Consider the following 72,089-nt stretch of genomic DNA (forward strand, 5'->3'; position numbering starts at 1 on the left):
TAATTTGTACATTTAAGATTAGTGGGTTTTGTTCCTCTGTTTTAACAAACCTTTTATATATTTGTACTTATGTATTGTATTGTGGTGTGGTTTTCATATTGGGATTCCAACCGTTTGTTATTTAGTTGTTATATCTGTATTGTTGTTTATCACTTCTTGGGCGCAAATAAATTAAACCTAAACATGAGATGACAGTGATAAATCCTTAGCATGGATATCTTCTGTGGTTCTTAGATTTTTTTTTGCAGTCCAATTTTTTTAAATTTATTTATTTATTCTCCTAAACAATTAATCCTTTTGATTTCCTGATTGTTTTTTATTTATTGTTTACCCTACATTACAAACAGACAACATTAAAGAGCCACTTTTACAGAAGATGATAGTTGAGGTGTGCTATTGTTTGTTGAATACATTTGTATTTCAAATTGTAGACCTATTAGTTAATATACTCTCAATCTGTGTGACGTTGCACACTGATTAGTACTTTTCTTATGATGAAGGTAGGACACATGAAGACTTAACACTGCCATCTGCTGTGGAACACTGGTACTGTATATAAAGGGCACTGGTCAATGTAATATGGGCAGCCAAAAAAAGGGCTGACACCTTTTAACAAAGTATCTTTTATTGTATCGAGAGGGTTACATATAGACATCTGTTTTTCATTCAGTTGAAAACTAAATCAAAGCATAATTTAAACTGGTATTCAATTATATCCCTGGTTGAAACCCCTACCATGATCTTCTCAAGAACAGTTGTCCCACTTTGTTGAATATGTGGACATAATGCAAATCAGTTGGAAATAATAGAAAATGTCATTCTAAATATCAATCACTCAACATGAAACAAATTATGCCTAATTTAGTCAGTCTTTCCCTCAAGTCTGTTGAAGGATTGACTGTATGAATAGAGGGGAACTTTGCTAACCTATATAGCTTTATTTTCTCCCTCCTTGGGAAGACTGAGGGATGTGGCATCAAGCCACATTATTATTGTCACCTTTCTCTGAAATGTTGCTAGTTCAACTGTGTTGTCCACAGTAATGTACAATGGGTTCTGAATGCTCCGACGGTTTTTCAATCCATTGCCAGAGAAAGAACGTGAAAGTGTGGGAGATTAGCAAAAAGAGTAACTGAAAACCCTTTCATTGTTTCACATTTCATAATCAATCTGCCTTATTGCTAATTGGTATATTCAAATATCTTTGGACCTATAAGGAGCCATGATTTGCTTGTAAATTTTCCAATGAACACAAACAATGAAATAAATCAAACACACAAAAGTCAGATTGTGACGTTTCTGGTATAACGTATCCATCCCAATATTGACAGCTAGTTGGATAAAAACACATTCAGTAACATGATTGTCCTTGCTTGATGTGTGACTTGGTGAACTGAAGATTGAGGGTCAAAAGAGGGTCAAGGGGTGATGCTCCTGGGAGGGTGGGGGGAGGCTTGGAGAGAGCTAGGGGGAGGAGGGCAGTATAAAGTCTATGATCTTTTCCTTCGACTTTCAAAGTTTCTGAAATTGACTGGTCTAATCTTCATTTCGGCGAACTGTATTGAATGCTCGTGTCCCTTCCAATGGAACCAGTTGATACCCTGAAAAGATTATAATTTTTTTTACACACCGCAGTATAACAACAAGCCTGCAATAATCTTGTTTCACACTCTGGCCAGAATATAATACTCCCGCACACACACACGCACACACGCACACACACGTTGATTTTGTTAAGCAGAAAGATGGCTTCCGTACCTTGCTGTGACTATCGTCACCATATCTCCCCATAAGGTTGACACGATGGCAGTTTTTGTACCAGAAGGCACCCTTATAGGACAGGGCACAGTTGGTGACAGCGATGTCATTGTCATTGTCATACGTGGAGAAGGGTCGGCCCTGGTGATAAGTCATAGAGTCACCTAGGAAATAAGTGGCACACAGTGACTGGTGTGAACAAATGTGAATAGGTCAATCAGAGTTATACAGTTTACTATAAAGTGTATTGGGATATTTAAATGGAGGTGAACAAAATCCAGATTATATTTGATGTTCTATTCAGGAACACTAGTAAATAAAGCTATTATCATCATTGTCCTTACCTGCTGTGCCGCTGTACCCTCCTATGTGGATCTTGTAACGGCTACGGGGTTCTGCGATCGTGAATTTGTCATACTGAGCATAGGCCGACTCCCCGTTGTCCCTCAGGTCCACACGCAGCTCGTACTGGCCTGCTGTTGTCATCTTGTGGAGGTTGGCCAGACCTGCAACAACAGGAAATTACATCACAGTACCATTCCGTGGTTCCTGGGTTGGGGCCCTAGGTCTGAACCCCACCCTGTGCAACTGGGTCCTGGACTTCTTGACTGGCCGCCCCCAGGTAGTGAAGGTAGGAAACAACATCTCCACTACGCTGATCCTCATCACAGGGGCCCCACAAGGGTGCGTGCTCAGCCCCTTCCTGTACTCTTTGTTCACCCATGACTTCATGGCCACGCATGCCTCCAACTCAATCATCAAGTTTGCAGACGACACAACAGTAATAGGCCTGATTACCAACAATGACAAGACAGCCTATAGGGAGGAGGTGAGGGCCCTGGCGGAGTGGTGCTAGAAAAATAACGACAACAAAACAAAGGAGCTGATCGTGGAAACAGCAGAGGGAGCACAACCCCATCCACATTGACGGGTCCACAGTGGAGAAGGTGAAAAGCTTCAAGTTCCTTGTTGTACACATCATTGACGATTTGAAATGGTCCACAGATTCAGACAGTGTGGTGAAAAAGTCACAACAGAGCCTCTTCAAACTCAGGAGGCTGAAGAAATTGGCTGGTCCCCTAAGACCCTCACAAACTTTTACAAATGCACCATTGAGATCATCCTGTTGGGCTGTATCACCGCCTGGTACGGCAACTGCATTGCCCGCAACCGTAAGGCTCTCCAGAGGGTGGTGAGGTCTGCCCAACGCATCACGGGGGACACACTGCCTGCCCTCCAGGATACCTACAGCACCCTATGCCACAGGGAGGCCAAAAAGATAATCAAGGACATCAACCACCCGAGCCACGGCCTGTTCACCCCGCTATCATCCAGAAGGCGAGGTCAGTACAGGTCCATACATTGTTGTGAATTCTTATACAGTGGGGAGAACAAGTATTTGATACACTGACGGTTTTCCTACTTAAAGCATGTAGAGGTCTGTACATTTTTTAAATCATAGGTACACTTCAGCTGTGAGAGATTGAATCTAAAACAAAAATCCAGAAAATCACATTGTATGATTTTTAAGTAATTCATTTGCATTTTATTGCATGACATAAGTATTTTATTCATCAGAAAAGCAGAACATAATATTTGGTACAGAAACCTTTCTTTGCAATTACAGAGATCATACATTTCCTGTAGTTCTTGACCAGGTTTCTTGACCACTGCAGCAGGGATTTTGGCCCACTCCTCCATACAGACCTTCTCCTGAGCTTTCAGGTTTCAGGGCTGTCGCTGGGCAATACGGACTTTCAGCTCCCTCCAAATATGTTCTATTGGGTTCAGGTCTGGAGACTGGCTAGACCACTCCAGGACCTTGAGATGCTTCTTACGGAGCCACTCCTTAGTTGCCCTGGCTGTGTGTTTCGGGTCGTTGTCATGCTGGAAGACCCAGCCACGACCCATCTCCAATGCTCTTACTGAGGGAAGGAGGTTGTTGGCCAAGATCTCGCGATATATGGCCCCATCCATCCTCCCCTCAATACGGTGCAGTCGTCCTGCCCCCTTTACAGAAAAGCATCCCCAAAGAATGATGTTTCCACCTCTATGCTTCACGGTTGGGATGGTGTTCTTGGGGTTGTACTCATCCTTCTTCTTCCTCCAAACACAGCGAGTGGAGTTTAGACCAAAAAGCTATATTTTCATCTCATCAGACCACATGACCTTCTCCCATTCCTCCTCTGGATCATCCAGATGGTCATTGGCAAACTTCAGACGGGCCTGGACATGCGCTGGCTTGAGCAGGGGGACCTTGCGTGCACTGCAGGATTTTAATCCATGACGGCGTAGTGTGTTACTAATGGTTTTCTTTGAGACTGTGGTCCCAGCTCTCTTCAGGTCATTGACCAGGTCCTGCCATGTAGTTCTGGGCTGATCTCTCACCTTCCTCATGATCATTGATGCCCCACGAGGTGAGATCTTGCATGGAGCCCCAGACCTAGGGGGATTGACCGTCATCTTGAACTTCTTCCATTTTCTAATAATTGTGCCAACATTTGTTGCCTTCTCACCAAGCTGCTTGCCTATTGTCCTGTAGCCCATCCCAGCCTTGTGCAGGTCTACAATTTTATCCCTGATGTCCTTACACAGCTCTCTGGTCTTGGCCATTGTGGAGAGGTTGGATTCTGTTTGATTGAGTGTGTGGACAGGTGTCTTTTATACAGGTAACGAGTTCAAACAGGTGCAGTTAATACAGGTAATGAGTGGAGAACAGGAGGGCTTCTTAAAGAAAAACTAACAGGTCTGTGAGAGCCGGAATTCTTACTGGTTGGTAGGTGATCAAATACTTATATCATGCAATAAAATGCTAATTAATTACTTAAAAATTATACAATGTGATTTTCTGGATTTTGTTTTAGATTCCGTCTCTCACAGTTGAAGTGTACCTATGATTAAAATTACAGACTTCTACATGCTTTGTAAGTAGGAAAACCTGCAAAATCGGCAGTGTATCAAATACTTGTTCTCCACACTGTATATTACTGCACTGCTAGAGCTAGGAACACAAGCATTTCGCTCTACCCGCATCTGCTAAATTTGTGTATGCGACCAATAACGTTTGATTTGATGGCTCAATTGGTTGGAGCATGGCGATGCAACACCAGGACTGTGGTTTGATTCCCGCATGGGCCACAAACGCAGAATAAAAAGAGAAACACAAGGAGGGGTGGAGAGATGTGGACTCACCAAACCAGAATTCAGCATTAATGTCCCCAAAGCCACCAGTGTAATTCTTCCAGTTCCTGAAGAACTCCAGCTTTCCACTCTGGCGCCTCAGGAACACCTGCAAAGAGAGTTCACAGGACCTGTCATACAAGCCCTGGTGTCTTTGGTTTTCACAAACATGTAAAGGTAAATCCAATCAAACCTGGTGTTTAGACCTGTGTGTGTGTGTGTGTGTGTGTGTGTGTGTGTGTGTGTGTGTGTGTGTGTGTGTGTGTGTGTGTGTGTGTGTGTGTGTGTGTGTGTGTGTGCGTGTGTGTGTGCGTGTGCGTGTGCGTGTTTGTGTTTGTGTTTGTGTGTGTGTGTGTGTGTGTGTGTGTGTGTGTGTGTGTGTGTGTGTGTGCGTGTTTGTGTGTGCGTGTGCGTGTACGTGTGCTTGTGTGTGTGTGTGTTCCTCACCATCCATCCACCTCCGTCGGTGGTCATGTCACAATAGACCTGGATGGGCTGGCTCTCTTCTCCTCCCAGGTAGATGGTGTAGATGCCAGAGGTGGTGTCTCCATTCAGCAGAGCCTGTGAGCAGTCCTTAGGGTATCTGTACAACACTCCGACTACACACGTACGTGCAGGCACGCATACACACACACACTTGTCAAAAACAGTACACTGGGCAGTTGTCAAATTATATCCTATTTCCTATGCAGTGCAAAGCTGTGAGGAGAAGAAAATGGTGTGTAGCAGTCTACTTACTGGTGGTGAAGACGGTGGTGACGTGGCGGCTCCGCTGGGCTCCAGCGATGGCCTGTAGCCTGACGTTGTAGTCGGTAGTGCCACTCAGCTGAGTCATGCTGTATGATGTGGCTGTAGGGCTCAGGACCACTTCCTGTATTCAATTCAAATCAAATCCATCTTTATTCATCATGTAAAGCACTTTGGAAAATGTACCTGTAAAATAGCCACGGGCGATTGATTGCATTGAAGCCAGAGTGTGCTGACTCATATAAAGACCTACGTACCCGGACTGTGCTGTCAGATGAGGTGAAGGTGAGGACGTATCCGGTGATGTCGGCCCGCGGGGGCTTCCAAGTGAGAGTGGCACTGTCTGTCTGGACGTTACTGGCTGCCAGGTCGCGAGGAGAATCCACATCTACAGACAAAAAAGCGAGAAGGAAGGATCCTATACAGTACATGATACGTAACACATGTAAAAGGGAACATCCACTCAAAACTATCTTTTGGTATGTTTTTCATTAGTCCACTGTTGATACAGCAGCAAAATGTTTTGCATGTGAGCAGTCAAGTTTTCAACATATCGGGCTTTCAAGAGGCAAAATGTCACCAGTCACATCATCGTGTTGCAAAATGCAAAATAATAATTTAAGGGGATTTTATTATTACATTATTATTGCATTTATGGACAATACAATACTGCACAGAGTCAAGTGTGTGAACAATAAAATACTACAGGACAGAGTTAGATTTTTGATTGAAAATCAGACCCAATGCTCCTGTATAAAGCATCCAATTGGAGCATTACCTGTGGTGAATTCGGTGGTGGTGGTGCCACTCTTCAGTGCCTCCCTCATGGCGTATACCCCAACTGTGTAATGGGTGGCAGGGACCAGAGAGCCCATCTCAAATTCCACTGTGTTCCCAGAAACATGCTCCATCACTGGGGACCCTGCAGACAGCAGAGGACAGAGAACAGTGTTACCACCTGGTTACCACTACCAACACTCCTGTTGTGCTGTGTCTATTTGGCTAATGATGAGGGATACCTTTGATAGATACATCATGTACACAAATACAGGTCAGCTCCTGGCAATCTGTGCCTTGGGACTCTTGCGAAACACACACCTGAATCTGCACTGTAGGTGATGACGTAGCCATCGACAGTGGCCCGAGTGGGTTGCCATAGCAGCAGGGCGGTCGTGTCAGTGACATTGACAGCAGAAAGACCCTGAGGTCTGTCCAGAGCTACGGAGGAGGAAAACACACAGGCTTGTTACAGACAAGGGCCAGCAGCCACAACAGCTTCAGCAAACAAACGTGTACTGACAATACTGTGACTTGCGACTGCCTGGGGCTGTGGCGGTCATGAAATTTAGTCAGCAGCTTCTTGCCATGCAAACGACTGCCGGTCTCACGCTAATTTACCGTCAATTAACATAAATATGAGTGCCTTTGCAACATCTACATTTAAAAATATATATAATAAATAAATTGAATGTGGGCTACATCATCACAATAAATCCATTATTTATTTTTAGTCAGCTCTAAAGAAACATTGTGATTGTGAAAATGTATTTCAGAAGAAAATAATATGACTTGGCTCACTATAGGCCTATGTTACAGTATCGGTCTATACTCCATGACATAGGCTGTAGGCGAGTTCATTTAGCTGACAAGATATAGTATGTTTATAAATCCTGCTGCCACCCAGTGCTTAATTTGGGAAACCAAATTAAATCTGTTCGGGAACATCGATAGTAAGATGTTTTCGCAACGAAACATATTTCACGAAACTGTTGACAGCCCGCCTGCGCGCTCGAGGAAGTAATACAGGCGAGAGAGGAGGAGATGGAAACGCATGAAGGTGAGCTATTCTGTAGGCCTATAGCTAACGGTAATGTGTCACTTCATGAATAATGAAAATATATATTTTTAAATGCCCTATTACTAGGCTATTCATTATCAAATACAAATGCACTAATTGTAGGCTAACTGTAAATCACCCTACGCAAGCAATGAACCAACCGCATCGCCTAGGGCTATACGTTCTCTCCCAGCCTCACAAGGTAACCAGTCCATCCACTATGCATAATAACACAGTTCTCTCCCAGACTCATGGATACACATGTTGGAACGTAGCACAAGGTAACCAGTCCATCCAGTATGCATAATAACACAGTTCGCACTCACAGACTCATGGATACACATGTTGGAACGTAGCACAAGGTAACCAGTCCATCCAGTATGCATAATAACACAGTTCGCACTCACAGACTCATGGATACACATGTTGGAACGTAGCACAAGGTAACCAGTCCATCCACTATGCATAATAACACAGTTCGCACTCACAGGCAATTACTCACATTTGTTTGATTCTGGGGTATAGGCTAGACCAATTATGTACCAAAGACATCTTAAATCAGTTTTGTTTTATGTTTTTCTGCCATGCATAATATGCAGTAGGCTATGTATTGTATAACGGCACAATCATCATTTTAATACAGTATTATTTTAGGGCTCATAAGCCTATGTATGTGCATAAGCTATAATATGCATATGTGTATGTTTTTGAATGAATCGTTACCTTAGAAAGCGCTGTCCATTACATTGTGTTAGGCTTTGGAACAACATCCACAACAACCATGTTTTACACCGTTTCAACCTGCTGTTGAACTTCTTTCTTTAAATTGATCATCACGGCGAGTTGAGTTTTAAAAGCACTGTAGGCCTACTGTGTTGATGATATGTGTTTGATATGATTTTCAAATGCATTTGCATTGACGTCAGAGTGGTTAGAGGGACAATAGTATCCTGAGTGCCAGGTGATATGGACCTGATGGTCGTTAGCAAATTGGATACTCACTACAAAAGCATGTCCAGAGTGCATAAAGGAGATTATCGTGACTCAATGGTCACGTGGAATTTTACTGCAGTCATGACTCATGACTGCCTGTGTGTCGGTAATATGGTTTACCGCAATGGCACTACGGACTGCCCCTATACAATGATGTGATACTTTTTCATGGAATAATTGACTGGTTGGTACAAGTAGAGAAGTACAATATCTGCTACTGAGTAAGAATGTATGAAAGCTAATGAATTATGAAAGGCTCATAATGTCTATGTATGACCCAGACATTTCTCCTCCTATTCTCATCATAGCCCTGTGGCTTTAATGTAAATTCCTATGTAATTTCATGTATTTAGTAAAAGGTCCATTCAGATTGATATAAATGTAGGCTCAACAGAAGTCACACACACACCTGTGGTGATGGTGTCTGTCCCTGGGTCACTCTCCTCCAGGCCCTTCGTGGAGAATATGGTCACCTGGTAGGTCACCCCTGGCAACATGTCAGGCAGCAAGGCCTGGGTCTCAGTCCCATCCGCAAGCACTGTCATTGGGCTACCTGTTGATGAGAGAAAATATAGCATTTTTGTCACATTACATTCTTCTACTCAAGAGTCAATCAATTTTCATAAACAGATTTCATTTTTGTTCAATTGTACTGTTAAATCCACTTCAAGTAAATAGTTTCCTTTCTCTCCCTTGGTAGCAGTTGGAGAGACTACTGTGATTGTGTGAAGAAGCCTATGGTCCACTAGAGGGAGTGCTTTGTCCAATTAGAGAGAAAACTAGAGAGACAATTCCTCCTAACCCATCCAACATTAAGCTCTTTTGAGGCCAAAAGTACTATATAAGTGCAGTCCAATATCCTTATTAGAATGGGTAGACTTCACTGTCACTATTGAAGCCTGTTCACTCACCTCCTTGGAGGGGCACATAGACGATGCGGTAGCTGTCCACTCTGGCACGAGGCATGGTCCAGTGGACTATGGCCGAGGACTCGGTCACCTCAGAGAAGCGGATGCCCCTTGGAGTACCCAGGCCTGGCACAGCGATGGGTTCAGGGTTAAAAAGGCAAGCACAAAAACAACAAAAGTTAGATTGATCTGTTTGAGTTTGGCTTTTGATCAGGAATCGATTCTACTGAGGTCAGTTTATTTGATTTATTAGTCCTATTGCCTATGGTATGTCAATATGCACAGTGAGAAATCAGAAAAGCGCACACATGTACTCAAAGACTTTGCTAAAATGATAACTCCAGAAAGACATGAAATTCCAGTGAGAAAACATAGTTCCTGAAAACGTACAAAGGCCCACCATAATCACCCCAGCCCGAGTAGGTTTGAAACATGTGCTGCAACCCACAATCTACATATCAACAGTGGTGCATATCATACATCCCTATTACAGGCTATCAAGGGGAGTCAATTTAATGAGTACATTTCGATGCATGAATACCAATACATTAAACTTTTGTCAAACATGCTGCAACAAGCTAATATGTTTGTGTCTTTAACTCTTTAATCAGTTTAATCAGTAAAATGTATAGGCAATGAAAATGAATCTACAATGGGCATCAAAACACATGGAATTTGATCTGCATTTCAAGTATAAGAAGCACCACAGATCAAATGCAAGATGGTGTCTCCATATTCCTGAAAATAATATCAACTGGGGAAAAAGAAACATGAAAAACCAATGGTAACTCGTAACCAATGGTTACGCCCCTTAAACCCTGAAGTATGCTCAGCAGGCCTAGGATTATTAGCACATCAAAGAATGATCAGTGGTAATTAAGGCATTTCCTTGAAGGCATACCTCTTGAAAAAATAAAACCAGTCAAAACAAAATGCATTATCAGAAAACCCAGTCAAACAAAGAACAGTAGCCTATTGTTTCTTGTAGACGCCCGTTTCCAGAGAAACCAGACAGTTAAAAGTTGTGTGAGATATAGACCACATTGTGCTTTGGCACAATAGATCTCTATTAAAATATCTGTTCCAATGTAGCACCGTACAGCTCGATTTTACACTCGGTGCCTCCGGTGAGTCCTGTTCAATTTAAATCTTTGGTTCGCTCATCACCGAGGACATTTCATTCTTGTGGATGCTCAAACTTTGTGGAGTCCCTAATTTTGATCACAAGTCTATCAAACATTTCTTCATCCGTAATCCAGGCCTGGTGTAAACTGTCTGATGTGATGTCCGAGACAAACATGTGCTCCACTTCTGGCTCAGCCTCTGGTTGGAAACGCAAAACACTTCAATTTGTCGAGAAACATACATCCAATTACTAGAAAGCAAAATTGAGGAAGGCATTCTTTCGGCGATCAGACGGAAAAGGTGAGTACACATACCAGTTGTTGGTTACATTCTCCTAAACTTGCCGCCACTCTGCCATGCTTTCAAATCGTTAGCATGCGGTCACAGTCACGGTGCTTTGCATTCCTTTGATATAGACATAGACACGCTCATGGTTGTGGAGACATTTATTGAAGTCAGTTAGCAAGTTGACATCCACTTACAGGCCCACTATTCTCCATTATTGTGGCATCAAGCCAAGGATGTTGGCTAAACAATCCATCCACACCCGCATGCGTCCATAATGCCAGTTCTACATTCAGTGCATTCAAAGGTAAAGGAACAAATGACTGGATAGGTCAACTGACATTTCATGCTGGAAATGGCATGTTGATTTGTCTGTGTTTTCCTGGTCCAAAGGCCTAACTAGCTATAAAAATATTGCCTAGTCAGACCGTTACTCTGTTTAAGTTGGTGAATAGACATTATTAGATAGGTACTGTTTAGCATAGCACAGATCATTTTCGACCAACCTTAACTTGTCGATACTTCCTCAATTCCTGACTTGGAATACAACCAATGTCTTCCAAACATCTGTGTCTAATTGCATGGGGTTCGATTGAATTTAGAAAATTGAGAGAAGAGCAACACCGGTTTTGAAGATAGACAAGATGACGGTGTACACATTGTTGGATTACCTCATGGAGCAAAACATTTATTTAATTTTCTTGGGGGGAGAAGAAGATGGCGTCGAGTGCAGACAATAATTTGTCTTGCTCAGAGTAACCTTAACTTTTATCCCTCTCAAACTTACTTAAATGTAACAAAACTCGGTTTATCGGAAACACAACAGAGAACAACGCTCAGTAGACTGCTAATTTGATCTGAAACTTGGTGGAAGAAAATAATGAGCAAAGGGAGGAGAATGCAGTTACTAGCTGACCACTCATAGACCAGAGAGAAACCGCCACCTGACTTGTCAGGAGAAGAAATTGAGGAATCTGGAAATTCAGTTGATTCAGAAATTCCACTCAATAGCCTTGCACCCAAAAATACACACAAAAAAAAAGAAAAAGAAATGTCTTTGTGCTCCAAACTCCAGGTCAACATAATCGAAGCGGTCACTGCAAAGATAAATGAAAGAGCCGATGGTTTGGAGAAAATCATACACAAAAACACATACAAAAATCGGTGACCTCGAGACCTCTCTGGATCATGCATAAGAGAATATCAAAGATCTTAAATGTGTACTGCACAGGAGAAGACCATGGCTGACATGCAAGAGCACTTGTTGGAAGCAGAGCGATACCAGAGAAGGTGGGTGCTATGGCTTTACGGTGTCCCTGAGGACCAGGGTTAGAATGTAAAGCGCAAGACATTTGTAACCGTGTGGCCCCGGACACATGGTTGTGAATGTCGCTAACTGTATTGGACACATGGCTGTGAATGTCGCTAACTGTATTGGACACATGGCTGTGAATGTCGCTAACTGGGGAAGAAGCAAGATTCCCTCGACAGCTGCTCGATCCTCATCCAGTTCGATTTCCGCACAGCAAGAGATGCAGTTTGGAAGAAAGCAAAGGAAAGCACCTTTCTGAAAGAGATAACTTAAATTCGGTGAGGATCTGACTGCAGTAGACAAGGCAGCAAGGGAGAAGTTGTGGCCTCTCGTCCGACAGGCCCGAAATCAAGAAAGGGTGGACACTATAGGGGAATCTGACACTTTTTCGTCGACAGGAAAATAAATTTGACCTGAGTGATTTGATCCGTCAGTAGGCTAACAAGGTAGCCCCTTCCCCAACAACAAACTGAGTATTCTAGTTTTGAATTGTGCTGCTATTGTTTACAAGGTAAGACTTCCGTTAATACATTTATGAAGCACCTTTTTATAGGAGAGGGTAGAGTAGAGATTGCATAGGGTTTCCCTTTCTATTTTGTATATATGGACTTGAAGTTTATGTCAATCAATGCCGGGGGGATACGAAACCTGCTGAAGTGGAACGGTTTTTTTGTGTGTATTTTTGTTGTTGTTGTAAGGACTGCAGCGCAGATCTTGACAGATTATTTGTGTTGTGTAATGTATATGGATACTGTTCTAGTCTTCCAAATGACTTACTTATATAGAGGCAATTGAGGAAATTATTAAAAGCCTTCTGAGAAATTATCCATCCAGTCAGATTATAGTTGGTGGGGATTTGAATATGGTTCATTATAATGAGACTGATAGATTGCCCCATAGGCCTAACATTGGTGTGAACAAATTGGTGAATTTCTGCCAAAGCCTGGACATAATTGATTTACGGAGAGTTAAAACCCCTGGAGAGAAACAGTGGAGTACATGGAGTAATAGAGATCGTTCAGTACAATCAAGAATTGACTTGTGGGTGATAACCTCTAGCCTTGAGCCCAACACTGTAGAGGTAAAAATAGTGCCTGCAGTCCTGACTGATCATAAAGTCATATGGCTGACTGTAAGAATATGTATTAATGATGAAAATAAATACTCTGGTGGTTATTGGAAATGTAATAACCTATTGTTAGTTCATGATGATTACATTTTTTAAATTCAAGAATCAATTTAGCTTTTACTGGAATTTATCTACCTCTAATGCAGAAATGGGAAATACTGAGAACTGCTGAAATTTAAAATCCGTTCAGCCTGTATTGCTTATGGGAAATGGCTTTAAGGAGGAGATTAGGTATCTGAGCTTTCTAAGTACATTGCTGATATCACAGAAATTGAGCATCTTGATCTTAATGAGAAAGCTAAATTGAATGGTTTACAGTATCAACTAGATACATTTGATGAGGAAAAGGCTAGAGGAGCCTTTATAAGGTCCAGAAAACTATGGCTTGAAAAAGGCGAAAACAGTAGATACAGTTGAAGTCGGAAGTTACATTCGCTTAGGTTGGAGTCATTAAAAGTTGCTTTTCAACCACTCCACAAATGTCTTGTTAACAAACTATATTTTTGGCAAGTCGGTTAGGACATCTATTTTGTGCACAAGTCCTTTTTCCAACAATTGTTTACAGACGTTCATCTGTACAAACAATAGTACGCATGTATAAACACCATGGGACTACGCAGCCGTCATACCACTCAGGAAGGAGACGTGTTCTGTCTCCTAGAGATGAATGTACTTTGGTGTGAAAAGTACAAATCAATCCCAGAACAAGAGCAAAAGGACCTTGTGAAGATGCTGTAGGAAACAGGTCCCAAAGTATCTATTTCCACAGTAAAACGAGTCCTATATCGACATAACCTGAAAGGCCGCTCAGCAAGGAAGAAGCCACTGCTCCAAAACCGCCATAAAAAGGCCAGATTACGATTTGAAACTGCACATGGAGACAAAGGTCATACTTTTTAGAGAAATAGATGGAATCACGAGGGAGGAAAATTCTGTGGAAACAACATCTCAAGACATCAGTCAGGAAGTTAAAGTTTGGTCTTCCAAATGGACAATGACCCCAAGCATACTTCCAAAGTTGTGGCAATATGGCTTAAGGACAACAAAGTCAAGGTATTGGAGTGATCATCACAAAGCCCTGACCTCAATCCTGTAGAAAATTTGTTGGCAGAACTGAAAAAGCGTGTGCAAGCAAGGAGGCCTACAAACATGACTCAGTTACACCAGCTCTGTCAGGAGGAATGGGCAAAAATTCACCCAACTTATTGTGGGAACCTTGTGGAAGGCTACACAAAATATTTGACCCAAGTTAAACAATTTAAAGGCAATGCTACCAAATTTTAATTGAGTGTATGTTAACCTTTGACCTACTGGGACAATGTCAGGAATTGTGAAAAACTAAGTCTTAATGTATTTGGCTAAGGCTATTCTGGAACATCTGCTATTGTAAGCAGAATCCAGGTGAACGGCATAGGTATACTAGATAAGAAATTCAACAATCGTTTTATTAAGGGATGTTTTCTACAGGAATTCTAAATATATACCTGATGTTACCAGTTAATTCAGTTTTTGTGAACTAGAAACTGAATCTATTGAACATTTATTTTGCAATTGTTTAAATTGTGAGGTGTTCTGGACTGATCTTGGCAACACAATGGATACAACCATTGAAATATCTAAGTTTGACATTTTATTTTACTACACTGATCGAACACCAGTATGCCGTAAATCTCTTTATTTTATCAACATTTCTGAAGAAAAAAGATTTCAGATTTCAGATTTTTAAAACGGTTTAGAATATTTAAAACGTATGCATTTTTTTGCTATTTCTTTGTGTAATCCCTCTGGCTGTTCTGTTTTTTTTGTGTGTTTTGCATGTTACTGTTTAATAAATAGTATATATATAAAAATATATTAATATATATAATAATAATAATATATAATAATATTAATGATATTATTTAATTTTCTTAATTCAAACGAACTCCCTTCTACTAGACGTGGATGTTTTGAAAATTGAGGTATTAAGGAAGTATCGCTAAGTTTGGTCAAAAATTCTCTGCTATGCCCATAGACATTAAATCCAGGAGATAGTGATAGCACTGCAGTCATCCACGTATTCCTATGGAAAACTCTCAATGGCTCATGAAGCCGGAAGTATTTGAATTTGAAGTGCGCCATATTGCTGAATGGGGCTGAATGGGGCTGAATGGGGCTGAATGATGAAAGTGGCCGTAACTAACAAAAGGATCATGGTCAATGTAGTCGTTTTCATCCTGCCTGAGAGAGTCAACACGGAGCCTCCTCTTAGCCTGCCGGCCCGTGATTGGTCTGTGTCATGACAACGTCCTGTGTGACGACAAATGTGGTGCTCAGAATGGATCATTATTTAATTAAATATCTCAATTTGTATCAAACTTTTAATTAATTTAATAAATAATTCACCATGGGGATCGAACTTGATCATAGTAAAAACATTTTTAGAGCCCAAAATGGCCTCTTAAAAGAATGTATGAGTCTGTTTTGGGGATCATAATTTACATAGTCTTTCTAGGGCAGACCAGGGCTTTTGGCACCACTAGGTTTCTATGCAGAAACCAACAAGCAGAACTAATGACTTCACGCTCCAGACTGGACCCTAAGGCATGACTACGCCGAACAGTACCTAACAAAACCTAACCTACCTAAGGTCGTTACGAGCTAACTCCTTACCATCCTCTGACGTTTTCAACTGGAAACAAAGACTGGTTTTGTTAATGCCTTATCAGTCTAATATTTACAGGTGAAACTTAGATATTGCTTGATTGTGTAAAGCAATTCTTAGTGATGTGACAGTGATGTGTCCACTGAAAACAACATCCTTTACACCGTAAAGTTTAGCGTCACATTATGATGAATCTGAGGTAAAACATAGTTTCAAATATAAAAATAAGTTTTCATATTTTGGAGAGAGGAAAATGCAGAGCACCACGCACTGCTTCACTGTAACAATTAAGCTTCAAACTGAAAACACAAGCAAGACCTCGAGGAGAAGGAAAAGGATGAAGAAGAGATTAAGAGTAATCAGATCACTCTGGAAAAGGATGAGAAATGTTGGAGGTAGTGAGTTGGGTTGAGGGTTCTCCACCAAAGCAAGGAATTTATGGCATCAATTTCTTATCCTTTCTCAGAAGATTACAGAGTAAAGGCTACTCGTTTTTGTGATAGGCCTACAGTAAAAGTTCAAGTTGGGAATCAATCACCCCATTGAATAGGTCAATAAAGTCTAATGACTTAATTGACATCAGAATTAAAACAGTAGGCTAAGTAAAGTCCACCTGTGTTTTCACTTCAACTGAATGGTGACCGATCCCACAAGCTGTCCCAATGACACCTCACTGTGATGGAGAAACAGGGCCAAATCCTAGAGGGATAGGACACCCAAATGACAAAATGACATACTGTACTGGTTTCCTTACCCTGTAAGCAGTTTATTATAGACAAGGTATAACAGCAATCCATGCCTTGGTTTAGTTTAACTGGCACGGCTTGCAAATGCTAATGTTTTAGCATTTGTGGCACAAATCCCATTCAAGTCATGGGACCGATATTAGTTTTTTTCGCGCATCACATCTAAATAATCCGAAAGTATCTAAAATTGATTGTGAAGCTCACCAAAGTCACACATGATGTCTGAAAAATTGTAATATCGGTCCCATGACTTGGATGGGATTTGAGCCACAAATGCAAAACCATGTGTCTGTCCTTTTGTAATTTGGGTGAACTATCCTTTCAAGTTACTTGTGTTACTTGAGTGTATCTCAGAATTTGGCCTACAGTGTGTAGTGTGGCCAGAGCACCAAATTCAATGTATTTGATTGAATTGCGTGTGAAATAATCTAGATCTTTATATCTTACAAATTGATCAAATTGGAAGGGGGCTCATAACCTCTCATTTTCAACGGCCATGCCGCCTCTGTGGGTGGTACCAGTCACTGCCACTGTGGTCAGTGGTCGGGAGACCAGCCCAGAACTGGACACCCCAGTAAGCCTGACCTCATAGGCTATGCCAGTGATCAGGCCCCAGATGTTCAGGAAGCTCTGCTTGCCAGGGACAGTGAACTCCTGGGCCTCCAGTAGCCAGCCTGTCTGACAGCACTATTTGAAAGTGGCTGAAGCCAACAGTAGAGGGAGCCCCTTTCTTTTGTTGAGGATGAGGCGGCTCCCAGGACACAAGGAAGCCAAATGAGGTGATCTCTAAAATAGTAAAGTTTTCGACTTTGGGTAATGATGCTAAAGGGAGTGAGAGTTGTTTTGGGGGAGGGGTGGTTATGGTCGGGTATGGGAAGGATAAGACGTGGTTAGAATACATATGGTAGTTGATGTGTGCAATGATTGCAAAGGTAACCCAAATTCAATAAGCAGAATTTAGTCATGCACAAAGCGTAATAGATTGATATCATGTTTAGAAATGAGTGATACATTCACAATAAAAACTGTAAAATGTCATGCAGACAAGGGGGTGTTGAAACACTAAAGTGAAGATTCTCATCCAAGAATATTGTGTCCAGACAGACCTTTCTGTAATGTTCACTGGAACACTGTATCCAAATCTTGCATATTAGTCCCTCTTAAACTTGGCTGTGTCCCTGGAGAGGTCATCATCAATTATTTTGCTACTGGGGCACACATTTCTGCCTTGTCAGTGTTTCAAAATAAGTTTTAAAGGTCCAATGCAGCCATTTAAAAAAAAAAAAAAATCTCATATCAAATTATTTCTGGGTAACAAAAAAGTACCGTACTATGATTGTTTTCAATTAAAAAAAACTTCTAAGCAAAGGGCAATGTAGTGATTTGTCTGTCCTGTGTGTGTTAAACATTAATGAAGATTCTTTCCCCCCACTGGTTTATCGCATCCTAGCTAGCAATGGGAAATTGGCCCTCTTCTGGGGGGAACTGACTGATTCGGCCCGGAATCGGGTGTCGGACTCGACCCGGAATCAAAATGAATGACTGCCCAGGATCGGCCCATTTCCGTCTACCGGAATTCAGCCGACTTTGCCGGCATCTTACCAGAATCCCCCCAGAAGCGGCCCGATGCAAACTTAAATAAATGTATAATTGTATAAACTAAAAATGCATGTGTGAGCAAGGATCCTCCAAACCTGACTGAGTTACACCCGTGTTTTCAGGAGGAATGGGCCAACATTCACCCAACTTACTGTGGGAACCTTGTGGAAGGCTACCTTGTGGAAACCTTTGACCCAAGTTAAACAATTTAAAGGCAATGTTACCAAACACTAATTGAGTGTATGTAAACTTCTGACCCACTGGGAATGTGATGAAAGAAATAAAAGCTGAAATAAATCATTCTCTGTACTATTATTCTGACATTTCACATTCTTAAAATGAAGTGGTGATCCTAACTGACCTAAGACAGGGAATTTTTATTAGGATTAAATGTCAGGAATTGTGATAAACTGAGTTTAAATGTATTTGGCTAAGGTGTATGTAAACTTCCGACTTCAACTGTATATAGTCAGTACTGGGCCTTAGCCCGGTGATGACATGGGACATTGCATTCTGGGAAATGCTATATTCATCTGGCTTCCTCAACCAGTTAGAATCAATCATATCCGGGACATAACCGGCAAACTCTCCCTCAGTGCCAGTCCAGGAGATGGAGAAAGTCTTGGATGTTAAGTAAGATACATACAGATTGCCAACCGCTTGTTCGCTCACTAAAGGGAGAAACAGTTATTGGATTTCCAAGTAAGATGAAATGTGCAATACAATATGCCTATAATGTCACGCCGTTGGCTATAACATACTCAATTTAAGGTGAGGAAAACAGATTGTAGATTATTTTGCATATCAAAGATATGAGAATAATAAGTGCAATTTCACATGGCACTCGCCTCCCACCTGCCATTCTCTATAGCCTTTGAATATATTGAAAAATGTATTACATGAACATTTTCATTTTGACAATACAACAGGCAAGCTTTTGGGGGATGTGGTGAAGAATGACGATCATGTATTGTAGTGTAACAAATCAGAACTGAACATAATGTGTCACGTGAATAACAATGACGTGTGGCATATAAGTGCATCATCATTATCCCAATTTAAGCCAGGCCAGGACCAGCTTGTATTCTAGCATTTCGCTACACTCGCATTAACATCTGCTAACCATGTGTATGTGACAAATAAAATTGGATTTGATTTGATTTGAAATAGATTAGTAGCCTAGGTTTTGTTCAGTGCACAGACAAGCCACAGAGGAAGACCCTGACACAAACCGGGAGAGTGACAGATAGACAAAGAGTCGGAGAGAGAAAGAGGACAGGGAATCAATGACAGTAAAAATGTGCTTCGGATTTGCTAGACTTGACGATTATGGTTGACAAAACTGTACCGTTGAATTCAGTGTAAAAATGTGACCAAGGCAAGGGTTTCCAACTTCAGCGCTGGACAGCTGCTGGGTATGTCGGGTTTTGTTCCAGTACATCACTAACACATCAGTTTCTAATAATTAACTATCCACCTGTCCTTAGTGCTGGACTGGAACAAAAGCCGGCAAGCCCACTAGCTCACCATGACAGGATTTGGATCATTTTGGTTGTTGCCATTTTTGGTTTTACGTCTCCTGACCAATTATGCTATTTATATATTTTTTCTGCAATGATCTTAACTTTACGTGTACACAATGTTTCCGCCTTTGTTTAATCGGCAGAACAGAACGGCAGCTCTTTGTTCACAACAGCTGATGCACAATCTATAATATTAAGGAAGTCTCGAGGTTCTGCTCGTCCGAGTTATAATACCTCTTGATAAGCTGTAGACCATTCTGTTTACCAAAATAGTTTTCATCTATATTTTTAATAGTTGTCTATTTACCACCACAGACCAATGCTGGCACTAAGACTTCACTCAACCAACTCTATAAGGCCATAAGCAAACAGGAAAATGCTCATCCAGAAGCGGCGCTCCTAGTGGCCGGGGACTTTAATGCAGGCAAACTTAAATCAGTTTTACCTCATTTTTACCAGCAAGCCACATATGCAAACAGAGGGAAAAAACTCTAGATCACCTTTACTCCACACATAGAAACACATACAAAACTCTCCCTCACCCTCCCATTTGTCGATTCTGCCCGTAACTCTAGACTCCTGATTCCTGCTTACAAGCAAAAACATAAGCAGGAAGTACAAGTGAGATGCTAAACCACAGGACTGTTTCACTAGCATAGACTTGAATATGATCCGGGATTCATTCGATGGCATTGAGGAGTTTACCACATCAATCACCAGCTTTATTAATAAGTGCATCAACGATGACGTCCCCATAGTGACCGTACATACATATCACAACCAGATGCCATGGATTGCAATCAACATCCGCACTGAGCTAAAGGCTAGAGCTGCCACTTTCAAGGATTGGGACACTAATCCGGATGCTTATATGAAATCCCGCTACGCCCTCCGACAAACCATCAAAAACAAAGCATCATGACAGGACAAAGATTGAATCCTACTATACTGGCTCTCATGCTTGTCAGATGTGGCAGGACTTGCAAACTATCACGGAGTATTAAGGGAAACCTAGCTGTGAGGTGCCCAGTGACATAAGCCTACCAGACGAGCTAAATGCCTTTTATGCTCTCTTTGAGGCAAGCAACACTGAAACATGCATGAGAGCACCAGCAGTGGAGCACCAGCACCAGCCGTGGACGATTGTATGATCACGCTCTCCATAGCCGATGTGAGTAAGACCTATAAACAGGTTAACATTCACAAGGCTGCAGGGCCAGACTGATTACCAGGACACGTACTCAGAGCATGTGCTGACCAACTGGCAAGTGACACTGATATTTTCAACCCCTCCCTGACCCCGTCTGTAATACCTTCATGTTTCAACCAGACCACCAAAGTCCCTGTGTTACCAAGAATACGAAGGTAACCTGTCTAAAGGTAGCATTAACCTTGATAGCTAATTTGCCTGTTGGAGTCATGCCTTAACTGAGTGACCAAAATGTCCCAGGTTACTCAGCCGCTCTGTCCACTCAGTTAAGGCATGACTCCAGCAGGCAAATGAGCTATCAAGGTTAATGACTCAGTCTATGAAGATTGGGGATGTTGATGGTATAAGGATGAATGGACGCTGTTTAAGGTGGAGGGGTGGGATGTTGATAATATAAGGATGAATGGACGCTGTTTAAGGTGGAGGGGTGGGATGTTGATAATATAAGGATGAATGGACGTTGTTTAAGGTGGAGGGGTGGGATATTGATGATATAAGGATGAATGGACGTTGTTTAAGGTGGAGGGGTGGGATGTTGGTTGTTTTTCTTTTACATTTATTGCAGCACATCAAAGCTCACCACAATACATCTAATGGGAGGAGGGGAGGGCTTCGTGCATGAAATGTGAGGATGGGGCAAGGAGAGACAGGGTCAGGTTTGTAACTTGGGGGAGCTTGCCTGTTTTGGTTAAAGGGTTTGTGTGGGTGATGCCCAGCACCCTGCCCTGTGGTGACAAGACTGACACAGGGGCCGGAGGGTAAGCAGGGCACATGGCATGGTGTTGGTAGAATGGAGCATTGTCATTGGTGATAAAAAGCTAAATTGAAGGGGGTTATGTCAGTGAGCTCGCTTGCTTGCTAGGTACAGTGCTGTGAATGCTTAAGTGTGAAAGGAAACAGGCAGAGGTGTGTGTGTGTGTGTGTGTGTGTGTGTGTGTGTGTGTGTGTGTGTGTGTGTGTGTGTGTGTGTGTGTGTGTGTGTGTGTGTGTGTGTGTGTGTGTGTGTGTGTGTGTGTGTGTGTGTGTGTGTGTGTGTGTGTGTGTGTGTGTGTGTGTGTGTGTATGTGTGTGTGTGTGTGTTCCTCATCCATCTACAGATCCCAACTGGAATAGATAAAAACTGGTCAAAAGGCACAGGGAAGAAAGATAAAGAAGTAAGAAAGAAAGAGCGATAAAGAACCCTGGGGGACACCTCCATTCACAGGTACCTGTAGTGACTTCGGTATACACTGGCTCCTGGAAGGAGCCCTTGTGGAGCCCGTACAGGCCAATCCTATACGAGGTGTTAGGACTCAGGCCAGAAATGCCCAGGCTGAAGGCATCACCAGACAGGGTGAGGTTCTCGCTCTCTAAACCTTCCTGTAAGTTTGTCACCTCAATGACAAAGCTCTCAAACTCCCCGTCCTTGGGAGTCCAGGACACATTGAAGCTGTCCCATGTCACGTCAGAGACTGTGAGGTTGGCCACCACAGGCCTCAGCTCCTCTAGCAGAGAAACAGATCATGGGAGAGTCAATTAAATATATGTGAAATATATCCTAAATAGATTTTTCACTTCATATTATATTGTATATCCCATATACAGTATGTTATATTGACATTTCACATCAACTATACAATGTATTGCAGGGATTCAACTGTGATGTGTTTCAGCAGAACATTCTTAGTCAGTTTTGATGACATGGAACACATGAATACAAAGGCAGGTGGATGAACCAGAGGATGTATGAAATGAATACGGATGGGATGGGATGGAGAGAGCGAGAGATGACCGATGGCTATGGATGTCTATAGCAAAGAATCACTGCTATGTTTACCTGTATTGACATAAGCATGACGAGGTAGAGACTGCTCCCCCTCCAACTTCCCATACAATGAAACCTAATATCGTGTCCCAGGGGACAAGCCTTCTATATCGGCCATCTTGGCACTTCCTGGTACCTTGGTCACATGAAATTGTGCCATCCCTGACAGAGCATTCACCTCCACCAAAAAGCTATCAATGGCTTCATCTGGGGTTGACCAGGCGGTCCCCTAGAATCTCCAGGCTGGAGCTGGAGCCCTCTGGTTCAGGTTCAGCCCCAGAGAGGAGGTCCCCTGTGGAGAACAGAGATGGAGATGGAGGCCCCTCTGTGATCAGAGGAGCTAGGGGAAGGACTGTTGGATGAACAGCTCCTGTGTCAGGAGGCTGTGTCGCCTGAGCACTTTTGACATTCAGAGCGACTACATCAGGTTGAGGTAGACTTGGGTGCTAAATCAAAGTACATCCAAAATGATTAAAAGTGTAACCTGTAACCTCTAGAGGGGCAGAAGAAAAACAAAAAGAGTGGTTAACCTGTGTGAAGAAGATCTGGATAGAAGAAATAACTGGTGGAGTAAAAGCTGAAACATAAATAGCCACACAAACACAATGATTGATTACAGTAACAAAAGGTTCATTACCTTTTGTCAAACTTTCTCCTATTGAGGTTTGGAAGTGATAATTCTGCGTTCATCACCATGTTCTCTCTATGGCACTGTGCAGGTTCCTTTGTTGTCAGGGACCATAAACATCCACATGCATCAGAGATGTACGTTTACACTGAGCAGCTAATGCATTAATGGCCCCATGAACGAGGGCCATTAATTTTTGAAGGTTCCGAGTAGTCCACCGTAGTGACAGTACCCGGGAACACTTCAAACAGATGAAGAAGCCATGCACTGCCAAGGTTATCCTACGGCTATGTCTGCGTTCCAATATCTATACATACAGTGAGCACTATGTGGTATGCTAATGTCGATATTGCAACAGGACCCTGGTCAAACACCATAGGGTTCAATTTGAGAGTCTTGTTGCTGCAGGTCCTGTACAGTTGGTTCAAGATGCAAAGTACACTATAACATTATTCTTCGCAAGTAATACCATGAACATCTGTGGATGAAAATGTAATGTGAATGGGGGCGCAAGCAATGACAATGAAGTGGATGGATTTTCCAGAACTTGGCATATACCTACAGAGAGCAAGTGGTTGCTTTTAAAATTGCTAATGAAGGAGTAAATTGGTGTGCAAATGTAGTCTACTCAACTTTTCTGAATGACATGCTGATCTGCAGGGAAACAGTGGTTGTGACCACTGAAATAGTCATTCTGGGGAAGACAGGTTTTCTTAATGCATTGTCTCTTCAGCTAAGGTGTCAACTTTTCTATTTTCACAAGGTGTTTTTAAACAACCCATACATATTATTGTTGCTGACATTAAGTTTAAAAAAACGATGCCCTGCAAATTACAGCATGTACAGTCACGGTATGCATTGCTATATTTGCTATTACCAATTTTAGTGATACCCTTCATCTGAATTTCTATGGAATAGAAATGGCATGGATTCCTCTTCATAGTTTGAAAGCAACACTCTCTGTTTAAGGAATGCCATCCTCAGCATGCAAGAAGTGACTAGATGGAATGAAGCCAAATGGCCATTTTGTAAAGAATTGCCATGCGTACTGTCTGCTCCATTGCAGTTTAAAATTACCACCATGCAAAACATAAAAGGCTTGATTTTGAACTTTGCAAATCTTTCGTTCAAATCCTAACTTTGTTATCCAAGGTAGACTTAAAATGAGAGATCTTTTAACAACAAAAGGATATCTATCATACTGAAGGCATGCAGACCAAAAGAAAAGCACACAGTATACCTGTAACTGTGACTGCTTCAAGTGTCAAGGATCTTTGCTTCCTCCATATGGATTCCCTCAGGCCTCGAATTCTAGAACCGGTGGCATCTCCACAGAGATGGACCTCTTTTAATACCCATAATCCCAGAGTGTCTCTATATTCTACAATACAACTATCATAGACAACATGTGCCTTTGGTTCCCACCAGAAATCAAATCCTTTGGACGTTACAACTGAGACGGCCAGATCATCCAGCTCAACCCCATCCCTGAGATCTGTCAGTCTGGGTTTGTGGCGTCTAACAGACACAAGGCTAACGAAAATGTTAAAGATGCCTCAACAGAAACAAAAATGCACAAATTCAGATAAGGGAGCTTTTAGCGGTTGTGTCTCACTGTACTGTTGACCTCAGTGTCTCACTGCACTGTTGACCTCAGTGTCTCACTGTACTGTTGACCTCAGTGTCTCACTGCACTGTTGACCTCAGTGTCTTACTGCACTGTTAACCTCAGTGTCTCACTGTACTGTTGACCTCAGTGTCTCACTGCACTGTTGACCTCAGTGTCTTACTGCACTGTTAACCTCAGTGTCTCACTGTACTGTTGACCTCAGTGTCTCACTGTACTGTTGACCTCAGTGTCTCACTGTACTGTTGACCTCAGTGTCTCACTGCACTGTTGACCTCAGTGTCTTACTGCACTGTTAACCTCAGTGTCTCACTGTACTGTTGACCTCAGTGTCTCACTGTACTGTTGACCTCAGTGTCTCACTGCACTGTTGACCTCAGTGTCTCACTGTACTGTTGACCTCAGTGTCTCACTGCACTGTTGACCTCAGTGTCTCACTGTACTGTTGACCTCAGTGTCTCACTGTACTGTTGACCTCAGTGTCTCACTGTACTGTTGACCTCAGTGTCTCACTGCACTGTTGACCTCAGTGTCTCACTGTACTGTTGACCTCAGTGTCTCACTGCACTGTTGACCTCAGTGTCTTACTGCACTGTTAACCTCAGTGTCTCACTGTACTGTTGACCTCAGTGTCTCACTGCACTGTTGACCTCAGTGTCTCACTGTACTGTTGACCTCAGTGTCTTACTGCACTGTTAACCTCAGTGTCTCACTGTACTGTTGACCTCAGTGTCTCACTGTACTGTTGACAACAGTGTCTCACTGTACTGTTGACCTCAGTGTCTCACTGCACTGTTGACCTCAGTGTCTTACTGCACTGTTAACCTCAGTGTCTCACTGTACTGTTGACCTCAGTGTCTCACTGCACTGTTAACCTCAGTGTCTCACTGTACTGTTGACCTCAGTGTCTCACTGCACTGTTAACCTCAGTGTCTCACTGTACTGTTGACCCCAGTGTCTCACTGTACTGTTAACCTTAGTGTCTCACTGCACTGTTGACCTTAGTGTCTCACTGTACTGTTGACCTCAGTGTCTCACTGCACTGTTGACCTCAGTGTCTCACTGCACTGTTGACCTTAGTGTCTCACTGCACTGTTGACCTTAGTGTCTCACTGCACTGTTGACCTCAGTGTCTCACTGCACTGTTAACCTCAGTGTCTCACTGCACTGTTAACCTCAGTGTCTCACTGTACTGTTAACCTCAGTGTCTCACTGTACTGTTGACCTCAGTGTCTCACTGCACTGTTAACCTCAGTGTCTCACTGCACTGTTAACCTCAGTGTCTCACTGTACTGTTAACCTCAGTGTCTCACTGTACTGTTGACCTTAATGTCTCACTGCACTGTTGACCTTAGTGTCTCACTGTACTGTTGACCTCAGTGTCTCACTGCACTGTTAACCTCAGTGTCTCACTGCACTGTTAACCTCAGTGTCTCACTGCACTGTTAACCTCAGTGTCTCACTGCACTGTTAACCTCAGTGTCTCACTGCACTGTTAACCTCAGTGTCTCACTGCACTGTTGACCTCAGTGTCTCACTGCACTGTTGACCTTAGTGTCTCACTGCACTGTTAACCTCAGTGTCTTACTGCACTGTTACTGTTGACGGCAGTGCTGTCCATTTCTACCCTACAATTAAAGTAAGTTATAGCCTACATCTTCCGGACCGTTGCCCTCAGTAATTCCACATTCTTCTGTCAAATATTGGTATGTATCTGAGAAAGAGCTTGTGTTCTGACATATGTTTGGATTGGTGAAGCTATTGCATCCCAAGCCAGAAGAGCAGACATCTTTCTTTATGTTTCTCTTAGGATTATAAAATGCAATTCAAAACTGTTAGCGGGTGAAAAAGGATCCTTACATTTAGCACTCAGTATGTTGACTGTTTGCCACCTGATACTATGGTTGTATCCATGCCTGGAACAGAACTAAAACTATTTTCTTTACGGATCACCCACACATATTTATGCCTTGCAATATGAGGATGGAGTCAGTTGTAGAGATCTTGTTTGAACCCTCACCTGTAGATGCGGACAGGGTTACGGGTGTGCTCTTCTTTGAGCCCCTCTCAGCGACCAGGGTAATGGTGTACAGCATACCGGGGGTCAGGTTGGTCAGGACATAGGTGGTGGCAGTTCCAGGGACCTCCACCTCCTCCCTTCGACCGTCCCTGGAGATGTACACCAGCCTGTAGATGGTGATCTTGGCTCTGGGTCTCCTCCACACCAGGGTCATGCTTGTCTCTGTGGACTCGCTCACTTCCAAGTCCTTGGGCCCATCGAGATCTGTGGGGGAAAGTGGTGAAGTTATCATTCAGCGATGATCAAGCCTTTAGTAAAACGTATAGGATAGTGAAAGGCAGAACAAAGTGTTAGTGTTTCCAACGTGGATAGCACAGTTCTTTCATATTTCATTCTCTTCTATCATATCTGCTCCATGTATTCCTGAGGTTTTAACTTTCTTTTTACAAGTTTCTTTGCCAAACCACGTGGAAATATCAGAACCTTCAAAATCACCCATGTTTGCCTCATATTGACTCAAATTGTTGCCTAACTTTCACCACCTACATCCTGACCAACCTGACTAAACACCTCCCTCTGCAACTGGATCCTGGACTTCCTGACGGGCCACCCCCAGGTGGTAAGGGTAGGTTACAACACATCAACACAGGGGCCCCTCAGGGGTGCATGCTCAGTCCCCTCCTGTACTCACTCATGAGTGCACGGCCAGGCATGACTCCAACACCATCATTAAGTTTGCCAGTGACACAACAGTGGTTGTCCTGATCACCGACAACGATGAGACAGCCTATAGGGAGGAGGTCAGAGACCTGGCCATATGGTGCCAGGACAACAACCGCTCCCTCAACATGATCAAGACAAAGGAGATGATTGTGGACTACAGGAAAAGGAGGACCGAACACACACCCATTCTCATCGACGGGGCTGTAGTGGAGCAGGTTGGGAGCTTCAAGTTCCTTGGTGTCCACATCACCAACAAACTAACATGTTCCAAGCACACCCAGACAGTTGTGAAGAGGGCACGACAAATCTTATTCCCCCTCAGGAGACAGAAAAGATTTGGCATGGGTTTTCAGATTCTCAAAATGGTTCTACAGCTGCACCATCGAGAGCATCCTGACTGGTTGCATCACTGCCTGGTATGGCAACTGCTCGGCCTTCGACCGCAAGGCACTACAGAGGGTCGTGCATACAGCCCAGTACATCACTGGGGCCAAGCTTCCTGCCATCCAGGACCTCTACAGGTGGTGTCAGAGGAAGGCCCAAGAATTGTCAAAGACTCCAGCTACCCTATTTATAGACGGTTCTCTCTTCTACAGCACGGTAAGCGGTTCTGGAGCACCGAGTCTAGGTCCAAGAGGCTTTTAAACAGCTTCTACCCCCATGCCATGAGACTCCTGAACATCTACTCAAATGGCTACCCAGACTATTTGCTTTGCCCCCCCCTCTTTTACACCGCTGCTACTCTCTGTTATTATCTATGCATAGTCACTTTAATAACTCCACCTACATGTACATATTACCTCAATTACCCCGACTAACCGGTGCCCCCGCACATTGACTCTGTACCGGTACACCCTGTGTATAGTCTCTCTATTGTTATTTTAGTGCTGCTCTTTAACTACTTGTTACTTTTATTTCTTATTCTTATTCATATTTTGTAAACTACATTGTTGGTTAGGGGCTCGTAAGTACACCTGTTGCATTCGGCGCATGTGACTAATATAATTGGATTTGATTTGATCATGATGTGTTTGTATTGAAAGTTGAATCTACAGCTGCAGAGTGTGTGTGGCCACTGTGGTGGTGGGTCCTTGGACAGCTGTTGAACAGTGGCTATCCAATGAGAATGTGTTGACGTATGCTCTCACCAGTGGCTGCGTTTGTAGTGGCAGGGTGGCTCTCCCTCTCGTTCTTCACGGCAGTCACACCAATCCCGTATTCTGTACCTGGTTTCATTCCTATAATTGGGGAGAACAAAGATGGATTTGACTACATGATTAGTTTCAGTCCAGTAATCGAGAAGAACATAGATGGATTTCAGTACCTGATTTGATTGACATTAAGAATAACAGTGTTGTGATTGTCATAGCAAATCCTAACGTGCGAAAACCCTTAAACCTTCTACTGACATAATTGCATGTTAGGATTTGGTCATGCTTAACCCTCACCAGTGATAGTGGCCTGAGTGCTGTCTCCTGACCCACGGGAGAACACCTCCTCCCCATGGGAACCCCCAGAGATGGGGCTGTACTTCACCCTGTAGCTGTCAACATCTGCCCGGCTGTTTATCCACTCCAGTGTGACACTGTTGTCTGTCTGGCCCAAGGGCTTCAGGTCTTTGGGGGCGTCCAGGTCTGTAACAATTCAAGAAGAAGAAAGGAGTATAAAAGGGACTGTTTACAGTCAACCCTTGACAAATCCAAGCGTGCACTAAACCAGAGCATGCTGTTATCAGGAACACTTTAAAAAGGGACTTGGAAGTGGAATTGGGACTGTAAAAATGTTGTTTAATCAAGCACAGTTTACACTTATCAGGATTGGATATAATCATGCCCCTACCTGTGGTGAATATCTCAGAGACTGGCTCACTGGTGTAGTCTCCCCTCCTGGAGATCAGGGACACCTGGTACTCAGTGTCTGGGCTGAGTCTGTCGATGCTGTACTGTTTGTCTGAGGTGGACAGGTCCACGCTGGTCCTCTCTGTGGGGTGGGAGCTGGGGCCGTAGGACACGGTGACACCGTCCACCTGGGCCACGGGCTGGAACCAGGTGACCAAGCCTGAGCAGTCCGTCACATCACGCACCTCTACCTGTCTGGGGCCATCAATCCCTGGGGAAGAGACACAAGGACGATGACCGATCTGTGCATAGGCTGTTATGTTCTCTTTGTTATGGACAATGATCCCATGCATTTTTAAGTGATCACTTAGGGCAAAAGACACAAGGACACATATTCAAAATACATTTAAAGACCGGCACAACATGTTATAATTATGGCATACCAAATATCATTAAGTTTGGTTCCTCTGACTGTTTGGTTGTGATGTCACTGTTCTGTGTTCTGATCGGACCTTTGGTAAGTTCCTGTACTTATTTTCACAGTAGAAATGGCGAAATTCTGTGCTGTGGTGACATCAGTGTGTGATATAGGCCATATAGGTTCATATAGCCTAAATCACACACTCTATTATTCATTATTCCTGGAAACGGTGCTGATCTTAAGCCTGCAAATACATTATGCAGGAGTCAAAAGGAGAAGATATTTACAGGGTCCATCCATCATTGAAGAATTGTAAATACAATAAATTTTCCATGCACAAGTTGGTAGTTCATGCTAGAAAGAAATACATTTTCCATAAGTTAAGAGGAGAATTTGACCGTAATGTATGGAGTAACAGTGTGCAGCTACGGTAACCCCCCATCAAGAGTTTATGGCAGGGCTCCTTGAAAAATACAAAGACTCTATTGCAAAATGTTGGTTGGCCTGAAATTCGGCGTATTTCACTTCTGAAAAAATGCTTACATTTAACTGTGTAAAACGACAATGGGAGTTTAGCCACTTTTTCCATATAGACCTAATACTATGACGGAAAGTTAAATTCATCTATTCAGTTGTTCCTTTGTCTGCTTGTGTGTTTTGTGAGGTGGAAGGATTTTCCTTATCTAACCCATGGGATATGTGTAGTCGCCAGGATGAATGTGAGTAGCCTGGTCCAGATTCATTCATGTAAGGCATGACAATGTCAGAAGTGTTAAGTTCTCAGCTGGGACATGCTGGGAAAAAGCACATCACATACATTAAAATGTGGTGTAAGCTTACTGGTGGTAATGATTTTAGTAGACTGAGGCCCTCTGGTATTGTTCTTGATGACGCCCACTGAGACCTCGTACTCCTGACCAGGACCAAGCCCTGACTGCTCATACATAGTCTGGGAGGATGGAAGGGTTGTCAGGATCTTCCCATTCTCCTCTTTCTGAAAGGTCAACGGTCAAATATGGTTTTAAAACAACACTACTTCTGGAATCATACACAGCCTACTTACATACCCAACAGTCTGAGGTAAGCCACATCAATTTTTCCTTCGGATCAAGGAAATAAATCTTTCACACAGTTGATGTTGACTTAAACAATACCAATTATTACAGTATTTCATTTTTTTGCAGCGGAATCTTTCGTAAGTCTTTGATTGCTTCACATAAGAATGCTGCAAACAAAGCCCATTTGGCCCATGGTGATAGTGATTAAGTGCTGACCATCGATTACAGGTCCTTCCATTTGATGTATGGGGGCAATAAAGCAAAAGTGCACAGGAGAATGGGTTAAGGACAGTGAAAGGAATAAACACCACTGAGAATGTCCTGGCATCCCGAGACCTCCACGAGGAGTGTTAAAATGAGGTTACACAGCCCTTCGTAAAAATGTACTCATGGACAATAAGAAGGGCTTTATGGTTGCACAGACCTTTGCCATATTGCAGCTAAGCAGATTTGTGATTTGTTATTTTCCATGTACCAGTTCACATCAACATCATTGTGTAATGTGTAAAGTACAGCACACTTTGGTGGTGTGATGGCAATTTGTGGTTTGTTGTGTGTGTTACATTTTTTGACTTTGTTATTCTGAGTTTGCTGAATTGAAAACTGAACTGACCTCGACCCTGATAGCTATTGCTACTTTGCTGGACACGATAACTAGCCAAGCATGCCAAGATCTCACTAAAAGAGCAGCTTGTGCATATCTGTTGTCTTGTCCCTGAGGTTTAGGAAAATCCTAGGCAAGACCTAGCAGGGATCGCTTGCATAGAGATGGATAAATTACCAGAGAGAGAAGGACAGACTGACCGTGTTACGGACATAGAGCTCCCAGGCATCAAAGGGAATGTCCAGCTGATCCCACAACACTTCTACTGAGGTGTCCCTCACCGATTTGAACTTCAAGCCGTCTGGCTCCGGTAGATCTGACAGTGAGACAAAGGAATATATTATGCCTGATCCCAAAATATTGTATGTCGAGACAGTGTGGGGTTTTAAACGTTGTGAAGCATCAATGAAATGTAGTTTTTATTTGATTTATTTTATCACCTATTCCAAAAGGAAAGCCTTGTGTTAACATTGTGCTGTGAAAGTTTCTCCACTGTACCGGATAGCATTTTGATTATGGTTAATATGTGCAAATGGTCTTTTCCTGTCTAAAGAGAACCGCATTCCCATGAACGCAGGCTGCTCAGCGAAGTCTTCAGATCTGAGCTCCATTAAGAAGGTGTGACCTACTTGTGGCCACCCTGGCACTGATTGGGATGCTCTTCTTGTTGCTGAGGATGGCATAGACGTTGATCAGGTACTCGATGCCGGGCTCCAGCTCGCTGACTGTGGCAGCAGTCTTGTCTCCGGGCACTCTGAACTCCTGGTACAGACCCCCAGGACTAGTGGGCACATATGCAATCAGATACTCTGTCACCAGCATCTCATTGTTCCAGGTCAGATCCACTGTCTCGGTGGTGACCTCTGTTACAGTCAGGTCCTTTGGAGGTGAAACTAGAGAGAGCGAGAAAGAAAGAAAAAGAGAGAGACAGGAAATAGTCTGACCTCTCTATTGTCTCAGACACTTGGTTTCCCATGCCCTCATCCACTAACAGTCCTCTACACAAAGAAAATGCATTCCCCAGACTTACATCTGGCAGTGGTCTGGACTGCCAAAGATCTTTAAGACAGAGATAGAGACTGAAATGCACAGCTTTTGGAATCAGAGGAAATCATAATGGAACTTTTAATCCTTTTCTCAATCTCTTTCAAAATAATGAAAATAGTTTCTCATTATTTTGAGATTTGATTAAGTTTTGGATTTAATGTGTCAGTCAGCAAGCACTGGGAATATCAAACAGAACAATTAGTGAAATGAACTGAACTCAATTATCCATACATAGTTTATTTTTCTCAGTTGATAGAAACCATTCTTACCTTCTGAGCAGTCTTCTCCGATGTATCCCTCATCACAGAGACATTGTCCATTCACACAGCGGCCCATGTCCTGGCAGTTGTTGAGGCAGCTCAGCTCTCCACAGTTGTCTCCCATGTATCGCTCCTCACACATGCACTTCCCATTAACACAGTGCCCCCTGTTGTTGCAGTTATCAGGGCAGGTGAGTTCAGAGCAGTCGACACCCGCATAGCCCTCCAGGCAGACACATTTGCCATCCACACAGTATCCCCTGTCCAGGCAGTCATTGGGACAGTGCTTCTCAGTGCAGTCTTCCCCTGTGAAGCCCTCGTCGCAGACGCACTGCCCGTCAACGCAGCGTCCGCGGTTCAGGCAGTTGTTGGGGCAGCTCAGCTCGCTGCAGTCCTCACCGGTGAAGCCAGCATAGCAGACACACCGGCCATCCACACAATCTCCACTGCCATAGCAGTCTGAGGGGCAGATCTTGATGCTGCAGTCCTCACCACCGAACCCTTCATCGCACACACACTGTCCGTTGACACAGCGGCCCCGGTTGAGGCAGTTGTTGGGGCAGGAGAGCTCAGAGCAGTCCTCTCCCTGGTAGCCTACATTGCAGACGCACTGCCCGTTGACACACTGTCCCCTGTTATGGCAGTTGTTGGGGCAAGCCAGCTGGCTACAATCCTCTCCTTGGTAGCCAGCATTGCAGATACACATGCCGTTGAAGCAGACACCTCTATCGTTGCAGTCACTGGGGCAGGTGAGCTTGGAGCAGTCCTCTCCAGTGTAGCCAGCGCTGCAGACACACTGGCCGTCCACACAGAAACCATTTCCCAGGCAGTCACTTGGGCAGGTTTTCTCCCCACAGTCCTCCCCGGTGAATCCTTCGTCGCAGTAGCAGGTTCCATTGACGCAGTGGCCGCGGTCGTAGCAGTCGTTGGGGCAGATGAGTTCGGAGCAGTCGTAGCCCGTCCAGGGCTCTTCACACACACACTCCCCGTCCACACACTTTCCACGGCTTAGGCAGTTGTTCAGGCAGTCTGTCTGAGAACAGTCCTCTCCAGTGTAACCCTTGGCACAGACACAGACCCCACCAATACATTGTCCGTTCCCACCACAGTCCACTTTGCAAACCTTGAGTGAACAGTCATTCCCGCCAAAGCCCTCAAAGCAGATGCACTTCCCATCGACACAGCGACCTTGGTCCTGGCAGTTGTTGGGGCAGGAGAGCTCAGAGCAGTCCTCTCCCTGGTAGCCTACATTGCAGACGCATTGTCTGTTGACACACTGTCCCCTGTTGTGGCAGTTGTTGGGACAAGCCAGCTGGCTACAATCCTCTCCTTGGTAGCCAGCATTACAGATACACATGCCGTTGAAGCAGACACCTCTATCGTTGCAGTCACTGGGGCAGGTGAGCTTGGAGCAGTCCTCTCCAGTGTAGCCAGCGCTGCAGACACACTGGCCGTCCACACAGAAACCATTTCCCAGGCAGTCACTTGGGCAGGTTTTCTCCCCACAGTCCTCCCCGGTGAATCCTTCGTCGCAGTAGCAGGTTCCATTGACGCAGCGGCCGCGGTCGTAGCAGTCGTTGGGGCAGATGAGTTCGGAGCAGTCATAGCCCGTCCAGGGCTCTTCACACACACACTCCCCGTCCACACACTTTCCATGGCTTAGGCAGTTGTTCAGGCAGTCTGTCTGAGAACAGTCCTCTCCAGTGTAACCCTTGGCACAGACACAGACCCCACCAATACATTGTCCGTTCCCACCGCAGTCCACTTTGCAAACCTTGAGTGAACAGTCGTCCCTGCCAAAGCCCTCAGAGCAGACGCACTTCCCATCTACGCAGCGACCTTGGTCCTGGCAGTTGTTGGGGCATTCAGACTCGGTGCAGTTGGGTCCCTTCCAGCCAGGCTCGCAAATGCAACCACAGGTGTCAGCACTGTAGTTGCCATGGCCATTGCAATAAGGCTTGGTCCCCACCTCACCTAAAAGAGCAGAGTTTTGAGATTATAACCCTCTGAATCATAATCCCTGTCTTCCTCCTTTTCACTAAGACATTTCATTTTAAAATATTGTAATCAAGACAGGACTGTAATCATAGTCAGGACACCCACTTATGTTCTGAATAACACCCTACAGTACTAATCCGTACAGAATATGTCTATGCCTCTATGTTCATTCCCTTTCCCTGTGGTGTAAAAGAGAAAGTACTGTTAAACCCAATCCCACATTCAATTCCATTGATGCTTCCTAGAGGTTGAGTAAAATAGATGTGCCTCTGAAGGAAGGCGAGGTGATGTGTAGAGAACGACAGATGACTCTAGTGACAAAAAATCCATTGTAGCATGGGATGTGCCATTCAAGACATTCACCATTTTGAAGTAGTCAACTGGGTGGGACTTCCTATGGGTTAAGGAAGGACCACATAATTCCATCCAGGTCATCAGGAGGGATCAGCCAATTAATTATACTTGTGAGCAAACATTCCATAACTGCAGGTAGCAGTAAATCAATAACACTCGCTTTATAACTGTTTAAACACACTCCAGGTGGCAGTACGCACCATTTCAGTTTGTTTACCAACTCATAGAAGTAGTAGAAGAAGAACATGTACTACTTCAAAATGGAGATGGCATCAATGGCACTGCCCTTGTGCCCACAGATGCCATAATGGGACAGATGCCATAATGGGACAGATTCCGTAGTTGTCCTTTGAGTCTTCTATCATTCTCTATAGCTGACATTCATACTAAGTATGCTATACTAGGAGAGGGGATGAATGAGCCAATCAGAAGCTGGGTGTGGTTAGGTTGACATGTATACAGTACCTGTGACTGGCTGAACGCTGCAGCAGCCAGCGTCTCCACTAGCGCATTGGTCTCTCAGCGTGGACACCTCTCCCTCCAGCATCTCCAATCTGCTCAGGAGGTCCTTCAGATCCGGGAGCCCATCAGTGCATGCACACTCCTGCTGAGGAATGTTAATGCGGTGAGTGAAAACTATCTGGTTCTGCCCATCCAGGGTATGTTCGGTGGTGCGGAGGCTTGAAGGCGGAGCTGCGTCCTGGGGCTCGAGGCTGGTGCTTCCTAGGGCATCCAGGTCCACTGAGCATAGTGAGCCGGAAGGGACGTTGATGTTGTAGACGTGGTTGAAGACCACTGGTTGCTCAGCGCTAGTCAGGGTCACATTGTTTCTGGTGGGGGTTGTCAAGGTCGCCCGTTTATCCCTAAGTAATTTTCTCACCAGCCCAGCTTGGCAGAGGTTGAGAAGGAGAGTCAGGAAGACACACCCTAAAATGCTTTTAGTTCCCATTTTTGCCTTTCTCAACTGGACTCCTCAGACAAAGCTTGGAAGTCTGGCCAAATCTGGATAAGTGTAGGGGCCCTGGAAGTTAAACAAAAAGACATTGAGTCAAAGACAGCCCCAGTAATGCACGTGGATAACTACAGTGGGGCAAAAAAGTATTTAGTCAGCCACCAATTGTGCATGTTCTCCCACTTAAAAAGATGAGAGAGGCCTGTAATTTTCATCATAGGTACACTTCAACTATGACAGACAAAATGAGGAAAAAAATATCCAGAAAATCACATTGTAGGATTTTTAATGAATTTATTTGCAAATTATGGTGGAAAATAAGTATTTGGTCAATAACAAAAGTTTATCTCAATACTTTGTTATATACCCTTTGTTGGCAATGACAGAGGTCAAATGTTTTCTGTAAGTCTTCACAAGGTTTTCACACACTGTTGCTGGTATTTTGGCCCATTCCTCCATGCAGATCTCCTCTAGAGCAGTGATGTTTTGGGGCTGTTGCTGGGCAACACGGACTTTCCGTGATTTTCTATGGAGTTGACATCTGGAGACTGGCTAGGCCACTCCAGGACCTTGAAATGCGTCTTACGAAGCCACTCCTTCATTGCCCGGGCGGTGTGTTTGGGATCATTGTCATGCTGAAAGACCCAGCCACATTAATAGTAAATAATGTATTGTGTCATTTTGGATTCACTTTAGTTGAAGAATAACAAATAATAGAATATGTTTCTAAACACTTCTGCATTCATGTGGATGTTACCGTGATTGTGAATAACCCTTAATGAATCATGAAGAATTCTGAGTGAGAAAGTTACAGACAAATATCATACCCCAAGACATGCTAACCTCTCACCATTACAATAACAGGGGAGGTTAACACATTTTTTGGGGGGGGGTATGATATTTGTGAGTCTATAACTTTCTCACTCGTCATTATTTGACATCAGACAAGACAGGACATAACTGACGTTTTTGTCTGACACGGCACTCAAAGATGCTCCCTGTGTTACTCCTGTTCCTCTGACACCAAGATAATTCTAGAGTGTCGATAACAGGTTTGGACTAAACATTTCCCTCCACACTGTACATTACATGTTGAAGCCTAACCAGCTGTTTCATGCATTAAATCGATAACTCATGAACAATGCATACCCACACACAACCCACACATAACTTGAGAGATGCATGTGTAACCGAATTTGCATTAATCATGCATTGGGAAGATAGCCAAAGACTGCCAGAAGTGGAGATCCTTTGTTGCTGGCCTATCCACCAGCTGCCGTGAAGGGTATGAGTGAATGAGTGGTGCATTGGGAGCTATAAGCAACAGTTTGTTACTTGTACACATATCCCATGTTAGGATTCAGCCAAAACTCAACATTTCCACTGGCCAATTCAGATCACTCTGATGACTTCATGCAAGAGCCCTGTAATTTGTGGGAGACTGATTGGAACACAACGTGGGAAAGAAGTCAGGGATGACTCTGAGTTTGGGGTTTCCAATGGTTTGATGGGTGGGTGTGAGAGGAGACACAAATGTAGCAAGACCCTGGTTGATCCATCGAATGTATGTGAAACCACAGATCCGGTAGGATTAATAATGCCCAGCCCTAACTCCTAATTCACAATAGACTGCAAATTCTGCAGGTGACATGGAGAGTTACACTCTCCCCCACTGATTTCCACTTTAACATAATAAACCGTACCCCGGCAACAACAGGTTAAGTTACAGCCCACATGCTTTCACAGCATTCCTGATCTAAGACAGGTTCATGTTTTATGTACTATAAAAAGCCCTCAGATGAAGCAGAAGAGGCCTGACTAATCAATCAATAGTATAGTGGCTATCAAATCCCTACAGGTTTGAAAAGAATTGAAGAGAAAACATCCATTGCAACTGCGTATCCCATCAGTGATACGTAGCACAGTAATCAAATGGCAAGGGAACGAAGGTTCACACAGAGTGGCCAACCAATGTAAGCTTACTATACACTCCCTCTTACAGCTCTTTTGAGAAAGACCATTCCAGAGCATCTCTTTTGAGAAAGACCATTCCAGAGCATCTCTTTTGAGAAAGACCATTCCAGAGCATCTCTTTTGAGAAAGACCATTCAAGAGCATCTCTTTTGAGAAAGACCATTACAGAGCATCTCTTTTGCTACTCTCTGGTTTCAGTGGAAATAAAGTTATAGCAGGCCCATGGTCCAGTCAGCAGTCCACGTGTAATGGCTATTCCATATCTCCTTTTCCATTCCTACCTTACCTGCATCTCCAGTTCTGTCATCTCACTGTCTTGCAATGTCATGAGCTACAGTGGCCATTTCTCCACACTCCAACTCATTGGAGGACTCATTGTATTTGGAGTCTGTGTTGGTCAGTTCCCAACTCCAACATGCAGTTTATCTATTATGGGCGTGTGATTACAACGACCCCTATTAATCCCTGGAGACAGGGATATTCTTTCATCTGAGACTCGTGATGAATAGCCTTGGTGGATGATGAGTGGCCCACATATATATAGTTTCCTAGTTTGTACGTCCTAAATACCCAGAAATCTCAGAGCTTAGCAACTGACAGCTGGAGTGTTACCTATCTTGGATGCTTTTCTAGAAAGGGTTAGGAGCCTGTGTTGGATGACCTCTTCCCTGGTGAGGGTGATAATGGTGGAAAGGGTAGTAATAATGAAATGGGGAAGTCCCCATTAGCTGCTTGCTTTCCATCAGGTACTCATTTACTCCCTGGGGCACATTTCTCTCCTTCTTTTCCTCCCTCGTTCATGAGGGATGACCTCAATTTTACCATCGTGCCGTCTGCAACTCCCAAAGGACTGGAGGATCCACAACATCTAACATCTCTCTTTCTCGCTCCCTCATCCTGTCCCTCCCATTGACGTCCTCAGTCTGCCTCCCCTTTGCTTTTGAAGCACAGGTATAAAATCCAGCTTGGGTTTCATTTTCTGTCTCACATCTGGTGGGAGGCTAGATAAAGGTGGGTCAGGGTTTGGGTCGTAAAGGGCTTGGGAGAAATAGGCTTGCAACCTGTTTCTGACGTTTCTCCAATAGACTTTACGGAGAAGAGTGAGTCAGCATGTCTCTAGTCATAGGATAAAAGAAGTAGTAGCTGGTTTTTAATCAACCAAAGATATATTTTCTATTTGGTTTCTGACAGCATGTCTCATCAAAATTAAACCATGGGTTTCATATTATAGGATTTGATTCATTAGTGGGGTTTCGGTGTGTTTGAGAGCAGCGGAGAGGTTTTCCCTGTCCTTGGTCCTAATCTCTTGGAGATTATGGGAGGATGTTCAAAGCAGTAAATATTCAAGGTATTTGTGTGTGTGTGTGTGTGTGTGTGTGTGTGTGTGTGTGTGTGTGTGTGTGTGTGTGTGTGTGTGTGTGTGAGTGTGAGTGTGAGTGTATGTCATGTGTGAGTGTATGTCGGTATGTGTGCGCATGTGTGTTTTGGGTTTGAAAGTGTTTGCAGATATAAAAATGTAATGGATTCCATTTCTACCTTCTAGGAAAGAATCTCAGTGGAAGGCTTGAAGTTAACTTCAAGAGTTGGTCAGAAATGTTACTGATATTCACAGCCACTAAAAACACCTTGAACAAACTATAATATAAGAGTTTTATCATTTGGACATGGGACACCGCGATAAAGGACACATCATTCAGTTCAGAATGGGGTTGATCAAGGACATCTCGTTTCACAATGGGACTTTGGGAGACATTTGTTGAGAAAAAAGAAAAGAGAAAAAAAATCTGTGTTTCTTTCAACTATATTCCAGAATTACTTTAGCTTTATGACTCTTCCCCCGTCCTGGCATGGTCAGGGAACTTTCCCACATGGAAAACGGGGACCAGGAATCTTGGCGCTAGATTCAGGACATCTGTTTTGTCTAGCCCAAGCCCAAGGCATTGATGGATGAGCCAAATGTCCAGACTGGGGCAGCCTTTAAGCGTAAGAGGAACTTTCTCTGCAGGTCCAGAGGGGGTATACTATGAATATAGCTAGATGGACACATGATTTTCTGAAATTAGCTAGCTTCAGTTAGCTTTACATTCCAGCTCAGGATACATCCATATTACCAAGGTGGATATATTGATTGTGCACCTGCCGCTTACTCAAGTCTGCTCGACCTAGGCTTACAACTGCACGTTCATTTTGCATGTGTCTAGTCGAATGCGGAACTCTTCGTTGAGACAAAGCTGAAACATAAATCGATGTGCGAATCAGTGATATGTTTTCAGTTGTGGCTGTAAGGGGGACCGCCCTAGCAGTGGATTGGTCTGTGAAGAGGCAATAATGCAGAGCTGATTTTCTTGTCCAGAGTGAGGCTGGAGATAATAGCTGGTGACTACAATATATATATATATAAAAAAGACAAACAGCGTGATGAACATAAGGACAAACTTAATCAACTAGAACAATCAAAAGAAACACCAGGCTTCGGTATTCCCTTTTAAACCGGCAACATACAAACCTTATCTCTATCTCCCAAAAATTGGGAAAGCAATGTTTAAATAGTCTACCCATCATGCCTCTGACCAATGAGAAGAATACATAACACAATGATCAATTAACATTGAAAGGGAATAATTACAATACACACATGTTCAGGTCATAAACATACAGTTGAAGTCAGAAGTTTACATACACTTAGGTCACGAGTCATGAAAACTCGTTTTACAACCACTCCACAAATCTCTTGTTAACAAACTATAGTTTTGTGAAGTCGGTTAAGACATCTACTTTGTGCATGACACAAGTACTTTTTCCAACAATTGTTTACAGACAGATTATTTAACTTCTAATTCACTATATCACAATTCCAGTGGGTCAGAAGTTTACATACTCTAAGTTAACTGTGCCTTTAAACAGCTTGGAAAATTCCAGAAAATTATGTCATGGCTTTAGAAGCTTCTTATAGGCTAATTGACATCATTTGATTCAATTGGAGGTGTACCTGTGGATGTATTTCAAGGCCTACCTTCAAACTCGGTGACTCTTTGCTTGACATCATGGGAAAATAAAAAGAAATCAGCCAAGATTTCAGAAAAAAAAAATGAAAGTCTGGTTCATCCTTGGGAGCAATTTCCAAATGCCTGAAGGTACCACGTTCATCTGTACAAACAATAGTACGCAAGTATAAACACCATGGGACGACACAGCCGTCATAACGCTCAGGAAGAGATGAATGTACTTTGGTGTGAAAAGTACAAATCAATCCCAGAACATCAGCAAAGGACCGACATAACCTGAAAGGCCGCTCAGAAAGGAAGAAGCCACTGCTCCAAAACCACCATAAAAAGCCAAGATTACGATTTGCAACTGCACATGGGGACAAAGATCATACTTTTTGGAGAAATGTCCTCTGGTCTGATGAAACAAAAATATAACTTTTGAAGGAAAAAGGGGGGGCTTGTAAGCCGAACAACACCATCCCAACCATGAAGCACAGGGGTGGCAGCATCATGTTGTGGGGGTACTTTGCTGCAGGAGGGACTGGTGCACTTCACAAAATAGATGGCATCATGAGGGAGGAAAATTATGTGGATGTATTGAAGCAACATCTCAAGACATCAGTCAGACAGTTAAAGCTTGGTCGCAAATGGGTCTTCCAAATGGACAATGACCAAAATTGTGGACAATGACCAAAATACTTCCAAAATTGTGGCAAAATGGCTTAAAGACAACAAAGTAAAGGTATTGGAGTGGCCATCACAAAGCCCTGACCTCAATCCTATAGAAAATGTATTTGCAGAACTGAAAAAGCGTGTGCGAGCAAGGAGGCCTACAAACCTGACTCAGTTACACCAGCTCTGTCAGGAGGAATGGGCCAGAATTCACCCAACGTATTGAGTGTATGTAAACGTCTGACCCATGTGATGAAGGAAATAAAAGCTGAAATAAAGCATTCTCTCTACTATTATTCTGACATTTCACATTCTTAAAATAAAGTGGTCATCCTAACTGGCATTTTTACTAGGATTAAATGTCAGGAATTGTGAAAAACTGAGTTTAAATGTGTATGGCTATGGTGTCTTCAACTCTACATATTACCATCCACTTCAATAACGGTGCTCACATGTTTTAAGAATAAATAGAACATGGGATAAACACACACTGAATGTACAAAACATTAGGAACACCTGCTCTTTCCATGACATAGACTGACCAGGTGAATCCAGGTGAAAGCTATGATCCCTTATTGATGTTACCTGTTAAATCCACTTCAATCAGTGTAGATGAAGGGGAGGAGGCAGGCTAAAGAAGGATTTTAAAGCCTTGAGACAATTGAGGCATGGATTGTGTATGTGTACCATTCAAAGGGTCAATAGACAAGACAAAAGATGAAAGTGCTTTTGAACGGAGTATGGTAGTAGGTGTCAGGCGCGGTGTATGGTAGTAGGTGTCAGGCGCGGTGTATGGTAGTAGGTGTCAGGCGCGGTGTATGGTAGTAGGTGTCAGGCGCACCGATTTGAGTGTGTCAAGAACTGCAACACATCTGGGTTTTTCTCCCTCAACAGTTTCCTGTGTGTATTAAGATAAGGTCCACCACCCAAAGGCCATCCAGCCAACTTGAGACAACTGAGGGAAGCATGGTACTTTTGACACCTTGAAGAGTCCATGCCTCCACAAATTGAGTCTGTTCTGAGGGCAAAAGGTGGTGCAACTCAATATTAGGAAGGTGTTCCTAATTTTTTGTACAGTATGTATGTACTTTACAATCAAAAAACTATGCTCTCAAACGCACCCACTGTTTAACTATCTAACATCCGACCAGGGAGCAAGACAGACCCCTCTTTAATTATGGAGGATAAACAAGGAAAACATTTGCATTTCTTTAGATTTGCCTTCACATTTTTTTTCTATTCTTTTTTTCATTTTTTCTCTTACATTTTTTTTAATATGTTATAATTGTTTTGTAATTATTTAATTGAATATCCAAAACATACAATATACTTGCAGTGAAGCCGCTCCACAACTACACCACACCAGTCATCCAACAGACTCCCATTCAGAGCGACACACAGAAGCATCCAGGGTCAATGGCCTGCTCAAGGGCACGTTGACAGATCTCCCATCAGGCCAAAAAAAACGGGGACCCGAACCCTCCAATATCCCCCCACAGTTCCCCAATAGCTGTCCCTCAACCATCCGAGACCTCTCCCACAGCCCTCCGAAGAAAAAATGATTTAAAAAATCTATTTATTTCCATTCCCCAGCCCCAAGAACCCCCCAATGCACCAACAACCAAGAAAATGAAAAGAGAAAAAAGGAAAAGACAAAAAGAAACAGCAAACAACAAAGCAAAAAACAAACAAACAAAGGACATCAAGGACAACTAAAACTATTACGGACTACAAAGGGAAACCCAGCCGCGAGCTACCCAGCGTTGCGAGCTCACCAGACGAACTAAATGCCTTTTATGCTTGCTGCGAGGCAAGCAACACTGAAGCAGGCATGAGAGCAACTGCTGTTCCGGATGACTGTGACTAAAATCATAACAGCAACTGTATATGTTTGAGTGCATGTCTGGCACTATTACATGTGTGTGAGTCCGTGTTTGTGTGTATTTGAATGAGTGTGTGTGTATATGCATGTGTACCAACACCTGCATGGCATCAGCCTCAGGCAAACTGGCATTAGCTGTAAAAACACTGCCCCTCAGTGTCATTCAAACTTTATTATGTTTTATTTTTACTTTATTTTTAACTTTATTTTACCTCAGTCACAGGCTTCATCATTAAGTACATTGACGATGACTTCGTCACAGTGACCGTACATACATATCTCAACCGGAAGCCATGAATTACAGGCAACATTCGCACCAAGCGAAAGGCTAAAGCTGCCGCTTTCAAGGAGCGGGACACTAATGCGGATGCTTATAAGAAATCCCGTTATGACCTCAGACGAACCATCAAATAGGCAAAGCGTCGATACAGGATTAAGATTGAATCATACTACACTGGCTCCGACGCTCGTCGGATGTGGCAGGGCTTGCAGAATACAACTATTACGGACTACAAAGGGAAACCCAGCCGCGAGCTACCCAGCGATTCGAGCTCACCAGACGAACTAAATGCCTTTTATGCTTGCTGCGAGGCAAGCAACACTGAAGCAGGCATGAGAGCAACTGCTGTTCCGGATGACTCCATGCATTTCCTTAGAACGTTATTTATTATGTGTGTGTGTGTAAGAATATTTCACATAATATTATTGTGTGTGTGTCATTCTGGTTGTTGGAGCTGCTGTTTCTGTTCTATGGTGAACTTGGGTTTCATCAAGGTTTATTTGTGTGTAAATCTGACTTTGCAATTCAGCCACCAACATCACCGCACCTCACTGGTGAATCAAAGGTTTTGGTTTCGTTCTCTGGTAAATCTAAGGCAGATAAACAGTAGAGAAGGATCAGATGAATTCAAAATACCGATTTTCACCTGAATTGTGTTCGCCTGAAACTACATGTTGAACAATAGTTTGAAAGAGAGCATACAGCAGGATTGCATATGTACAAAAATCTAAAGCACCGCTCACCAAAAATGTTTAGCTCATGTAACAGATTTACACTGCTAGCTGATCAGTAATGGTGACCAGAGACAGAAACTGCATATTTGAGGTGTCAAGTTATACTGTACCTATTCTCTCTTCTGTACTGAGTGGAGTTCAAACTGAGAGGGTAATATCTTCTCCAAAGGCAGGACGGACCCTGAGGCAAGGGGCCGGTCACTAAACCAGCTGTCTCCCTTGCAGAGGTCTGTCCATCCCCATCACCCATCTCGCCCAACAGAGGAATTTCCCCATTCTCTCTGTTATAGGTTGACAGCAAGGATTTTGAAATGTACTAAACAGCTATGCTATTTGACTACTGTAAAACTTAAATTAAACACGTAAATTAAACGCAGTCTGTCCCCTTTAATAGACCAGGGGATGGCACACATTTAAGCAAATAAATGCCTATTTCAAATAAATGTCTAAATGTCTAAAGGAATTGTTTATGAGATTACCATTAATTACCATGCATTGTTTACAAGAGTTAATGTTTGATTTATTACATTAAATAATTCAGTATTGACAAAAAAAAGATGGCAATCATCTGTTTTTATCAAGAAACTGCTAGCTATTGGCTGCTAACAGAGGAGAACTGCTAGCTAACTGTCAAGCACATAAACAATCAACTTCAGAAGTACAGACCCCCAGAAAAAGTATGCTTTCTCTAATGGCTAAAGTAAGAACTGCCAAAAATGCACAGTCAAAAATAATAATAATTCTGTCAAGGATTCTTCTTCTTTTTAAATGGAAGCATACTAAGACAAAATAAATGTGACAAAGTGTGTAAACGATGACAAATTAGTGCAGGAAATGAAGAAATTGATTAAAATGCTGGAAGTGAATGCTGGAATTAGACAATTAACTATGCAAATGAGCAAAAGCTGTGTGCATTAAGCCAAGAAAATAGACGCCTACCTCAAATAGAAGCCTGTCTCTAATAAGCGCCTGTTGTGTTCAGTGATTTAGTAAATAAACACCTGGGCTATTATTTAAAGTTTCATGTTAATAACTAGTGGAGTGATTACTAGATTATTTAGAACCCTGCTGAGAACAGTTATTATGTACACACAGCCTTAATGTGTCCATCAGGACCACAGAGTGTAAACCTGAGAGGAGCTGTAGTTCATGAAAATCAACCACTCACACAGCATGGAGGGATTTCAATTAAGCGGAGCAAATGGATTTGGAAATAAATGGACAAGCGGTGTGCCTGTTTCTATCTCACAACTCACATTGGAAAAGAGAGCATCAAAGGCTGCTGCTCATGCTGTGTAATCTCCTTACAGGAAAACTAATATAAAATTAGGCCATCATTGCGTCGCCCACGGATGGACAATTATTCACAAGACAGCAAAGATTGTATTCAATTGTATTGTTATTTTGGGGAAATTTATGGTTTTTGATGCATGGGAATTATAATAATGGTAGGCTAAGAAAAACATTAAAACATAGGCCTAATGATAAAACCGATGCATTTGCCGTTGGTAAGGAGTTCCCATAGCAGCATGTAGCCTAATATGTTTCTTCTACTTGTATTAGGCCTTTAGCAGGATATGTCTCTCCTTTTCTGACATTACTGGTTTATTCGCGCTACTCAACAACTATTAGGCTACCATTTATCCATCGCTCATTCAATAGACAAGCATGCTCGAAAGTAAACAGACTGGTAGCCTATTTAAAACATGTGACAAGCATGCTCGAAAGTAAACAGACTGGTAGCCTATTTAAAACATGTGACAAGCATGCTCGAAAGTAAGACTGGTAGCCTATTTAAAACATGTGACAAGCATGCTCGAAAGTAAGACTGGTAGCCTATTTAAAACATGTGACAAGCATGCTCGAAAGTAAGACTGGTAGCCTATTTAAAACATGTGACAAGCATGCTCGAAAGTAAGACTGGTAGCCTATTTAAAACATGTGACAAGCATGCTCGAAAGTAAGACTGGTAGCCTATTTAAAACATGTGACAAGCATGCTCGAAAGTAAGACTGGTAGCCTATTTAAAACATGTGACAAGCATGCTCGAAAGTAAGACTGGTAGCCTATTTAAAACATGTGACAAGCATGCTCGAAAGTAAACAGACTGGTAGCCTATTTAAAACATGTGACAAGCATGCTCAAAAGTAAACAGACTGGTAGCCTATTTAAAACATGTGACAGTATGGGTAGGCTACAGAATTGCTGTGTGATAGGAGCGTGACATCATACCATATTTATTCTCAGATCTTATTTTTTATATTTTTTATTTCCCCTTTATTTAACCAGGTAGGCTAGTTGAGAACACCTTTATTTAACCAGGTAGGCCAGTTAAGAACACCTTTATTTAACCAGGTAGGCTAGTTGAGAACACCTTTATTTAACCAGGTAGGCCAGTTGAGAACACCTTTATTTAACCAGGTAGGCTAGTTGAGAACACCTTTATTTAACCAGGTAGGCCAGTTGAGAACACCTTTATTTAACCAGGTAGGCCAGTTGAGAACAAGTTCTCATTTACAACTGCGACCTGGCCAAGATAAAGCAAAGCAGTGCGACAAAAACAACAACACAGAGTTACACATGGGACAAACAAGCGTACAGTCAATAACATAATAGAACATCTGTATACAGTGTGTGCAAATTAAGTAAGGAGGTAAGGCAATAAATAGGCCATAGTGGCGAAGTAATTACAATTTAGCAATTAACACTGGAGTGATGGATGTGCAGATGAGGATGTGCAAGTAGAAATACTGGTGTGCAAAAGAGCAGAAAAAGCAAAAAAACAAATATGGGGATGAGGCAGATAGTTGGTTGGATGGGCTATTTACAGATGGGCTGTGTACAGCTGCAGCGATCGGTAAGATGCTCTGACAGCCGATGCTTGAAGTTAGTGATGGAGATAAATATCCAGATTCAGTGATTTTTGCAATTTGTTCCAGTCATTGGCAGCAGGGAACTGGAAGGAAAGGCGGCCAAAGAAGGTGATGGCTTTGGGGATGACCAGTGAAATATGCCTGCTGGAGTGCGTGCTACGGGTGGGTGTTGCTATAGTGACCAGTGAGCTGAGATAAGGCGGAGCTTTACCTAGCAAAGACTTATAGATGACCTGGAGTCAGTGGGTTTGGCGACGAATATGTAGCGAGGACCAGCCAACGAGAGCATACAGGTCGCAATGGTGGGTAGTATATAGGGCTTTGGTGACAAAACGGAATGCACTGTGATAGAGTGCGCCCAATTTGCTGAGTAGAGTGTTGGAGGCTATTTAATAAATGACTTCGCCAAAGTCGAGGATCAGCAGGATAATCAGTTTTACAAGGGTATGTTTGACAGCATGAGTGAAGGAGGCTTTGTTGTGAAATAGGAAGCCGATTCTAGATTTAATTTTGGATTGGAGATGCTTAATATGAGTCTGGAAGTAGAGTTTACAGTCTTGCCAGACACCTAGGTATTTATAGTTAACACAGTGTCCAAAGAAGGGCCAGATGTATACAGAATGGTGTCGTCTGTGTAGAGGTGGATCAAAGAATCACCCGCAGCAAGAGCGACATCATTGATATATACAGAGAAAAGAATTGAACCCTGTGGCACCCCCATAGAGACTGCCAGAGGTCCGGACAACAGGCCCTCCGATTTGACACACTGAACTCTATCTGAGGAGTAGTTGGTGAACCAGGCGAGGCAGTCATTTGAGAAACCAAGGCTGTTGAGTCTGCCGATAAGAATGCGGTGATTGACAGAGTCGAAAGCCTTGGCCAGGTCGACGGCTGCACAATATTGTTTTTTGTTGATGGTGGTTATGATATCGTTTAGGACCTTGAGCGTGGCTGAGGTGCACCTGTGACCAGCTCGGAAACCTGATTGCATAGAAGGTATGTTGGGATTTGAGATGGTCGGTGATCTGTTTGTTGACTTGACTTTCGAAGACTTTAGAAAGGCAGGGCAGGATGGATGTAGGTCTGTAACAGTTTGGGTCTAGAGTGTCTCCCCCTTTGAAGTCGGGGATGACCGCGCCGCTTTCCAATCTTTGGGAATCTCAGACGATACAAAAGAGAGGTTGAACAGACTATTAATAGGGGTTGCGACAATGGCGGCGGATAATTTTAGGAAGAGATGGTCCAGATTGTCTAGCTCAGCTGATTTGGAGGGATCCAGATTCTGCAGCTCTTTCAGGACATCAGCTTTTTGGATTTGGGTGAAGGAGAAGTGGGGGGCATTGAGGTGTGGACTGCTGTAGCCTTTCATCTACTTTTAAATAGTTCAAGGAGACAATCAATCTTGCAGAGTGAGTGGCCAGTGTTTGGGACTCTCTACTGGCGGGTTCATGCATTTCCTGTTTGAAAAAGTCACTTCAAAAGATGAAAACATTCTGCCCACACCTCTAAAATGGTGATAAAAACTGTCACGGCCCTGTTCCAACATCTCCAAATCATACAGCAAATGAGGACGTTTTTGTTACCACAAAAGGTGAATGGAGGGCGCTTTCCAGGCGGGGTTGTAAATGCCTGTTCACGAGCGCACAAATATAGTAGGGCTTTGATTTATCAATTAAAACATGTGTATACTAAATGTTGTGTGCAACTGTTTGATCATTCCCATTAATATGTTGTACACTCAAATCTTAGAATCTCCACTTACGCCAGAATTTAGTGAGAAATGTTGCACGGTTGCTAAATGAATCCCCAGGTGATCAAAGGTGTGCATGTTCTATCACTCATCAGTCAGTCAACGCAGCTAATGCTCTCCTCATTCTGTCTGTCTTCCAATCCTCCATCTCTATCACACAGACCCAGCCTTGGTTAAAACTGGTAAACCCAGAAGTTGCAGCATGCATAAAGAATGTTAATATCATTCCCTATAAACCATAATCGGTGCCCTTTAGCGAGCAATGAGAGCCGTCTTCCGCTAAATAAAGAACAGAGCCCGGCAGAAGGAAAACAATGAAGCTGCAGTATTTGGATAAATATTATCACAGGACTGAGTTCATTCTGCTTCTTGCCCATTTATTGCCAAAGTACATTGGCTTCATAGAATGAATTAGTAAATGTTGTATGATAAACTCATTATTCCACATCTGTTTATTCATATTTCATACACAACGTGCAGGTAGCCTATCAATTGGAGCATTGGACCAGTGGCCTAAAGGTTGGTAGTTTGAATCCCAGAAGGAACTAAGTGAAAAATCTGTCGATCTGTCCTTGAGCAAGGCAGATCGACAATAAGTACCCAACTGTCATACTTGAGAAAAGTAAAATTACCTTAATAGAAAATGACTCAAGTAAAAGTAAAAGTCACACAGTAAAATCCTACTTGAGTAAAAGTCAAAAGTATTTGGTTTTAAATATAGTTAAGTACCAAATGTAAATGTAATTGATGCAATATACTTAAGTATCAACATATAAATCATTTCAAATTCCTTATATTAATAAATCAATTAGGCACATTTGGGCAGTCTTGACACAACAATTTGAACAGATATGCAGTGGTTCATTGGATCAGTCTAAAACGTTGCAAGTACACTGCTGCCATCTAGTGGCCAAAATCAAAATTACGCCTGGGCTGGAATAATACATTATGGCCTTTCTCTTCCATTTCAAAGATGATGGTCAAAAAAACATGTTTTTTTCTTTGTATTATCTTTTACCAGATCTAATGTGTTATATTCTCCTACATTCATTTCACATTTCCACAAACTTCAAAGTATTTCTTTTAAATGGTATCAAGAATATGCATATCCTTGCTTCAGGTCCTGAGCTACAGGCAGTTAGATTTGGGTATGTTATTTTAGGCAAAAATTGAAAAAAAAACGGTCAGATTCTTAAGAGCAAACCAGACGGCACCATTTTCTTGTTTTTTAAATTTACGGATAGCCAGGGGCATGTTCCAACACTCAGAGATCGTTTACAAACAAAGCATGTGTCCGACAGATTTTTTTATTTATATATATATTTAGAGGCAGATCAGAGGCAGTGGCGATGACCAGGGATGTTATCTTAATAAGCTTGTGAATTAGACCATTTTCCTGTCCTGCTACGCATTTAAAATGTAACGAGTACTTTTGGGTACCATGGAAAATTTATGGAGTAAAAAGTACATTAATTTCTTTAGGAATGTTGTGAAGTAAAAGTAAAACTAGTCAAAAATATAAATAGTAAACTTAAGTAGTACTTTCAAGTATTTTTACTTAGGTACTTTACACCACTGCTAATCCCTGGCCATGACCCCCCTCTCTGAAAGTGTCTCGGGGGGATATGCAAAAAAAATCTACATTTCCATTTCACACCACACACTTGTACTTTTTGACGTTATTCAATTACCTTTAAAGACGTCAAAATGAATTAGACTATTTAATTGAGTATGATATGAAGGGTTTGACCTTAATAACCCCCCCAAAAATCAACAAATAATGTAATCTAATCTCCAGGAACAATTAAACACATTACATTTAAGTCTCACATGGTTTGAGCATGTCATCAATAACCACAACTGTCAAGAAGATAGAAAAGATCTCATTTGCAATTTCAAAATAAGGACACAGTAATCATTAGTCACAAACTATCCAAATAATAGCAGCAACTCATTCAAAGATCCAAGATCAGTTTCATGCAGATAAATCAATCAATCTCTCATTCTTACCTTTAGCAGACCAGACAGTTCAGAGCTACTACACCACAGCCTTTGGCAGCTCACACGAATTGCCTCATTGGAACCCAACACTTTCAAGCAAAGGGGGATGAAAGGATGTCCACCTTGAAGGCAGTTCCGCCACCTCTCTCCTTGTTTTCTAACCAGATGACACTTCTACTCCAAAAAAAATCAATTTTCTCACTGTTTCTTCTGCCCTGACAGCTCAGCCTACTGCTCTTGTCACCGAGTCTGAGCACCGAGTCAGAGCTAAAGAGAGAGAGAGAGTGGGAAAGAAAGAGAGAGGAGGAGAAAATGCCTTTTAAACTGAGAGAGGAGCCTTCTGTTCAAACCCCCATTCCTCAACTACAGCCCTTAAATAGCAGACACTTCCTCCCTCCCTCCCTCCCTCCCTCCCTCCCTCCCTCCCTCCCTCCCTCCCTCCCTCCCTCCCTCCCTCCCTCCCTCCCTCCCTCCCTCCCTCCCTCCCTCCCTCCCTCCCTCCCTCCCTCCCTCCCTCCCTCCCTCCCTCCCTCCCTCCCTCCCTCCCTCCCTCCCTCCCGCCCGCCCTCCCTCCCTCCCTCCCTCCCTCTTTCTTACTGTTGGATGTAGCTGGACTGCTGCCTTGAAGTGGGATGCCGTTGTTCCTACTGGCAACGCCATACAAAGAGTGAAAAAGAGGGAGAGAGTGACTGTGTGGAAGAGAAAATTAGACGGAGCAAGACAGGGGAATGAGGGAAGGAGGGAGGAAGTCATTATTTTGAGGGGTCACAGTAAAGACGTAGAGCAGTACCACTGTATAGGCAAAGTTAGTCAAAATTCAATCTGGTAACAAACACAAAGGGGTTATTAAAAGAATCAGCTCTCACTTACGTGTCTGATTAATATCTAAGACACAAAGCAACACATCTATGAATGCATGATTGTCCTCCATTCATTATGTTGAAAATCCTACCCATGACACACCAACTGCCTCTTGACCTGTGACAAAGCAGGGCTTTCAATGGCGCCGTGGCAACTAGTGTCCATTCCCACTGACCACAGGTCGCCAGGCAATTCCTCAAACACAAAAACAGACAGACAGACAAACCGACCGACCGACAGACACACCAGGCGGCAGCCAAGGTTGGTTCTCCCTCTGATTCGCCCACTGCTCATCTTCTCCCTCCTTGGTGTGTAGCTGCCCCTTATAAAACAACCAAAATCTATCAGGACAAAATCAGGATAAAATTATAGGTGATTTTCTTCCCTCGTCATCTCTGGTGTTCACTGAGGTGTTTTCTGTCTGGCAGAGTTAGACTTTCATTAATTTAACAGATGCTGTGTGACTGAAGAAGGCAGGAAACAGACACATTTCTAGCTGTTGTGTCGAAGCATCGGGGAATTGGGTAAAAGCCGAGTTTATGGGAATATGACTGGTGTTTGGTGTCGGTGATTTGGGCTGTAAAATGCAACCCAGCCAACCCCCATATACTGTATAAGTCCACATCCGATGGATGTGTAAATGCTGGATAGGTCACATGCCATTAGGACAGTATATAGTATTGTAACTGTAGGCTAAGTCTTAGGGGGGTCACTGTAGTTCATTTATACTGTAGTTTATTTATTTATACAGTATATTTAGGAGGGAGGCATTAGGCAAAAGGAGAATGAAATGTGATAACTTTTACTTGCGTATTGGTTGGACACATCTCATCATAATCCACTGCTATAGGTATATACGGTATAATAATTATTATGGCAGTATGCTGCTCTTGTACAGTAAAGCTTCACTTTTTTGATATGGTAAAAAAAAAGCTGTCTCAAATTGACATTGCTTGTTGACAGATGACTTCTGCGTGTAAGCCAAGCTAAGGGAAACAGCGAATGTAGACATTGCTTGTTGACAGAGGACTTCTGCGTGTAAGCCAAGCTAAGGGAAACAGCGAATGTAGACATTGCTTGTTGACAGAGGACTTCTGCGTGTAAGCCAAGCTAAGGGAAACAGCGAATGTAGACATTACTTGTTGACAGAGGACTTCTGCGTGTAAGCCAAGCTAAGGGAAACAGCGAATGTAGACATTACTTGTTGACAGAGGACTTCTGCGTGTAAGCCAAGCTAAGGGAAACAGCGAATGCCCCAATGATGATCTCCAAAAGGGAGCCAAACACTTCGCATTATAGTGTACATTTATTCTCCGTAATTAACATAACAAAGTCGGTAGCAGAACACATCCCTGAGGATGTATTTTTCCCTGATAATCGTATTATCCAAAAGCATTGTGATGGTTATCTAATCAATGGCACCTTTTTGAACGTAAACACTGTAGCAATTGATTGTGACATATCGTCAACCTGCTAATGATAACTGACTGACTGTCATAGGTCTCAAATAGCCATTGTCATAAACTTGACATCTTTATTTGGATGAGATGTTCATATATGAAGACAGGTTGACATTGTTTCCATAGACTCAGACAGACATTTCCATCCACTCTAGATACAAACCTCTGTCCGGTTCCTCATCAAATAAAACCGAGTCATTCACAGCTGGGTGCCCATGGCATTAACCCATTTTCCACAACCATGTCTGGTTGAGAGGTATGGACAGAGATATCTATATAGTCATCGAAATTATGCCACATGCAGTCCTCCATTCAAAGCACAAGGTCTCAGTGAACTTGTATATAGAGTTTCATTTCAACATGAAGCATTGCAAAGAAAACCTGGTCAACTTGACATGAATTGACGGCTTGTGATTTAAGTACCACTTAAAAGATCCCAAATGCACCACTATGGCTGCATTTACATGGGCAGCCTAATTCAGATATTATTTTCACTAATGATTGTTTTAACTCATCAGAAAAGCTCGAAAAATATCTGGGCCCGTATCCACAAAGCATCTCAGAGTAGGAGTGCTGATCTAGAATAAGTTTAGCCTTTTTGATCATAATTAATAAGATTATATAGAAAATTCCTAGACTACACTCCTACTTTGAGACTCTTTGTGGATACGGGCCCTGATGTGAAAAGATCTGATGTGAAAAGATCTGATGTGAAAAGATCTGATGTGAAAAGATCTGATTGGTAAAAAAGAAAATCAAAATTGGGCGGACGGTGTAAACGCAGCCTATTTATTTGCACAATTAGCTGCTGTCGCTCCTCACAGGGTTTAAACCTATCCAACTCCTACCATCTCCTACCTGGGTGTTATGTTGTAGCATTTAGCTGCTGTCGCTCCTCACAGGGTTTAAACCTATCCAACTCCTACCATCTCCTACCTGGGTGTTATGTTGTAGCATTTAGCTGCTGTCGCTCCTCACAGGGTTTAAACCTATCCAACTCCTACCATCTCCTACCTGGGTGTCATGTTGTAGCATTTAGCTGCTGTCGCTCCTCACAGGGTTTAAACCTATCCAACTCCTACCATCTCCTACCTGGGTGTCATGTTGTAGCATTTAGCTGCTGTCGCTCCTCACAGGGTTTAAACCTATCCAACTCCTACCATCTCCTACCTGGGTGTCATGTTGTAGCATTTAGCTGCTGTCGCTCCTCACAGGGTTTAAACCTATCCAACTCCTACCATCTCCTACCTGGGTGTCATGTTGTAGCATTTAGCTGCTGTCGCTCCTCACAGGGTTTAAACCTATCCAACTCCTACCATCTCCTACCTGGGTGTCATGTTGTAGCATTTAGCTGCTGTCGCTCCTCACAGGGTTTAAACCTATCCAACTCCTACCATCTCCTACCTGGGTGTTATGTTGTAGCATTTAGCTGCTGTCGCTCCTCTCAGGGTTCAGTAAGTCGCCCTATTGCCCTTCACACTGTAGGGGGCAACACATAGAGAGGTGTCATCAATCATCTTTTAAACCTATCCAACTCCTACCATCTCCTACCTGGGTGTCATGTTGTAGCATTTGAGACTTCCAACATGTCACGTCCTGCTAATCACAAACAGTTAGCCCAATTAGTTCTGTATGTTGACAAATTTATAACACACACACACTTTTTTTTTTACAGTATCTTCTCACAAATGATATAAAGAAGCCATTCATTTAAACATATACTGTAGAGTATAACCTTTTTTAAGTGCTACAATTAACGAGAACACATTACTTTCATTGCCAAAATGGACCTCCTAGTGGCTATCAAGTGGAGATCTGTCACTGCATTTTACTCAACCTTCTCCCTCATAGATACAAGACTCTCAACTCTTTGGGGACGGCCTTTTCCTCTGTATTTAATGGAGCTTCTATTAATGCACTGTCACTACGTAAACTCAAACAAACTTCAATTAGACGCATTACTTGTCTCTGCACCCAACTACCCTCTTTTCTGCAAGTGGAAGCATTGGATGCACAAACGCAAACACAACGCAAACACAACGCAAACACAACGCAAACACAACATTGGAAACAGAAGCTTTAACCGAAGACCGCAGAGGACGCTGACACATGTAATCTTATAGTAGTTTTGCTTGATTCCAACTAAAGAAAAACAAGTGGACATTGGGCTCTGGATGTGCTTTTATTTTGTGTATGTTCAGGAATTGTCTGGAATTACTGTAAACTACAGTATAGTATTGCAAAATAGTTTGACATTGGGCCATAATAAATATTTACATGTAATAAACAAACAGTGTCACATAAATTATGTCCCCCTTGGCTGCCTCAGCACAATGGGGATACAGTCTGTTGGAGAGACCTCGAGAGGGGGACGGTCCCTGTGGACATGGGAAGTTTATTTGGTGATGAGGTTAGGGGGTTACGCCGTGGCCTCTTTTACTGAACAGAGGTGAAGGCTCCATTGACATCACAACAGTCAAGACCCTTGTTGTATGTATTTTCAAGGTGACCATGAAACAAACCCTCATACCAATACAATAACTGATGTCATTGAATGTTGGTTGCTATCCAAGGTTTGGGATTCATTGGGGACCCCCACGGTGTGCACACTTTTGTTCCCACACATTTTTGTTTTAGCCCAGCACTAACTGACTTGATTAAGCTCATCACCGCTTGATTAATTGAATCAGATGTGTGAGTGCTGGGTTAAAACAAAAATGTGTGGCGTTTTTTTCCCCTAATTCCATTGAGGCATGATAGAGAACTACTAACACTCAGTTTGATTGTTTCAAAAGAGATTGCCACTCTATTTATTATTTTTAAAACATCAACTGCTGGTGTTGTTTGCATTAAACAATCATTACTAAAACAAATTATTATACTGTACAATTATATATACAGTACCTTTCAAAAGTTTGGACACAACTACTCATTCCAGGGTTTTTCTTTATTTTTACTATTTTCTTCATTGTGAAATAACACATATGGAATTATATAGTAACCCAAAAAGTTTTAAACAAATCAAAATAGATTTGAGATTTGAGATTCTTCAAAATAGCCACCCTTTGCCTTGATGACAGCTTTGTACATTATTAGCATTCTCTCAACCAGCTTCATGAGGTAGTCACCTGGAATACATTTCAATTAACAGGTGTGTCTTGTTAAAAGTTTGTGGACTTTCTTTCGTTCTTAATGTGTTAAAGCCATCAGTTGTGTTGTGACAAGGTATGGGGGTGATATACAGAAGATAGCCCTATTTGGTAAAATACCACATTAAAAAAGTCCACATTATGGCAAGAACTGCTCAAATAAGCAAAGAGAAATGACAGCCCTACATTACTTTGTCATAAAGGTCAGCCAATCCAGAACATTTCAAGAACTTTGAAAGTGCAGTCACAAAAACCATCAAGCGTTATGATGAAACTGGCTCTCATGAGGACCACCACAGGAAAGGAAGACCTAGAGTTAACTCTGCTGCAGAGAGTAAGTTCATTAGAGCTACCAGCCTCAGAAATTCAAGTAACAGACACATCAACTGTTCAGAGGAGACAGCGTGAATCAGGCCTTCATGGTCAAATTTCTGCAAAGAAACCACTTCTAAAGTATACAAATAATAAGAAGAGACTTGCTTGGGCCAAGAAACACGAGCAATGGACATTGGACAGGTGGAAATCTGTCCTTTGGTCTGATGAGTCCAAATTGGAGATTTTTGGTTCCAGCCGTGTCTTTGTGAGACGCATAGTAATGTAGGTGTACGGAGGATCTCCGCATGTGTGGTTCCCATGTTGGAGCATGGAAGAGGAGGTGTGATGGTGTGGGGGTGCTTTACTGGTGACACTGTCTGTGATTTATTTTAGAATTCAAGGCACACTTAATCAGCATGGCTACCACAGCATTCTGCAGTGATATGCCATCCTGTCTGGTTTGCACTTAGTGGGACTATTATTTGTTTTTTTCAATTCTTTTGTGTAATTTGCAAATCTGCGTATAGTTAATGATATCACCTATGATATTTCAGAAATTGTAATACAAAAGTGTTTGATATTTGTGTCAATGTTCAACTGGTAAAAGGTCATTATGATATGATTAAGGGGGGATACCCTGTTAGGGTGTGGTGTCTGGCCTTAATTTTTAAAGTATCCAAAATAAAAAAAATAAAAAATAAGATTTTCATTGCATTTTGGCTTTTTCTCAACAATGAATCAGCTCGACATCTGTAGGTGTCTCTCTGGAAATCCTGCAACCTTACATTTAACTAGTCCAACGCTATAACCACCTGCCTCTCGTTGCACTCCACAAGGAGGCTGTCTGTTACGTGAATGCAGTAGAATCCAAGGTAAGTTGCTAGCTAGCATTAAACTTTTCTTATAAAAAACAATCAATCAATCATAATCACTAGTTATCTACACATGGTTGATGATATTACTTGTTTATCTAGTGTGTCCTGCATTGCATATAATCGATGCAACGCTGGGGGATGATTTAACAAAAGCGAAAAAGTCGTTGGACAACTGTACCTAACCATAAACACCAATGCCTTTCTTAAAATCAATACACAGAAGTATATATTTTTAAACCTGCATATTTAGCTAAAATAAATCCAGGTTAGCAGGCAATATTAACCAGGTGAAATTGTGTCACTTCTCTTGCGTTCATTGCATGCCGTTAGATAAAATACCAAACGGTTCCGTATTTCACTGAAATAATAAACGTTTTGTTTTTGAAATGATAGTTTCCGGATTCAACCATAGTAATGACCCAAGGCTCGTATTTCTGTGTGTTATGTTATAATTAAGTCTATAATTTAACAGAGCAGTCTGACTGAGCGATGGTAGACAGCAGCAGGCTCGTAAGCATTCATTCAAACAGCACTTTCGTGCGTTTTGCAAGCAGCTCTTCGCAAGCACAGCGCTGTTTATGACTTCAAGCCTATCAGCCTAATGGCTGGTGTAACCGGTGTGAAATCGCTAGCTAGTTAGTGGGGTGCGCGCTAATAGCGTTTCAAACGTCACTTGCTCTGAGACTTGGAGTAGTTATTCCCCTTGCTCTGCTTGCTCCGCGGCTTATTGTGGAGCGATGGGTAACGCTGCTTCGAGTGTGGCTGTTGTCAATGTGTTCCTGGTTCGAGCCCAGGTAGGGGCGAGGAGAGGGACGGAAGCTATACTGTTACACTGGCAATACTAAAGTGCCTATAAGAACATCCAATAGTCAAAGGTATATGAAATACAAATGGTATAGAGAGAAATAGTCCTATAAATACTATATTAACTACAACCTAAAACCTTGGAATATTGAAGTCTCGTGTTAAAAGGAACCACCAACTTTCATATGTTTTCATGTTCTGAGCAAGAAACTCAAACGTTAGCTTTTGTACATGGCACATATTGCACTTTTACTTCTCCAGCACTTTGTTTTTGCACTATTTAAACCAAATTGAACATGTTTCATTATTTATTTGAGGCTAAATGGATTTTTATTGATGTATTATATTAAGTTAAAATAAATGTTCATTCAGTATTGTTGTAATAGTCATTATTACAAATAAATCAATACAAATCGTACGATTAATCAGTATCAGCTTTTTTTGGTCCTCCAATAATCGGTATCGGTATCGGCGATGAAAAATCATAATCGGTCGACCTCCATATTACAGACTCGGTCAGGGAGTGGTTGAAAATGTCAGTGAAGACACTTGACAGAGCATGCTTTGAGTTCACGTCCTGGTAATCCGTCTGACCCAGCGGCTTTGTGAATGTTGACCTGTTTAAATGTTTTGTTCACATCAGCTACCGAGAGCGTTATCACACAGTCATCCAGAACAGCTGGTGCTCTCATGAATGCCTCAGTGTTGCTTTCCTTGAAGCGAGCCTTGAAGGCATTTAGCTTGTCTGGTAGGCTCACGTCACTGGGCAGCTCGTGTCTGGGTTTCCCTTTGTAATCCGTAATAGTTTTCAAGCCCTGCCACATCCAATGAGCGTCACAGCCGGTGTAGTAGGATTCAATCTTAGTCCTGTATTGATGCTAAGCGTCCGGATTAGTCTCCTGCTCCTTGAAAGCGGCACTCTACCCTTTAGCCCGATGCGGATGTTTCCTGTAATCCATGGCTTCTGGTTGGGATATGTACGTACTGTCACTGTGAGGACGACGTCGTCGGTGCACTTATTGATGAAGCCGATGACTGAGGTGGTGTACTCCTCAATGCCATTGGATGAATTCTGGAACATATTCCAGTCTGTGCTAGCATAAAAGGCCTGTAGTGTACCATCTGCGTTATCTGACCACTTCCTTATTGAGCGAGTCACTGGTATTTCCCGCTTTAATTTTTGCTTGTAAGCAGGAATCAGGAGGATATAATTATGGTCAGATTTGCCAAATGGAGGGCGGGGGAGAGTTTTTGTATTTTCATCTCTGTGTGTGGTCTAGGATTTTTTCTCTGGTTGCACATGTGACGTGCTGGTAAAAATGTGGTAAAATGGATTTAAGTCTGCCTGCATTAATGTCCCCGGCCACGAGGAGCACCACTTCTGGGTTAGCATTCTCTTCTTTGCTTATTGCCTTATATAGTTAGTTGAGAGCGGTCTTAGTGCCAGCTTCATTCTGGGTTGATAAATAGACGGCAACGAATAATATAGATGAGAACTCTCTAGATAGATAGGTCTACAGCTTATCATAAGGTACTCTACCTCAGGCGAGCAATACCTCGAGACTTCTTTATATTAGACATTCCACACCAGCTGTTATTGACACCCCTCGTCTTACCAGAGGTAGCATCTCTGTTCTGCCGGTGCATGGAAAATCCCGCTAGCTCTATATTGTCTGTATCATCGTTCGTCTCGTGAAACATAAGATGTTACAATTGTTGATGTCCCGTTGGTAGGATAATCTTAATCGTAGGTCATCCATTTTTTCCCCCAATGATTGCACGTTAGCAAGAAGAACACATGGAAGTGGGAGTTTACTCGCTCGCCTATGGATTCTCAGAAGGCTGCCCATCAGTGTCCCCTTTTCCTGCGTCTTTTCTTCACGAAGAAGGCGTGGCTCTGGGCCTGTTCCAGTGAAAGCAGGATATCCTTCTCATCGGACTCATTAAAGGAAAAAGATGATTTCAGTCCACGGTGAGTAATCGCTGTTCTCATGTTCAGAAGATATTTTCTGTCATAAGAGACGGTAGTAGCAGCATTATGTACACAATAAGTCAAAAATAAGTTCCACAAAAGGCAAAAAAACTACCAAAATAGCACAATTGGTTGGGAGAATGTAAAACGTCAGCCATGATCTTCGGCGCCGTCTTCAAAACTCTTGACACTCCCAGCAGAGATGATGTAACCCAGAAAGGGGATGGTGGAGCAATGGAACTCGCACTTCTCCTCCTTCACAAACAGCTGATTCTCCAGAAGGCGTTGAAGAACCTGCTGGACGTGGCACATGGGTTCTTGGGGGGAGCAGGAGAAGATGAGGATGTCATCAATGTAGACAATGTCATCAATGTAGACGAAGACAAACCGGTTCAACATGTCGCAGAGAACATCATTTTCCAGATCCTGGAACACAGCAGGGGCGTTGGTGAGGCCAAAAGCTATGACCAGATACTCATAGTGGCCGCTGGCCATGTTGAAGGCGGTCTTCCACTCGTCCCCCGCACCATGTGGTAGATGTTCCGTAGATCCAGCTTGGAAGAAGACAAAGAGTACAGTCGTCCCCAAGGCGGTGTGGTGCTAGGGAGAAGGTTAATCCCGCAGTCATAGGGTCGGTGTGGTGAAGCGAAGTGGCACTGGCCTTGCTGAACACCTTCCAGAGGTCCTGGTACTTCGCAGGGATGGCGGAGAAGTCCGGTGCACCTTCCGAAGACGTCTCGGGGCAGGTTGCGCTGACTTGAGACAATGGCCGTGGCAGAACAAACTCCAGCCCATGATGGCACCCGTGGACCAGTTGATGAGGGGATTATGTCACTGGAGCCAGGATAATCCCAAAACCATGGGAATTTGAGGAGACTTGATGAGCAGAAATGTAATAGTCTCGCTGTGATTCCGTGACACACGTAAGTTGATGGGAGTAGTATTATGAGTGACCGTCCAGCACTCTAACATCCATAGGAATGGAGAGGGGCTGAGTGAGGATGTTCAGCTCGGAAGCCAGGGTAGCGTCCAAAAAGGTCTCATCGGCCCCAGAGTCAATGAGGACTCTGAGAGATTTAGATAAAAGAGGTGCAAGCAAGTGAAGCAAAAATGTTTTCCATGTGGCCACCAGAGTACTCACTCCTACCGGTTAGCCTGATCTTTTTAAAGGACACAAAATGACCAAGAGTCCCGCAATACGGACAACTCTTCGTGTTGACCCTGTATTTCCATTCCGCTGGCGTCAGCCCAGCTCTGCCTAGTTGCATAGGCTCGGGAAGTGGTGACTCGGCTATCTTCGGCGACTTTAAGGGGGTCAGGAAATCTTGGGTTCTCTCGGCAACGTGCCCGTCAGGGACTTCCGGGATGACTTGGAGGCAAAGGTGGAATCCCTGGACGTGCGAGTGAAATCGAACTTGCTCTCCCTCTGTCGTTCCCGTAACCGCCCATCAACGCGATGAGGGCATCGAGATCTGTAGGTAACTCCCGAGCAGCAACCTCGTCCTTGTCCTCATCCGAGACGCCATTCAGGAACGTATTGAACAGCACTTCTCGCTGCCAACGTGCGGAAATCCACTGCATCATCTGCCACGCTGTGGGAGTCCTGCCGAAGCTGGATTAGCTTCCGGGCAGCTTCTCTCCCAGAGAATGGGGCATCAAAAACCTTCTTCTTCTCTCCCACGAACCCCTTCAGCTGTTATTCCCATACAACAGTAGCCCACCATCCGCGTGATGATGTAGGCTATCTTGGAGCGATCCGAGTAGGGAAGGAGGATTACTGAAGCTCGAAGACGAGGGCACACTGAGATAGAAAAGCCTGACAGGTGCTCAGCTCTCCATTGAAGCGTTCCGGGGGAGGTAAGATGGGTTCCCGAGAAGATGGAGGGACCGGTGAGGCGGCGCTGCTAACTGCTGAGTTACTGTGGGGCCTGGGGGGTTACCACCGTAGTAGGCTGCCTCCCAGGTGAAAAAGATCAGGCTGTGAAACTAACTATTAAGGGATTTTAATGTCTTAGTGTTGTTACATGGAATTACACCATAACAACAGCACTACTCATTTGGAAATATATAGTTTCAACTCTAATAAACAAATACAAATGTTTGTCTACAGTAGCAGGCAGATAAATTGCTCTAGCCACTTAATGTTCAGCATAAACACATGCAATTGAAGTAGCATTCGCTCAGATACATTTCTCATTGACTTTGAGGACATGGTCAGAAGGTTACGTTGACAGAGACCAGATGTTTTAAGTATAGAGTGCGAAAACGAATACTTTGGCCAATGGAGTTCCAGCGCCAGTCTTTCATCACCAACACACTGCAATTAGAACAATGGAAACAAAAGGCATCTGACACAACCTCAGGACCAAGTTGTCATTATCAAGCAGCATTGGTCGTACAGGGTGTTCCACTCCTGTCATTGGTCGAATGAGGAGATACTGAACACCTGTACGACTTGTGGTAAAACAGTGCATCATGAAGGATTTATTAACAGATCCAGCATAGATTATCTGTGAAAACAGTTGACTCTTGAAACACAGAGCTTTGCCAGACTCTTGGCCAATGACTCTGTCCAGAAGGAAGACTAACTGTAAATTACCAAAAAATAACCAGTTATTCAATGAACAATGTGACACAGGGAGTCAGAGAGAAATCACCTTGCCAAGAAGCAAGTCATACAACAATATAAGGAACATGTAGAGAAAGAGACAAATCTCAAACTTGGTATCTGTATTGGATGTGTGACATGATGGATTTTAGAAAGTTCTTTAAAATCTTGATTTAGAACGTCATAACTAAGACAAATTGTTGAAATGTTGAGATTACAATTGGGTGAGGTCCAAAATCCTCAGTGTGTCACTTTCATTTTAAAGACAAAGAAATATGACACACATTCCCAGAAACCTGTTATGACATCATATCGGGAACACAACACATAAATCTCATTATCAAAATTTACTGTGGGTCATAAAACTGTAGCAGGAAAGAGCAGAGGGAAAAAGAACGAGCAAGGGGAGCTTCAACGTGTGAAAAACTAACAAAAGTGCCTGGAAGGGGTAATACACTATAAAGTGCATTCGGAAAGTATTCAGACCCCTTGACTTTTTCCACATATTTTTTACGTTACAGTCTTATTCTAAAATGGATAAAATACATGTTTTGCCGCATCAATCTACACACAAAGTGAAAACAGCTTTTTAGAAATTTTAGCAAATGTATTAAAAGAAAAACATAAACTCCTTATATACATAATATATATATATATAAGTACTCAGAAACTTTGCTATGAGTCTCAAAATTGAGCTCAGGTGCATCCTGTGTCAATTGATCATCCTTGAGATGTTTCTACAACTTGATTGGAATCCACGTGTGGTAAATTCAATTGATTGGGCATGATTTGGAAAGGCACCAGTCTATAAAATTCCCACAGTTAACAGTGAATGTCAGAACAAAAACCAAGCCATGAGGTTGAAGGAATTGTCCATAGAGCTCCGAGACAGGATTGTGTCAAGGCACAGATCTGGGGAAGGGTACCAAAACATTTCTGCAGCATTGAAGTTCCCCAAGAACACAGTGGCCTCCATCATTCTTAAATAAAATAAGTTTGGAACCACCAAGATTGCTCCAAGAGCTGCCAATCAGGGGAGAAGGGCCTTGGTCAGGGAGGTGACCAAGAACCTGAGCCAAGATTCACAAAACCTTCTTAATTACACTCAGGGCAGTGAGAGAAAAAAGCTCATGAAAGCAATTGAACATGTTTAATTCACACACAAACTTCATCTGAACATTTCAGTATTGACTTTTTTAAACCCAAGAACATCTTTTAGAACAGTAATCTCAGTTGGAAATTTGCTAACATGATTGCCATTGCCAGCTAGATAGCTAGCTAAATCGGTTGCCTAGCAACAAACATCTTAAGAAGATACGTAAGAACATATTTGAGGAGTTCGTAAGAAAAATATTACATCTTAAGATATTGTTGAGGAATTGCACTTTTTTTTTTTCTTAAGCAGCTTCTTATGTTTTTGCGTAAGAAGTGTTTTGTGAATCTAGGCCCTGATGGTCACTCCGACAGAGCTCCAGAGTTCCTCTGTGGAGATGGGAGAACCTTCCAGAAGGACAACCATATCTGCAGCGCTCCACCAATCATGCCTTTATGGTAGAGTGGCCAGACGGAACTCACCCCTCTGTAAAAGGCACATGACAGCCTGCTTGGAGTTTTCCAAAGCACCTAAAGACTCTCAGAAACAAGGTTCTCTGGTCTGATGAAACCAAGAACTCCTTAAATTAATATATTTTTAATTTAACTAGGCAAGGCAGTTAAGAATTTTTTTTATTTACAATGACTGCCTACCTACTCCAGCCAAACCCGGACGATGCTGGGCCAATTGTGCACCAGATGTGATACAGCCGGGATTCAAACCAGGGAATGTAGTAACACCACTTGCACTGAGATGCAGTGCCTTAGACCGCTGTGCCACTCGGGAGCCCATGTGTGTATGATGTATGTATAAATATGGAGGAAGTGGGTGTAAGGGAAATAGAAAGTTAACGTAAAGGAGAGAGAACGACAATGATAGAGAGCGAAAGCTGAATTGAGTGAGAGCGAAAGATACACAAAAGGAGAGACGAGGCATTCTTGCATTATGACGATTCAACTACAACAGTCAAACACACTGACTCATCTGCAGATGCTGAGCAGAGCAGTGGTGACAGAACCTGCATAAACATGAACAAATATGGGTCTGAAGCCACCAGTCTCCCTCCCTCCCAGGTCACACCCAGACCTGTAAACGTGCCAGCACGTTTACTTCCCATTTCCACCAATGTCTTCTGGTACCAAAGACTGGCATGCTGTCTAACCACCATCCAAAACAAAAACAATGAGTTTGAAATGGGCACAAAAGTTCCTCTGAGCTTGGCATGATGATACATTTTACAGTTGAGGTCGGAAGTTTACATACACCATGCCAAATGCATTTAAACTCAGTTTATCACAATTCCTGACATTGAATCCTCGTAAAAATTCCCTGTTAGGTCAGTTAGGATCACCACTTTATTTTAAGAATGTGAAATGTCAGAATAATAGTAGAGAGAATGCCTTATTTCAGCTTTTATTTCTTTCATCACATTCCCTGTGGGTCAGACGTTTACATACACTCAATTAGTATTTGGTAGCATTCAATTTCAATTGTTTAACTTGGGTCAAACATTTCATGTAGCCTTCCACAAGCTTTCCACAATAAGTTGGGTGAATTTTGGCCCATTCCTCCTGATAGAGCTGGCATAACTGAGTCAGGTTTGTAGGCCTCCTTGGTCGCACATGCTTTTTCAGGTCTGCCCACACATTTTTTATAGGACTGAGGTCAGGGCTTTGTGATGGCCACTCCAATACCTTGAATTTGTTGTCCTTAAGCCATTTTGCCACAACTTTGGAAGTATGCTTGGAGTCATTGTCCATTTGAAAGACCCATTTCCGACTAAGCTTTTAACTTCCTGACTGATGTCTTGAGATGTTGCTTCAATATATCCACATAATTTTACTCCCTCATGATGCCATCTATTTTGTGAAGTGCACCAGTTCCTCCTGCAACAAAGCACCCCCACAACACGATGCTGCCACCCCCGTGCTTCACGGTTGGGATGGTGTTCTTCAGCTTGCAAGCCTCCCCTTTTTCCTCCAAACATAACAATGGTCATTATGGCCAAACAGTTCTATTTTTGTTTCATCAGACCAGAGGACATTTCTCCAAAAAGTATGATCTTTGTCCCCATGTGCAGTTGCAAATCGTAGTCTTGGCTTTTTATGGTGGTTTTGGAGCAGTGGCTTCTTCCTTGCAGAGGTCTTCAGGTTATGTCGATATAGGACTCGTTTTACAGTGGATATATATACTTTTGCACCTGTTTCCTCCAGCATCTTCACACGGTCCTTCGTTATTATTCTGGGATTGATTCTCACTTTTCGCACCAAAGTACGTCCATTTCTAGGAGACAGAACGCATCTTCTTCCTGAGCGGTATGGCTGTTTAAAGGCACAGTTAACTTAGTGTATTTCAATGTCTGACCCACTGGAATTGTGATACAGTGAAACAAGTGAAATAATCTGTCTGTAAACAATTGTTGGAAAAATGACTTGTGTCATGCTCAGAGTAGATGTCAACTTGCCAAAACTATAGTTTGTTAATAACAAGAAATTTGTGGAGTGGTTGAAAAACAAGTTTTAATGACTCCAACTGAACTGTATGTCAACTAAGGTCATTGTATTCCTAAAGTGAGATCTGCTTGATCACAGCTCCTTGACTACTCTTCATTAGTTCTATGAATATTACAAAGCAAACTCTCTACCAAGTCTTTCCTTAAACACCACATCAGTTTGGCAAGGAAATTGTCTGAAAGCCACCTCACATCTGTTCCTCCGTACTTTGGATGGCCTGGTCTTTCCTGTAAATAAACACTTCTATTTTCCATAGTAATTACTGTACATTTTCAACATCTTCCCACAGTCCCAAATAGAAGGTTTGGACATCATCTCCCGAAGTCTCTGTCATTGGTCACCAGTAACATAACACCAGGGCTGTGCACAGACCTTTCAAGGGGCATGTGCTAAAAATGAAAAAGGGGGATTTTTTTTACTGATTGTGATTTATCTTCAATGCTCTTAAATAATAACTTCTTAATAATATATGCATAATCTTCAAACTCATGATATACAGTGAGTATCATAAGTATTTTACCCCTTGGATTATTTTTTTTGTTGCTTTACAAAGTGGGATTGAAATGGATTTAATTGGGATTTTTTTTGTCATTGATCTACACAAAATTCTCCATAATGTCAAAATGAATATAACTCCCCAAATGTTTACAAATGAATACAAATTAAATAACTAAAATATAGCTGTTGCATAAGAATTCACCCCTTTCTTTAGGCAAGCCTAAATTTGTTTAGGAGTAAAATGTGGCTTAACAAATCACATAATAAGTTACATGGACTCTCTGTGTGAAATGATAGGAATTGACATGATTTTTTAAAACCTGTTGTAACTCCCCATCCCGTGTCTGGGATCGTTGTCATCATCTGACACTAATTAGCATAACGCAACGGACATAAATATTACTAGAAAATATTCCTATTCATGAAATCACAAGTGAAAAATATTGAAACCCAGCTTATCCTTGTGTTAATCACCCTGTCATCTCAGATTTTGAAAATATGCTTTACAGCCAAAGCAAGACAAGCATTTGTGTAAGTTTATCGATAGCCTAGCATAGCATTATGTCCAGCTAGCAGTAGGCAACTTGGTCACGAAAATCAGAAAAGCAATCAAATTAAATCGTTTACCTTTGATGAGCTTCAGATGATTTCACTCACGAGATTCCCAGTTTAGATAGCAAATGTTCCTTTTTTCCAAAAAGATTATTTTTGTAGGCAAAATTAGCTCCGTTTGTTCTTCACTTTGGCTGAGAAATCGACCGGAAATTGCGGTCACGAAAACACCGAAAAATATTCCAAATTAGCTCCATAATATCGACAGAAACATGGCAAACGTTGTTTATAATCAATCCTCAAGGTGTTTTTCAAATATCTATTAGATAATATATCAACTGGGACAGTTGGCTTGTCAGTAGGACCGAGAGGAAAAATGGCTACCTCTGTATTTTACGCCATCAGGTGACCACTTATGCAATATAGTCGCTTACGCTCATTCTTCAACATAAATGCGTGAAACTACGTCAAAATGCTGTAGACACCTTAGGGAATACGTAGAAAAAGGAATCTGGTTGATAGCCCATTCACTGCTCAATAGGGACGCATCGGAACGCAGAGCTTTCAAAACATGAGTCACTTCCGGATTGGATTTTTCTCAGGCTTTCGCCTGCAATATCAGTTCTGTTATACTCACAGACAATATTTTTACAGTTTTGGAAACTTTAGAGTGTTTTCTATCCTAAGCTGTCAATTATATGCATATTCTAGCATCTTGTCCTGACAAAATAGCCCATTTACACTGGGAACGTTATTTTTCCAAAAATGAAAATACTGCCCCCTAGTTACAAGACGTTTTAATGACTAGCCCTTCTCCCCCATACATACAACATCTGTAACGTCTCTCAGCCATGTATTGAATTTTTGAAAAGCCCCATAAAGAATGGCAGTGATTGGTAGATGGGTAACAATAAAAAACAATCTGACATTGATTATCTCTTTAAGTATGGTAAAGTTAATAATTATGCTGTGGATGATGTATTAAACCGTCAAGACACAACAAAGACACAGTCATCCTTCTGAACTGAGCTGCAGGACAGGATGGAAACTGCTCAGGGATGTGACCTTGAGGACATTTGTGATTTTAAAATAGCTACAGTTTAAAAGCTGACATATATAATTGTTTTAAGCTATTTGATTTGGAATTTTAGGACCCCTTCAGGTATCAAAATAATATATAGAAAAAATGGTGGTCATATTGGTTTGCAGGATGGTTTTATTATATTACTTAGATTGACGCACCTGTGGTCTGGGCACCGTTAATAGACTCTACGGCGTTTTAACAGCTGTGATAGGAGAAAACTGAGGACAGATCAACTACATTGTAGTTACTCCACAATAATGACCTAAATGACAGAGTGAAAATAAATATACAAATATAAAGAATACTAATATTCCAAAACATCCTGTATGCAACAATATACTGCAACAAAAAAACATCCTGTATGCAACAATATACTGCAACAAAAAAACATCCTGTATGCAACAATATACTGCAACAAAAAAAATGTGGCAAAGGAACAAACTTAAGACAAAGCCTTATGTTTGGGGCAAATACAACAGAACACATCACTGAGTAACTGCTTCCTTATTTTTAAGCTTGGTGGTGGCTGCATCATGGTATGGGTATGCTTGACATCGGCAAAGACTGGGTCGTTTTTCAGGATAAAATAAATGGGATTGAAGCTAAGCACACGCAAAATCCTAGAGAAAACATGATTCAGTCTGCTTTACACTAGACACTGGGAGAGGAATTCACCTTTCAGCAGTACAATAACCTACAACACAAGGCCAAATCTACACTGGACATACAGTGAATGTTCCTTATTGGCCAAGTTACAGTTTTGACTTAAATCTGCTTGAAAATGTATGGCAAGACTTGCAAATTGCTATCGAGCCATGACCCACAATACTTTGACAGAGCTTGAAGAATTTTGAAAAGAATAATGGTAAAATACTGCACAATCCAGGTGTGCAAAGTTCTTCGCGATTAAACCAAGAAGACTCACAGCTGTAATCGCTGTCAAAGGTGTTTCTAATATGTACGTGCATTCAGAAAGTATTCAGACCCCTTTTCTTTTTCCACATTTTGTTACGTCACATCCTTGTTCTAAAATTGATTAAATTGGGTTTTCTCCTCATCAATATACACAGTATACCCCATAATGACAATGCAAAACAGGCATATTAGCAATTGTATTAAAAATAAATACTGAAATATCACATTTACATAATTATTCAGACCCTTTACTTAGTACTTTGTTGAAGCACCTTTGACAGCGATTACAGCCTTGAGCCTTCCTGGGTATGACACTACAAGCTTGGCACACCTGTATTTGGGGAGTTTCTCCCAGATCAGGTTGAATGGGGAGTGTTGCTGCATAGCTATTTTCAGGTCTTTCAATCGGGTTCAAGTTCGGGCTCAGGCTGGGCCACTCAAGGACATTCAGAGACTTGTCCTGAAGCCACTCCTGTGTTGTCTTGGCTGTGAGCTTAGGGTTGTTGTCCTGTTGGAAGGTGAACCTTCACCCCAGTCTGAGGTCCTGAGCGCTTTGGAGATGGATTTATCAAGGATCTCTCTGCACTTTGCTCCCTTCATCTTTCCTTCGATCCTGACTAGTCTCCCAGTCCCTTCAGCTGAAAAACATCCAAACATCATGATGCTTCCACCACCATGCTTCACCATAGGGATGGTGCCAGGTTTCCTCCAGACGTGATGGTTGACATTCAGGCCAATGAGTTCAATCTTGATTTCATCAAACCAAAAAATCTAGCTTCTCATTGTCTGAGAGTCCTTTAGGGGCCTTTTAGCAAACTCCAAGCAGGCTGTCGTGCCTTTTACTGTCGTGCCTTTGGCTTCCATCTGGCCATTTTACCATAAAGATCTTATTGGTGGAGTGCTGCAGATATGCGTGTCCTTCTGGAATGTTTTCCCATCTCCACAGAGGAACTCTGGAGCTCTGTCAGAGTGACCATCAGATTTTTGGTCACCTCCCTGACCAAGGCCCTTCTCTCCCGATTGCTCAGTTTGGCCAGCTCTAGGAAGTAGCTTGGTGGTTCCAAACTTCTTCCATTTAAGAATGATAGAGGCCACTGTGTTCTTGGGGACCTTCAATGCTGCAGCACTTTATTTTTACCCTTCCCCAGATCTGTGCCTTGACACAATCCTGTCTCGGAGCTCTATGGACAATTCCTTTAACCACAAGGCTTGGTTTTTCTTCTGACATGCACTGTCAACTGTGGGACCTTATATAGATGGGTGTGTGTCTTTCCAAATCATGTCCAATAAATGTAATTTATCACAGGTGGACTTCAATCAAGTTGTAGAAACATCTCAAGGATGATCAATGGAAACAGGATGCACCTGAGCTCAATTTCAAGTCTCGTAGCAAAGGGTGTGAATACTTATGTAAATAAGGTGTTTATTTATTTAGAACAAATTCTAAAAACCTGTTTTCGCTTTGGGGTATTTTAATGAGGAAAAAAAGGTATTTCATACATTTTAGAATCAGGCTGTAACGTAACAAAATGTGGAAAAAACCTTTTCCACACTTTGTTGACTTACAGCCTTTATTCAAATTCAGGCTGTAAGCCTGTTGACTTACAGCCTGAATTTGATTAAATTGAGATTTTGGGTTACTGGCTTACACAAAGTGAAATTGTTTTTAGACATTTTTACAAATTAATAAAAAATGAACATCTGAAATGTCCTGGGTTGTGTGCTTTTGTGTGCTTTGTTGAGATGTTGACATCACTGGTGGGATCCACCTGTTCCAGGACAGTTGTGGCCAGGCCTGTGTTTGCATACACTGTGGCTGGTGTTTGCATTTGTTTGTGCTCTGCGGTTGATTGTGCAGTTCTGGACAGGAAGTCAGCTACATTTAGTTATTTGCCTTGTTTGTATTG

General features: G+C 42.5%; 1 protein-coding gene across 2 annotated transcripts; it reads right to left on the reverse strand.

Annotated features, from left to right (window-relative positions):
* Positions 1 to 605: 605 nt before the first annotated feature.
* Positions 606 to 51,830, reverse strand: LOC109873552 (tenascin-like). 2 transcript variants are annotated; one of them, XM_031809427.1, is made up of 22 exons: positions 51,493 to 51,810; positions 35,844 to 36,399; positions 33,036 to 35,000; positions 32,349 to 32,612; positions 31,920 to 32,035; positions 30,898 to 31,051; positions 29,638 to 29,907; positions 29,247 to 29,432; positions 28,947 to 29,036; positions 27,076 to 27,339; positions 22,205 to 22,480; positions 9,427 to 9,549; positions 8,925 to 9,068; positions 6,784 to 6,903; positions 6,464 to 6,607; positions 5,943 to 6,073; positions 5,677 to 5,809; positions 5,386 to 5,537; positions 4,951 to 5,047; positions 2,103 to 2,264; positions 1,759 to 1,922; positions 606 to 1,601 (listed from the first exon to the last, which is right to left on the reverse strand). In XM_031809427.1, the coding sequence occupies exons 2-22, from the start codon at positions 36,325 to 36,327 to the stop codon at positions 1,491 to 1,493; spliced, it is 5,550 nt and encodes a 1,849-aa protein (XP_031665287.1). In that variant the 5' UTR covers positions 36,328 to 36,399; positions 51,493 to 51,810; the 3' UTR covers positions 606 to 1,490. The 2 variants fall into 2 exon arrangements, with proteins under 2 accessions (XP_031665287.1, XP_031665288.1); XM_031809428.1 differs by lacking the exon at positions 22,205 to 22,480 and having other exon boundaries at positions 51,493 to 51,830.
* Between the last annotated feature and the right edge of the window lie 20,259 nt (positions 51,831 to 72,089).

The sequence above is a fragment of the Oncorhynchus kisutch genome, linkage group LG29 (genome assembly GCF_002021735.2).
Source record: "Oncorhynchus kisutch isolate 150728-3 linkage group LG29, Okis_V2, whole genome shotgun sequence".
NCBI classification, from domain to species: Eukaryota; Metazoa; Chordata; class Actinopteri; order Salmoniformes; family Salmonidae; genus Oncorhynchus; species Oncorhynchus kisutch.

Bases quoted from the DNA above. Each gene is read 5' to 3' on its own strand.
- LOC109873552 (XM_031809427.1), bottom strand. From the start codon at position 36,327: ATGGGAACTAAAAGCATTTTAGGGTGTGTCTTCCTGACTCTCCTTCTC. The intron at 31,052-31,919 runs GTCAGTCTGTCC...TTGACCTTTCAG, and splicing joins AGCTCTATGTCCGTAACACG to AAAGAGGAGAATGGGAAGAT. The intron at 2,265-4,950 runs GTGAGTCCACAT...CTGTTGTTGCAG, and splicing joins TAATGCTGAATTCTGGTTTG to GTCTGGCCAACCTCCACAAG.